Raw genomic sequence first — 72,089 nt, forward strand, 5'->3', positions numbered from 1 at the left:
TTAATTTTTTTTAAAAAAAAATTACACATCTCAAAAATCAATAGGTATTGACATCCATATAGTTGGATCGTTGAACGAGAAATTTAAAAAAAAAACCGCCATTCGTGACAAGACTAGTTAATAAGAACCTATTTTGTCTGCAGTTTGACTATTATAAAACCACACTGTATAAAATTTGATTTTTTAAAAACATTACACAACTCTAAAATAAATTGGGTATTGAATTTCGTATGGTTGGATCGTTGAACAATAAATTTAAAAAAATTAGAACCACTATTCAGGACAAGACTATTTAATTGAAACCCATTTTGACTATTATAAAAACACACAATGTAAAATCTTTTTTTAAAAATAATTACACGTCTCTAAAATTAGTATGTGACATCATCCGTACGGTTAGATCGTCGAACACAAATTTTTTAAAAAATAGAATCACCACTCGGGACAAGACTATGTAACATGAACCCGTGTTGACAGTGGTTTGACTATTATAAAAATACATGATATAAAATCTAAAATTTTAAAAATCAATTACACATTTCTAAAATTAGTAGGTAACATCATCCGTATGGTTTTATCGTTGAACAAGAATTTTTAAAAAAAATAGAATCAACACTTGGAACAAGACTAGGTAACAGGAACCCGTGTTGACCGTGGTTTGACTATTATAAAAACACACGATATAAAATCTATTTTTTTAAAAAATTACACATCTCTAAAATTAGTAGGTAACATCATCTGGACGGTTGGATCATTTAAAAATATTTTAAGAAAAATTAGAACCTGGATATAAGAAACAATTTCAAAACTAGTACAACAGCTAAGGCAACACAAAATAACCTATTGCAACACAATAAAGCAAATGCAACGCTTTAAAGTGCCATGTCAGCAGGCCACGTAAGCATGCGGGTCCCACAAGTGGGACCCACTACTATCACATCAATAGTGGGCCCATATGTGGACCCCACATGTGCCATATCAGTAAAAATTGACCCCCTCTCGTGGGACCCACATGCCACGTCAGCATGACATGTTAGCAATAGTGGGGTCCAGCATGCCACATAAGATTTTTTGTCCACGTCAGGATTCATTAAATTTGAAAAAATGTCTAACGCAACGCTATGACCTCTACTATTGCATGTTGTGCAACAGTGAAAATTATTAACAACTGTAGCTTCATTGTAATGCAAAGATTTCTCCACCGTGTTGTAATAAATTGGAAATTTTATAGATAATGCAACGCTTTCCGTGCAATGTTAGCTCAAAAGTGTTTCCTATGTGCACTTATGGGTAATGTATAGGGATCAAGTTTAATGTAGTTCTCTAGATTTAGACTCCATTTCTTGGCCGATAATCCACATTTTATATAAGGCAAACCAGTTTCCATAGTTAATCTAACTGTTTTCAAGTGAGGTTCTGGTGTCCAAGTGCGGCTGAAAACTAGAAACCTAATTTAATCAACAACCGAGACATGATTATCATGAAACCATGTATTTATCATTTAATCGTTGTTTTTACCATGTTTATAGTGGTGGAATCCTATTAAAAAACCATTTCATAAAGATAGGAGCCAACCTTCTTTAATATAGGAAGTACAATCTTAATTAAACACTGACTCTACCAGTTGAGGTACATTGACGCTTGATAGTACATGTAGCTCCTACAAGGGCCAGACCCAGACTCCTTACTCAATCCAGTCCCACACACTACTAGTCATGGCTGACCCAGTCCCGCAAACCCAACCTTGGAAAATCCCAGAACGTGAGGCACTTGCCTAAGCACACGATAGGGACAACTGTCACCCATCAATCATGGGAATAATCAGGGCACGTGTCAGAGGATCCTTAGAACATTCCTTGTTAGATATATTTGATAATGTCATGACTAATATAATTTATGTTTAGTTTTCAGATCTCACTTAAACAGGACAAATCAGTACTTAATTGAAATCAGCACTTATACTGAAGTCAGAATTTAAGTCATCAGTACTTAAGGTTCAGGAGATATTTATCAGAAGATAATATCAGGACTTAAAGGAAACGTTCAGATAAGGAAGGCGGCTGATTGAAGAAAGAGAAGATCGAGACAAATGTAAGAAGAGATATGCATGAAGAAGGAATTCTATGAAGAATAGAATACTTGGAAGAAGAGATATCTGATTGATATATTTTAGGAAGAAGAATTATATTCCATATCAATTAGCGATTATCTTGTAACTGTGTAGTATATAAACACAGACATAGGGTTGACACTATAAGTGTTATCATTATCAAGAATATTATTTATTGTAACCTTAGCAGCTCTCGTGATATTTGTTCAACACTGAGAGAGGATAGTTCCATATTGTAACAGAGTTTATTACTTTGAATAAAGTCTGTTTTCTGTTACTTGTGTTATTTGAATTCGATTTGATTGTGCTATACACTGTATTCAACCCCCTTCTACAGTGTGTGTGACCTAACAAGTGGTATCAGAGCCTATATGTTAACACACAAACAGTTTAAGATCCAAAAACAATCATGTCTGAAGCAGAAACTCCAACCAAGCCCACCAAAACTGAAGAACCATCAAAGACTCAAATCCACAGTCGATATGAGACTATTAGAGTTCCCATATTGAAACCATCTGAATATCCCATATGGAAGGTGAGGATGACTATGCTTCTGGAAGCTACAGATCCAGAATATCTTGATAGGATCAAGGAAGGACCTCACAATCCAACAAAACTCGCTGTTGCAGGTGAAGCAGCAAAGTCTGTACCAAAAGAGAAGAGTGATTACACTGCTGAAGATATCGCATCAATTGCTAAGGATGCTAAGGTACGACACTTACTGCATAGTGCCATTGATAATGTAATGTCAAACAGGGTAATAAACTGCAAAACTGCAAATGAGATATGGGATGCCTTGGAAACAAGATGTCAGGGAACTGATTCGATTAAGAAGAACAGGAAGACAATACTCACTCAAGAGTATGAACACTTTGACTCAAAGCCTAATTAGTCATTGTCTGATTTATATGACAGATTTGTCAAACTCTTGAATAATTTGTCACTAGTTGATAAGGAGTATGATATTGAAGATTCAAACCTTAAATTCCTGTTAGCTCTTCCTGAAAGTTGGGATTTGAAGGCAACAACAATAAGAGACAACTATAATCTTGATGAAACGACTCTTGATGAAATCTATGGGATGCTCAAGACTCATGAACTTGAGTGGAATAAAGAAGCAAGAGGAAAGGAGGAAAGTCAAGGACAGTTGCACTTAAGGCTGAAGAAGAATCCCCCAAGGCAACAACCTCAAGGAAAGGCAAGGGAAAAGCGCTCATCACAAAGTCTGATACTGAGTCGTCAAGTTCTGATAGTGATGATGACTCAGAAACTGAAAGCTTGCCTGAGATGGATGCTGATGAAGTGATGATGAAGCTGTGTGCTCTTATGGTAAAAGGAATCACAAGGATTGCATACAGGAAGTTCAGGAAGGGAAAGAAGTTTTCCAGGAAAGGTGCAAGTTCTGATAAGAAGAATTTCAGAAAATCTGAAGGCAAAGGAGGGAAGTCTGATAGAGGAGACTACACAAATGTCAAATACTACAACTGTGGTAAGAAAGGCCACATATCTCCTGATTGCAAGAAAGTGAAGAGTGACAAAGGCAAGGCTCTTGTCACAAAGAAGAAAAGCTGGACAGACACTTCAGATTCTGAAAGTGAGGAGAACTATGCCTTGATGGCAAATGCTGATATGGCAAATGCTGATAGCAGTCCTGAAGCTGCTGAGTTAAAGGTACCTCAAACTACTTATGCCTTTCATACTGATGATATTAATGAGTTGAGAAGATATCTTAAAACCATGTTCATTAGCTATAGAGATCAAACTTTAACATGTGAAAGATTAACTTCTGAAAATCTTGCTTGTAAAAAGAGGAATGATTATTTAGAAAAAGAGTTAGTCATGTTCCATCAAACTCAGAAAGATAGAGATGATGATTTCTATGTTAGGGATGAAGTACTTAAAATGAATGAATCTCTAAAAGCTGAGTTAGAAAAGGAAGGAGAGATTATTAGGACTTGGACTAACTCTGGCAGAACAACTCAGAATTTGTTAAGTAGTGAAAACTGGAAAGAGGTCTTAGGTTATGGAGATGACAAGAATGATAAAGGAACTGTAGATATTAAGCCTATAGTTGTTAAACAAAAGCCAAAGTTAAAACCTGTTAAGTTTGTAGCTGTAAAGTCTGAAATTGAGAAATCAGAAGTTAAAGAGGAATTAACTTCTGAAAAACTAAAATAGGAAAAGGCAACTGAAGTTAACATAGGCTTAATGACAAAGAAGCAGCTTAAGCATAAGCTGAAAGATATTAAGAATGCAGACAAGGTAAAATCACCTAGGAAAAATAGGAATGGAAAGGAAGGTGTGAATAAAAGTAATGATTATAAACCTGTTCCTAATGCTCCTAGAAAAACATGTCATAACTATGGAAGTTCTAACCATCTGGCTTCTTTTTGCAGGAAGAATAAGAACATAAACTCCTTACCTTCAAAGTCAGGAGTTAAGAGTTAGTCTGTTAGATATAAGCCACAAAATCCTTGTTTTCATTGTGGTAGTTTATGGCATTCCATTTATACTTGTAAGGAATATCATAGTTTGTACTATGATTATTATCAAATAAAACCTTCTTTAAAGAAAGTTAGCATTGTTCCTTCTAGTGTAAGTTCTGATTCAAAGTGTGATAGTGAAAATTCTGATAAGAAAAATGTTAACATAAACTCTGATGCTAAATCCGTTGCAAATGTTAACAAACTTTATAAGGTCAAAGGATCCAAGCAAGTCTGGGTACTTAAAACTAATCATTAGTGGTCTTTGTGATTGCAGGGCAACAGGAAAAACATCCTAGTTCTGGACAGTGGATGTTCAGGACATATGACTGGAAATAAAGCCCTGCTATCAGATTTTGTGAAGAAGGCTGGCCCAAGTGTTTCTTATGGAGATGGAAACATTGGACAAACATTGGGATATGGCAATATCAATATTAGGGATGCCATCATTAAAGAAGTAGCTCTGGTCTCAGGAGTTAAACACAATCTGCTGAGTGTTAGTCAAATCTGTGATAGAGGTTATCATGTGGATTTCTTTGAAGAACACTGTGAAATTATAAGCAAATCTACAGGAAAAGTTGTTCTGAAAGGATACAGGCATGGTAACATTTATGAAGCCAAGCTTTCAACAAGTACGGATGGTTCTGCAATCTGTCTGATGAGTAGAGCATCAATTGAAGAAAGCTGGAAATGGCACAAGAAACTCTCTCATTTAAATTTCAACAATATAAATGAACTAGTCAAGAAAGGTCTTGTGAGAGGACTGCCAAAGTCAGTATTTGCTCCTGATGGTCTTTGTGATTCTTGTTAGAAGGCTAAATAAAGGAAATCTTCATTCAAAAGCAAGACTGAATCATCAATTATTGAGCCTTATCACCTACTACATATTGATCTATTTGGTCTAGTGAATGTCATGTCTATTGCAAAGAAGAAATATGCTATGGTCATAGTGGATGAGTTCACCAGATACACATGAGTGTATTTCTTACACACAAAAAGTGAAACTGCATCTATCTTGATTGATCATGTCAAGCAACTGGATAAATTGGTTATAGACTCTGTGAAAATAATAAGAAGTGATAATGGCACTGAGTTCAAGAATCTAAAAATGGAAGAGTTCTGCAAAGACCATGGAATCAAGCATGAATTTTCTGCTCCTGGAACTCCACAGCAAAATGGAGTTGTTGAAAGAAAGAATAGAACTCTCATTGAAGCTGCACGAACTATGCTTGATAAAGCAAAGCTTTCAACCTATTTATGGGCTGAAGCTGTGCAGACTGCTTGTTTTACTTAGAATGCAACACTCATTAACAAGCATGGAAAGACACCATATGAGATGGTGAAGAAAAAGAAGCCAAATCTGAAGTATTTTCATGTATTTGGATGCAAGTATTTTGTTCTTAAGACTCACCCTGAACAACTATCCAAATTTGATCTAAAAGCTGATGAAGGAATCTTTATTGGATATCCACTTTCCACAAAAGCCTTCAGAGTCTACAACTTGAGAACAAGGGTGGTCATGGAATCTATCAATGTCTCTTTTGATGATAAGAAGATTATTGGACTCAAAGATTTCAATGATCATGGTCAGCTGAGATTCGAAAATAAAGAATTGATTCTGATACTGAAAACCCTGACAGTCTAAGTCCTGATACTGCAAACTCTGATGGATTAAACTCTGATGTCATTGAAACTGTGGTGACTACGTCAAAGGAGAATGCACCTGTGCAGGGGGAGCATACTGAAGATACAAACACATCTCAAGAAGCATCAGAACATACAACTGGCTCTTTAAGTTCTGATTCATCAAGTTCTGATAAGCCAAGTTTTGATAGTTCTGAAAACTTAAATTCTGAAGGCTCTAACTCAGAGAGCATAATTTCAGGGGGAGCATCAGAAAATGTTGATGAAGATAGCATGGATCATGGGGGAGCATCCAGTTCTAGAGAAAATCTTCCATCTGTAAGGAAGTGGACTAAATCACATACACCTGACTTAATAATTAGAAATCCTGATGCAGGTGTCAGAACTAGAACAGCTACTTCAAGTGAATGTCTTTACAATTCTTTTCTTTCTCAGACTGAACCAAAGAAAGTGGAAGAAGCTCTTCAAGATGCTGATTGGGTGCAAGCAATGCAGGAAGAGTTAAATGAATTTGAAAGAAACAAAGTCTAGACCCTAGTGCCAAGACCAAAGAACAGATCTATTGTTGGTATAAAGTGGGTGTTCAGAAACAAAACTGATAGTGATGGCATAATTACAAGGAATAAAGCAAGGTTGGTTGCAAAAAGATATTCTCAACAGGAGGGAATTGATTATGATGAAACATTTGCACCAGTTGCTACATTGGAAGCCATAAGGATATTTTTGGCTTATGCTGCTTACAAAAAGTTTACTTTCTTTCAAACGGATGTGAAAAGTGCTTTTCTCAATGGAGAATTAGAGGAGGAAGTATATGTTGAACAACCCCCAGGCTTTGTAGATCCCAAATATCCAACTCATGTCTACAGGCTTGATAAAGCACTTTATGGCCTTAAGCAAGCTCTAAGAGCATGGTATGAGACTTTAGCTCAGTTTCTTCTGGAAAGTGAATTTAACAGAGGAACTATAGACAAAACATTGTTCTATCTCAACCATGGAAAGGACTTACTTTTGGTTCAGATATATGTTGATGATATCATCTTTGGTTCTACAAATGACAGACTTTGCAAAAAGTTTGCCAAATTGATGCAGTCAAGATATCAAATGAGTATGATGGGAGAACATAGCTATTTTCTAGGCCTTCAAGTCAAGAAAAATGAAGAAGGAACTTTTATTTGTCAAACCAAGTACACCAGAAACTTGATGAAGAAATTTGGAATGCAAGATTGTTCAAGTGCATCCACTCCCATGGCCACTGCAACAAAACTGGATAAGGATACTGGTAAATCAGTAGATATTACTGATTACAGAGGTATGATTGGCTCTTTACTTTATCTAACTGCTAGTAGACCTGATATCATGTATGCTACATGTCTTTGTACAAGATTTCAAACAGATCCAAGAGAACCTCACTTAACAGCTGTTAAAGGAATCTTCAAGTATCTTAAGGGAACAGCTGATCTGGGATTGTGGTATCCCAGAGAATCAGATTTTAAACTAATAGGTTACTCAGATGCAGATTTTGCAGGTTGCAAAATTGACAGGAAAAGCACAAGTGGAAGCTGCCAATTTCTTGGAGGCAGATTGGTTTCTTGGTTTAGCAAGAAACAAAAGTCAATTTCCACATCAACTGCAGAAGCAGAGTACATTGCTGCAGGAAGCTGTTGTGCACAGATTCTTTGGATGAAGAATCAGTTACTGGATTATGGGTTAACATATTTTAAAATCCCTATTTACTATGATAATCAAAGTGCTATTGCTATGACAGGTAATCCAGTTCAACACTCAATGACAAAGCACATCAGCATTAGGTACCACTTCATAAGGGAACATGTGGATGAAGGTACAGTGGAATTGCACTTTGTTCCAACAGATCAACAACTAGCAGATATCTTCATAAAACCACTGTGTGAAGCTACTTTTACAAGATTGGTAAATGAACTTGGAATGGTTTCAAGTTCTTTCTCTAAATCTTCTTAGCTTTTGTTCTGCTGCATCAGACTTTATGATCAGTATTTACAGATATTACTATCTTTGTGTATTCCGTGCTTAATTGAAAATTGCTTAAGTACTGATTGTTGTCTGATGTGAATTTCTAAACTCTGATAGTGATATGAATGTTTCTGTGACTATTCACTTCTATGAGGATAACTGTGCTAGATACTGACCTAGTAGTCTTTAATATTCTAAAGATCCCATGTTTGAAGTAATTATTTATGTGGAAATCTATTGACATAAGCAAATTCTGATATTGAGCTTAGTTAAGTTTACTTTGTCTATCTTACTACTAAGTCAAAAACTAGAATAATGCTTCTCATCTGTTAAGTTCTGATGTTAGTAAATCTGGTGAATGTACTAAGTGCTGATAAACCTCACTTATCAAAAGAAAAAGGAAAAGAACAAGGAATAAAAATCAAGTACTCCTTTGAGATCTAGAGTAAAAATGTGGAAGGGACGACCCAAGTGCATTGCTGGTATTAAGTAATATGCATCAGAAAAGAAAATAATTACTTTTCTTGGTGACTTTTCACACTCTATGATTACTAGAGAAATACTCTGATAATAGCATAAATTCTGATAAGCAGTCGTGACTCACTTACACTGAGAAGCCACTATAAAATGGAATTTCAAAAGATGCATAAAATAAGCACAAAACAGTTGAGGTGGACTCATGCATGAACTCATTCAATAGTAGGCTTTTGAATAATGACAGATTTTAAGTACAGTTCTTAGTTATGCCTTTTTTCTAAGATGTACTGAAGTGAATCAGACTTTACTCTTTGTCTGATATTTAGCTTAATGAACACACTTACACTCCATATGGATGATGAAAATTACTGTGGTGATCAATGTTGTTTTAGATGAACAGTTTATGTGTCAGATTGCATAAATTCTGAGGACAAGCTATGATGGAAGTTCTGATGATTAAGTTCTGAAGAAATGAAATCAGAATTTGTGTGAAGAATTCCAGAAATAGGCATTCATTTTTCGAGTTAAGAAATCATGTTCTGATGACTGTCAAGTTCTGATATAAGTCTAAGTGCTGATATTAAATTCTGATTCCTTACTTGACTTATTTTTGGTTAAAATCTGAAACAGTCTTATTTTAAATCAGAATATGTTTGGGTGAGATATTAATAGTCAATACACTTAGGGTTAGTGGTACTTGTGCGCATTAAACCCTGTTTTACACTTCCAATGACTGTTTTTATTCTCCTCAGTCTAGGGAGACGAGGTAGAATTATTTCTACCTGTCAGCATTAAATTTTCCTTGCATCTCCTGGCATTCTATTGCCTATATAAACCAACAATTCATTCCAGCCAGTACATCTCTCATTTACACTCAAACTCTCAAACTCATTTCTTCTTCACTCATCACAATCATGGTTAATTACAACTTAGCTCTGAACTATGATACTTTCTCTCTCACCATGAGCTGTCTAGAATGGCAGCAGGAATGGCATGTTACTGCCATTCCTGATGAGGTTTGGGACTCTGTTCCCCAAGAGGTTCTGACTGACCTCTTGTTCTTCTATATGGATTACCATCGCCATGTTGAGCGACTGGAAGAAGAACGGTTGGAAGCTCTTCGACAGCAGGAGCGAATCATTCGTCTCGTTGTTCTTTTCGTTGAAAGTAGGAAGAAGAAATATGATTTGTAGCTTAGGACAATCTTGTAATTTTGTGCTGTAATTTCAATTTCATGAATGTATTTTCTCAATATATTAATAAAATTTTATATTTTTGTAAGATTTTGTCTCTGATTTGTTTGAAATTCTGTTGCATTTTTAATCCTAAAATACCCATATTCTGATGACCGTTTTTATATCTGATACAAATCAAGTTCTGATTCAGACGTGGCAGTTACTGTTTACTTGATTTATTTTGGTCATTCTCTCACTTAGTGTATTTATACAGAATATTGGTCTTGCAGTAAAAAAAATTTTAAGTGGGCATAATTTAAATTTTAAATTAAAACTGAACTACCTTAATTAATGGGATTACTTGGTAAGTGGAACGGTTTTTCCTTGAAAAACTGCAGGTGATAAGTAATGATTACTGTTTTCCAGTGCCCATTAATTATTCTTTACTGTTGCATGTCTGAAAGGTGTCCAACGGTTACTTTTTCTACCGTGTATAAGTAAAAGAGAGAGAAGACTGCAAAATCTTTTATTTACTTTCACACTTTATCTCTCTTTTCTTTACTTCTATTCTATCTCATCTCCTAACGTTTTTTTTCATAAGACATTTTGTCAAACACCTTACAGGCAAACTTATTTCTCAATTTTTCTCATGGCACCTAAGGATTTGATCATAGATGAAGCCAAGTTTGTACCCAACAACTATGCTGCAATCTTAAACCATGATGAAGCTCCATCTGATTTATACTTTATGCAAGATCTTCTAGCACACAGTGAGATTGGGTATGCATTGACCCAGCCTCAAGTCATTTCCAGCCAACAAGTTCTGACATTTTGGCGGACTGGGCATTTTGATAATGGTGGTGCTACTGGTACTCCAAGCATTATTTTTGAAGTCAATGATGTTGAGCATGTGGTAACTCCTGGAGCAGTTCGCAAAGCTCTTCATTTACCAGAAGGCTGCATTTTCTCAACAGCGAAGGAACCAGTTCTACAATAGCTTATGGCCAATTTGGGGTATGAGAAGAGTTTGGCCAAGCTTGGACAGTTGAAAAGAGCACATATCAGAAAGGAATGGAGATTTTTCTTCGACTGCATCACTAAAGCATTCGGCAATAAGTGTTCCAACTTTGATGTCATTCCTATTATGAGTCAGCACATCAGGTATGCTATTATTCACCAAACTCATTTTGATTTTGCAAGTGCTATGCTAGGCTTTATAAGGGATAGGATGATAGAGGATAGGAATGTAGTATACTTTGCTAGATTCCGTCAGCTTATATACACTTTTTGCTGTGCTAATGAACCTCAACCAACCAGTTTTTTATTTCCACCCTTTAAACTTGCAAAACGGGCGTTTAATGACTTGGTAAATGCTGACCTTAAGAAAAAGGTGGTTAGACCCTTACAGATACCTCAGTCTGTAAAACAGATCATGGTAAATGCTGATCCTCACACTTACAGATCTGTTTACCCTGATATACAACCCATCAGCACATCCCAGACACCACAACAACCATCAGGACATACCACACATACATCTCAACCTACTCCACCCTCTATCAGACCACATCTCAAACCTTCATAGATAATTCAACCCTCATTATCAGCACATACTGCGAAGACTTCATCTTCCAAGCCCAAGAGGACAAAGATTGTAATTCAGACACCAAAGAAGAGAAGGCGGATTATTCTGAGAGATGAGTCAGACAGTGAGGAACAGGTTCCTGCATCAGATGTTGTTGTTACAGAAGCTGAGAAGGTCCCTTCTCAGAAGGATACTAGAATTGGGGGATCTAAGCTTCTCAAAAGGCTTAGAAGAATGTCTGATGCTGAAACTCCCAAGGAATCTCCACCTTCAAAGAAAAGAAAGAAACAGAGAGCTCACAGGCCAGCTTCAGATGATGAGGAAGTAGCAGCTAAGGAAGGAGATCAGGAATCTCTGATCTCACAAGAGCAAGAATTTGCTGAACCTACTGCTACCGATAAAGCATCTACACCACATGTGTCTCCTGTACATGAACCAGTATCTACTGCAGACCCAGGCACAAGTGCTGAAATTGATATTCACAACCTGGTTGTGCCTGAGGTTCTCTACTTAGAAGCTCCACCAGCTCCAATTAATCCATCAACAACACCAGTTCCTGATGCTACCGATACTACAGAATTGTCTACAACACCTTCTCTGCATCTAGACATTGAAGATCAGACTATAGGTGAGCATCAGAATATGGCTATTGATCAGAACTTGGAAGTAGATCAGCACTTAGAGGATGATGTTGAAGCCTCCATAGCCTCTCATACTGTTCTTTTATCAGAAGATGCTGAATCTGTAAGTTCTGATGCTGCAAATGCTGATGATACTGATGATGCTGTTACAAATGTAGATGCTGATGAAGCTGGTCCTTCAGGACATGCACCTCCACAACCTGTTCCTAAATCTGAATTAGTCAAAAAGTTTGTTCGAGGAGATGCACCAGTACCTTGGAGTGAAACTCCTAGATGACAGGAGTGGACTAAGGAGTGGAACATAGTTACCTTTGTTCCATCTGAAAAAATTCTTGCTGGGCACTTGGAAAAAGCTGATGAGATGCTAATTAATGATGATTTCAAGACACAGCTAAGAGTTATTGCACTTACTACAAGGCACCTTCAAGGTCAACAGTCTGTCACTCAAGACAAGTTGAACAGGGTTCAAGAACTCTTAATGCAGCAAGATACACTTGTCAAGCTGGACAATAATTTTTTTTCAAACCTACCTTTGACAGAGTTGCTTACATTAAGAAGACCCAAGAGAAGCAACAATCTCAGATTGACGAGATTTTGAAAAATCAAGCTTCCAGCAATCTCAACTCGATGAAATCCAATCCTCAGTGGAATTGCTTGTCTCTCTTCTCTTACCTGCTGATGCCAAAAAGGGGGAGAAGGTACTTAAGTCCAAATGCAAAAATGTTAAGACACTGAAGGGGAAGGATGATGAAAAAGATGACCAGGGAAACTCTGGAATGGGTGGAGGTCATAGTCAAGGTAGAGGTCTTTCATCAAGAAGAGCTGAAGCTACATGTCATAGAACAAGTTCTGATACTGGAAAAAGATTCACCAAGTTTACAAGTGAAGACAAAACTGTAAAATATAATTAAAAGATTCTTCACATTTTTCTTCTTCATTTCTCTATCCAATGCAATTTAGGTTTAGCTATGAATCTTTGAATACTTCCTTGTTTGCACCAGAATGGAAATGCTGCATTTTCTTGATTCCTCCTAGAGGCTGCCACATTCCAGTTCGTCTCTGTCAACCCATGTGCCTCTGTCAGCTTATGAATTGTCACTATCAACTGCTATTGAACTAAGCATCCGTTGAAGCTTTCATCCGTTGATACTTTATCCGTTGAAGCTTTATCCGTTGATGCATTTAGCAGTTGAAGCTTTATCCATTGAAGCACTCATCCGTTGATGGATGTTATCCGTTGAAGCTTTAGAGACATCCGTTGAAGTTTTGTTTCTCATCCGTTGAAGGCCTTTAATATCAGTTGATACTACTTCACTTATACAAAATTACAAGGCATGATATATTTACAATTGGCCCTCCTATTTGCATATCCACTAGTAGTCAACATTACTGATAATTTCCCACAACATCTAAGAATTACAACTTAAATACAGAGAATGAAATGTGCTACAATACTAAACTTATTTCTAAGTAAAGCTACTCCTTCAATAGATAGCCAAAATGGTCTTATCCGTTGAGGCTACAAACACTAGATTTCTACTTAAGTGTTTTGTTTAACTTATCATCAAACTAATACACATATTCCTAACAATTACTTCTGATACTGGTAAAAGGATAAGTTCTGATGAACTTTTGGATCCTGATGAAGAAATTTCAAGACAGTTATTTCTGAAGGAAAATCCAGGAATGGACTTTGAGAGTCTATTGGAAGAAGAAGCTAGACTTAAGTCAGAAAAAGTTAACTCTAAATCTGAAGCTTCTGTTGGTAAAAAGAAACTTCCAAAGGTCAAAGGCATTGTGATAAAAGAAAGGACAAATATTGAGGCAACCAAGGCCAAATCACAAAGGTTTATGTGCCTCTTATGGATGAAGAAATTTCTGATGAAGATGGTGATCTTACTCTGACTTCAAGAAAGATTGCTAAGACAACCTCTGACATGGCTCAAGTTGTTCAAAGTCAAGATATAGTCAGTTCTGATATTACAAAGAAGCAAGTAACCTCTGACATAGCTCAAGTTGATTTGATATCAGAAGATAAGGAAAAGGAAACCTCTGGCGCTCATGTTAAACCTTCAAAGATACTCCTACCAGGTTTCACCAAAGTCAAACAGACTCAACCTTTGAAGACTGCTGCAAGTGATTTTGAAGCAAGAGTGGTTACTGGAAAGGAAGCAAGAGATAAATCTAGATTGGGTAGTGCTGATGAAAGAAGAGTACATAACACAACCAATGATCCAACTTCCTTAAGTGAACCAGGTGTTGGAGCAACTCCTGAAAGATTGAATCAACTAGAATCTGTACAGATGGTTTACCATACCTATTTGAAAGAACACATCTTGTTATACTTCATGACAGATGGTAGGGTTTACCATATAAGGGAAAATGCTATTCCACTGAAGTATTTTGAAGAACTGGAACATGTATTATTCTTACTTCAAGTGAATGACAGAATAACAGAAAGTGCTGCAAACTATTTGAAGGCTCAAATTCAGAGACAGAAAAGGCTTTATTCTGTAAAATCTGACAGCACATATCTTCCAAAGTACAGAGGTCACAAGGGTGATATTGTTGAGATGAAGCCTAACTCTACTAAGATTATAACTACCTTTCCGGGTTATAAGGTTGTAGAATTCAATCTTGAGTCTGACAAGGCATATTTGATCAGACTGGATCAGGATATAAGGAAAGCTAGAATTAATGATCTCAGGGCTGCTATCTTCCAAACTGGTGAAGATTCTGCAGAGCTTAAAGATGCTAAAAGGAGGATGATTGATGAACTCAGATATGCTGAGAGATGTTTGTTAAAGAACTATCTCAGAACAACTCCTGACATCAGAGAGATCAGAAAGTGAAGCCAAGTCAAGATCTACAACTGCTCAAATTCTGATATGAATACAGACTGAAGTTGTTATCAGAAGTTAAAGTTGGTAAAGCTTTAAGGACTGTAAGTTGTAGTTATCTAGTCAATTTCTCATGCATTTGTACTTAATGTTTTTGACATCATCAAATATTTGTTAAACTTGTATATTATGCTAATTTACATGTTGGGGGAGATTGTTAGATATATTTGATAATGTTATGATTAATATGATTTATGTTTAGTTTTCAGATCTTACTTAAATAGGACAAATCAGTACTTAACTGAAATCAGCACTTATACTGAAGTCAGAACTTAAGTCATCGGTACTTAAGGTTCAGGAGATATTTATCAGAAGATAATATCACGACTTAAAGGAAACGTTCATATAAGGAAGGCGGCTGATTGAAGAAAGAGAAGATCGAGACAAATGTAAAAAGAGATATGCATGAAGAAGGAATTCTATGAAGAATAGAATACTTGGAAGAAAAGATATCTGATTGATATATTTTAGGAAGCAGAATTATATTCCATATCAATTAGCGATTATCTTGTAAATGTGTAGTATATAAACACAGATATAGGGTTTACACTATAAGTGTTATCATTATCGAGAATATTATTTATTGTAACCCTAGCAGCTCTCGTGATATTTGTTCATCACTGAGAGAGGACAGTTCCATATTGTAACAGAGTTTATTACTTTGAATAAAGTCTGTTTTCTGTTACTTGTGTTATTTGAATTCGATTTGATTGTGATATACATTGTATTCAACCCCCTTCTACAGTGTGTGTGACCTAACATTCCTTAGTCAGTCCTGTCCTGACACGTGTAAAGAATCCACTCCAGCCAGGTGTCCTCCGTTCCTAGAACCAACGACTACGATTCAAAGGTACCAACCCCAAAACACTATCCTTGGGCTATAAATAGCCCAAGAAGGTAATGTTTTGGGGTTAATCACTCTCTTACACTTATATACACACACAACTACGTTTTATTCCTATCTATGTTCATCTTCCCCAAAAGTGAGTTTTTACTTTGACACCAGAGGCACCGCGGGACCCAAACCCCCTTTCAGTGTTGTTTTATAGGAGCCCCACAACAGCTACACCACTACCGCATTGAAGGATCCAGGCATGTCGTCGAAGGAGCAGCCCCACCACCAGGAGTTATCATTTGGCGCTAGAAGAAGGGGCTCTCCATTGTTGGGTCTCGGTGCTCATGGATTCACCTTCATCAACAAGCTCTTGTAAGAGTTCATTTCTTTAACTTGTAAGAACCCAAGAAACCAAACCCTCTCATAAATATGAATGTTGTTTATTTGAGCCATGTTTATGTGTGCTTGTTATTTTAGGCCATGTTTGTGTGAGCCCAATTTCGTTGATTTAAGCCACATTTGTGCGTGCTATTGATAGTTTTGATTATTTTAGAAACCCCGAATTTGCTTTAGTTTGCATATTGCCTTTATGTCCTACAACCCAACTACACTTTTTCTACCATATTGTTAACTAGTCCCAGAAGATTGTTTGAACAAGTCCCGGGAAAGCTGTTTGTTATTGTTCTGGATAGTTCTTGCAATTTTCATAAAGCAAACTAAGATCGATATTGTTAGTTGGAAATTTTTGTTAGTTGTTGCTAGTATTTTTGAGACGATGACAAGAGCAGGAAAGCATACTTCTGGGAGACCCTCTGTTAGCACTCAGGTCCAAGAGCCGGACCACTCCCAGGCTCATGACCCGGGAGCCGACGAAGAAACACTCCAGGAGCAACAATTGCAACACACTCTAGTTATGGAGAGGATTGTCAACACACGGGATATAACGACTCATGTATTTTTGTATTATTTAAATATGTAATTATGGAAATTATTAAATAAATAAAATATGTATATTAGTGTTGACCGCTATGTGCTGTTTAATTATTATCTATGTGTGATTTATGGTGTACCGTGTTGTCCGCGTAATTAATTATGGAGTTGTGTTGAATTATTTTCTCCTGTAAAAGTGGATTTAATGCAAATTTATATGTATAAACATGTGGATTATCTCTAAAATTGTTTTTATGGTTTTATAATTACAATAATTATTTTTGGGATTTTTTAAAATTTAGAAATCAATATTTCATCAATTATTTAGTCCTGTATAATTTTCTGATTGCATTTAATTGTAAAATCCGTATTTAATTCCAGAATTCTTCAAAAATTACGAAACTCGTATTTATTTAAGTTTGGAATATTCCGAGAATTTTAAAATTATTTTGGAAATTTTTGGGATTAATTTTACCCGCACGTTGATTCGTCAATTGTTAAAAAGCGGGTATAAATTGCATTTCAAAAATTATTTTAAGACTATTATTGATATGGAATTTTATGTTTTTATAAACTTCGGGATATTTGTAACATTTTAAGACTATTCTCATAATTTTCTGAAATTGTTTGTGTGCACCTCGGTCCCTTAAATTCGAATCATGGGTATGTCGTGTGTTTCAAAAATGCTTATAAAATTTTGAAAATCTTATTTTATTAAGTCTTAAATATTTCAAGAATTTTAAAATTATTTTAAGATTATTTTGATAAACATTCATTCGTAGAATTATATCGTCAAATGCAAATTTTGGGTCAAATTAGGCCTGTAATTAGGGAATGCAGGACAAGTTTTAAGTTTTTGTGTGATTTCAGAAACGTGGCAGAAGCAGCATTATTCAAAAAAAAACAAACAAAGGGGATGTACCCCCTGTTCTATTCTTCCCCACCCCGTTCTCTTCTTTCTCCCCTCTGTATTCCCCCCCCCCCCCCGTTGTCCTGAGCTGCTATCGCCGCTTTTGGTCGCCGCATGATTTCATCTTTTTCGGTGATTCCCATCTTGATCTCTGTCACATATATATATACACAATTATATATGTGTATATTATCGTGTGTATATGGTGTTGTGTATCTGCGTTTTGTATGTGCGGGGTTTGTGTGTGTGCAGCGCGCGCGTGTACCGCGCATGTATGCTGTTGGGTTTATGTTATTCTTGCTGTGTAGTTTCAGTTATGTGATCCTGTGATTCTGATTCAATGTAATTATTTATGCAGATAAAGTATTGAATAAGATTCGTGGTATGAATTTTCGTGCGGAAAATTAAATTCGTAATCGGTGAAATTACGTTGGAAACCCGAAATTAATCGGGTACCCGTAAATTTTGCTGCCCTCAGTGATGAGCCTCGATGAGCCGACGGTGGGCTGTGATGATTATTCTGAGTCCTAAAAATTTTAAAATATTAATTTAATTCGTAGAATTATTTTTAAAACGAGAAATATGTATCCGGTGTTTAAAGTTTGTATTAAGATTTGGATTGCATATTTATTTATGATTGGGTTATGAAGTTGAGTTTATTGGACTGATTGTTGGATGGTTGTTGGTTGATACGTCGATTTTATTTGACGGGTAGTCCGATAAATAAGGGAGACGCTGCCCGACTTTCGGCAACGTATCCTGTAAAATATCGGAATTACCAGTTGAATGTATATAGCTAAATAATTATAAATAAAATATTTTGTAAAGTATAACTAGCAACCTGTGTCCTAAACCGACGAGTATATGTGTTTTCCAAAAATGAATATCGAGTCGAGTTTTGAGTTCGTGAACTCTGATTGCTATGTGTATGGTATTAAGAGGTACAATTACGAGTCGGGTTATGATATCGTCGGGTATAATTGGTATTGAGGATATGACAAGCATACCTAGACGTCTAATGTAGGGTATTTCGGCTTTGTAGGTTCTAGTCGAAGGACTCAAGAATTGATATCGAACTAAGATAACCTAGTGATCAGTCGACAAGCGCAGCGAGGTTCCAAGCGAAGGACCTGAGCGTTGAAGTCAGATCCAGGATAGTCAAATAGTAAAGCGATAAAGCCGAGTATCCCAAATCGGTTCAAGGTCAATCAGAGATAGTTGTAATGCTCTGCAAGGCAAGTACCCCTGACCATTCTTTTATGGTTCAGTATATATGAATAGCTAAATGTTTTATTCTCGTAATGGAACAGAAACATTTTAAGTTACGTATCCCCTGTAATTATAAATCACTGTTTCTAATCTGTTTTGGGTAAAAGTAACTTCTGAAAACACCTATCTCTAAACGTGATTAAAATGAAAAGAAGTTTTGAATAGTGTGCTATGACATAATGGTTTTAAAAAGAGATATATGGCAGTGATTTTGAAAACTGGATAAAGAGACTGTTTTAATCCACCTATGTCATGGAATGTTTTGGTCCACCTATGTCGTGGAACTTTGGAAAGAGGAAAAAGGGAATTCAGTTGATCTATTGGAATTGAGTAGGCGTAAGTGGCTAAATGGGTTGGGCATTGTGTTTAACCGATTAGTCCAGTGTTGGGGGAAAGATGTAGCTAGTCTTTTCCCAAGTTCCGGAACATATTCTTTATTCTGGATGGCCGTTAGTTGCTGTCCGGTGAGGGTAGACTGATCAGCTATCTTCACCCCTTGAACGTCCAATAGATTTGATTGATTTAGTTTTGAAATTGATTAAAAAATCAACTTGTTCAGACAGATGATTTGAAAATGAAATAGCATGCTAAGATTTAATTCTGGTAATTATACATAGCACACGACGGATATTGTTGTTTTTCAGAGCATGCTAGTTTTGAATATCCAGTTTAAGAATGTTTACTCTGCTTTTGCGAACAAGTTATGATTTTTGTTCCTAATACTGTTTTATCATAAACTATTTTACTTGTTATTCATATAGTGGTACTGCTAAGCAATTGATTGCTCACCCTTATAGAATGTTTTATATATATATTGCAGATGCCTAAGAAACTCTTCCGTAGTAGGCAGGGCGGAGTTCCAGTTCCTTCCGTGTCAGGCTCCCCTGAGGTAGTTGTGTTGGACCAAAGATGGTCTATTGAGTTGCTGCATTAAGTTAGTTCTGACAGAATGGCTTGGGTAAGTTGGTGTTGTGATAGTTGTAACCTAAATCATACTTAAACCTGGAAAAGATCTTGGTAAAGGGGTCGTAGTTATATTTTTTTTACTGAAATGTTTACTTTATAGTTGTTGTTGATGACGTCAACTCCTGACCCCGGGGTTGAGGCCGTCACAGTTGGTATCAGAGCTACAGGCTTGAGTCCTTAATTTAGGTTAGGAATAAAGTCCAAAGAGTATATGAAGGTTTATATATAGATGTGAGTCAGCAACTCAATCAGAGGAGCGGGTCTATGAGTTTAGTCAAGGGTTTCAGAGACGTAACCCGACGTCTATTGAGGATTGGATGGAACTGCCCTAACCTAGAATACGTTTCCTTTGTATATGTGTTATGGTAATATCCAATAGAGATTTCTAGTTTTCCTCTCGATAAAGACGAGTCTGATCGCGAGAATTCAGCTTTTGCTCGGATCCTTGGTGTGTCAGCCATAGAGACGCCCATATTATCCCTAAATATATCATTTCTAACGTCAAGAGATGTTGGTGGACCAAGTGTGCGACCCGGGTGTGTTCAGATGGAATGATAATATTTAGTGGCTGCTATGACAGCCAAGTTTTATGAAGTATGGGGATCATTACTGTTGTTATATCTTAAATCTTATGCGTATTTCTTGAGACATCTTTTGCTTCTAGAATAATTGTTTATCATCTAACAAGATGCTTGTATATCCCTAAGAAAGTCAAACCTGAAGCAAGCGACTTAAGGTTCTGTTGATTTATTATAAATCAAATTTCCCTTACTATTTGTGAATTTTCTATCTAAATATTGTTTCCTTCTTTGGTGACTTTTTCGGTTGATTGGGGCAAACAATGCATATGAGTTGACCATTTATCTGTCTGGTGGGACGCCGCCAAGTTATGTGTTATGAACTGTGTGGTACTAAGACTGGCCATCTTATGTACTTCTATAGTTGCTCTCAGTCATACCTACATCTTTTTTACTATTCCTTCTCATTCGATTTCCTTGATTTTGAAATTTCATTTGGTATTTCATGATAATAAATTCCTTTAGTGACCTCTGCGATTAGATAGTCTTGATTATTGGGAGTAAATAAAAGTTGACTGTCAGGATGAATGAAAGTCCTATATCAGAATATTATTTAAAATAATGGTAACCGCGAGAGTTCAGGACCTAATGATAGAGTTATAGCCTAGGGAAGAGTAAATTAGTGGTTGAGGAATTATTTGTGGGTAATGAGAAATCATCCTTAAAAGAATGGTTGGTTGGAATTAGACTATGGTGCCTAGAAGAGTCCAGCATTCCTTAAGTCGATCTGATTTACCAGTTTGATCTATGCAATTGGTGGTTGATATAGCCATCCAAGTCCCGTAGTATATCAGATTAGTGTTAATGTGGTAATAGAGTAGTGATGGGAAGTTAGTCAGTTGGTGTTGTATTAAGGAGCCATGCTACGGTGATTAGTTTCTTTATATTTCAGTTTTTCTGTACTGTTATTGATTTTGCTACTATCATTGTTGTTATTGTTACTAGTGCTGCTAATCTAAATTTCTTTTGTAAATGGACCCTGATATTAAAGACATGGGTACTGTGATTGGGAAGCATTTTCTTGATACAGGTGCACCATTTAAACAGTGATATCTTTTGTCAAATATTTTTGTTATGTTTTGAATAAACTCATTTAAATATTTCAGGAAGATGCCACCCAAGAAAGCTACCCAGTCTAAAGAAAATAGTAGTAGTTTTACGGAGGGTCCAGCTATAAATGAAATTCTAGACTTGTTGCGCCAGTAGCAACAATAACAGTTGCAGTTCATCCAACAGGTTCAATAACAGTAACTACTGTTGCAGCAACAACAGCAAGGAGTTAACCAAAGTGCTAGTTTAAATCTTTCCAGAGTGTTAAACCTCCCGAGTTTAAAGGTGAACCTAATCCAGTAGCTGTTGGAGCATGGTTAAAAGAGATGGAGAAAGCTTTCAATCTTGTTCAAGTAAGTGATAATCTTAAGACTGATTATGCGAGTTACTTTTTAAAAAATGAAGCGAATTACTGATGGGAGTCAACCAGAGCGTTAGAAGGAGAAAGCCCTATTCCATGGGCTAGGTTTACTGAGTTGGTTTTGGAAAAGTATTTCCCAGATTGTGTACATAATCAAATGGAGATTGAGTTTCTAGAACTGAAGCAAGGTGACAGAAGTGTAGCTGAGTATGAAGCTAAGTTTACAGAGTTGGCTAGGTTTGTACCAGATTATGTATGTTCTGAAGCTCAGAAGGCAAGAAGGTTTCAACAAGGATTGAAGCCTAAAATTCGTAGTGGAGTGGTGGCATTACAACACAATTCAAGACGTATCCTTCCGTGGTTCAAGCCGCCTTAGTAACTGAATTTGATCAGAATTTAGCCGCTAGAGAAAAAGAAGATAAGAAGCAAAAGATAAATAAAATAGAAGAAACATCAGGTCAAGAAGGATCCAGCCAAAAGTTTTAGGAAAAGGTTGGAAGGATTAAGAATGAAGAATTTAGAGAGAAAAGTATTTCTTTAAACAGGATTAATAACACCTCATCCAGCTCTAATCAAGCCAAATCGGTCAAGTCACCAATATCGGAGTATAAGCAATGTGGTAAAAGGCACAGTGGAAGGTGTAAGTCAAATACTGAATGTTTCAGGTGTGGACAGAAAGGACACTACATGTCAGAATGTAAGGTGGAAAACCCAGGAGTCACCTGTTACAACTATGGCAAGATGGTGCATATTGCCAGGAACTGTAGAAGCATTTCCCGAGATAACATGGGAGGTAGTGCATCAAAAGGGTTGACGTCTAGTGCACCCAAGACTAAGACTTATAATAAGAGTAAAGGATCAACTACTCAAGACCCTAACAAGGAACCAGGGCACTGATTGATTACCGAAAGAAGTGAATAGTAATATCTATGGAAGCTAACAATAGGATGAGTATCCAAGGGCATTAGAAAGAATATAAGGTGTGACTAGCGCATGTAAAAGATAATAACGAGGAAGCACCTAAGTTGAAAAGAATCCAGACAATAAGTGAGATCTCAAAAGTTTTATCGAATGACTTATCAGGATTACCACGAAACATAAGAGATAATTTCTCATTGGTTAATGTACAGAGTCGGGCTGGTGTCAAAAGCCCCGGATCATATGAACCAGTAGGAATCAAGTAATTAGTTAATGAGACTTTAAAATTGTGAGATGAAAGAATAATGAGACAAGGTGTATTCTGTATTGTGTACTGATTAGCGGGAGTTTAACAAAATGACGAAACCCTATTAAGAATTGAATACTTATCCGACCTAATTCAAGAAGTGTGTTATTTCTCGGGAATTGACTTAAGATCCAACCTGAGAACATATCAAAGATTGCGATTAGAATGGACTATGAGCGTTGTAAGTTCTGGTGATAATATGTGGAGTAGTATGTGTATCGGTTGTATAAAAGGGACATGGTGTATTAGGAATACTTGGGTGGTGTAGTTGTATTTATTGATAACACCCTCGCCCATTCAAAAACTAAGGGAATGTCAAGTTGAACACCTAAAGAGATGGCCGCAAAGGGTTGAAAAGTATCCATTGTATACTAAACTCTAAAAGAATGAAGTTCTGGTCTTATGAGCCCCGGTTGTTTGAGTAACTACCAACCAAGCAAGGTCCATTTAGGGACAGATGTCTTGAGTAGAAGAGAAGCATTGAATGCGATTAAGATTACTGAGGAATTTGAAAAGAGTAAAAGTCAGAGTTCGAATACCTGAGGGTGATAAGAAATGAATATATGAGATTGCTTTCTAACTTTGACGGATGAGAATGAATAAGAAGTATTCGGATGTTTGGAAATTAAATTGAAAATGAGTACTACTTATCATTCTTAGACGAAGGGTCAAAGTGAGGAGAAGATTCAGATAATATAAGATATGTGGAGAGTATATATATTGGGTTTAAAAAAGAAGCTGAAGTAATACCCACCATGAATTGAGTTTTCTATGCTAATAGTTATCATGTTAGTAAGAGAATGCCACTTTGCGAAGCTTTGTATGGACATAAACGTGGGTCCTCATTCTATTGAGAGAAAGTGGGAGTAGAGATATTGTTAAGTCCTGAGCTAATTCAGTACATCAAGAGTAAAGTGGTGTTGATTCGGAAAAGAGTTGGAATCGCTCGGGATAGACAAGGAAAGAAAGTGGGTTTGCATCGAAAGAATATGAATATATAGTAGGATCGTGGTACAGGTAAAGGTCTCACCTTGAAAGAGATTGGTTAAGTTCGAATATAAGGAGCAAGTAGAGTCCTAAATGTACAGAACCATGCGAGGTATAAAGAAATAGGGGTAAAATTGTCTATGAGTTGGTGTTACTGCTGCAGTTGCAGTATATATATATAATATGTTCTGCATATCAATACTAAAGTGATATATCTTTGATGTAAAGCAAGTCGTTGATTACGAGCCAATGGGCTCTCATCCATATTTGTTCTGTGTGGCATAATCGATCCAGTCCTAGATCGTTTAGAGCGAGTCTCAAGGAAAGAGTTATTCATATAAATAAATTATTGGGAGAAATCCTCAAGTGGAAGAGTCTACCTGGAAGTTAGAGTCAGATATGCTTGAAAAATATCCTCACTAGTTTAGTTAGATCAGATTCTGAGGACAAAATCTTTTTGTATTATTTAAATATGTAATTATGAAAATTATTAAATAAATAAAATGTGTGTATTGGTTTTGACCACTATGTGCTGTTTGATTATTATCTATGTGTGATTTATGGTGTACTGTGTTGTCCGCGTAATTAATTTTGGAGTTGTGTTGAATTATTTTCTCCTGTAAAAGTTGATTTAATGCAAATTTATTTGTATAAATATGTAGATTATCTCTAAAATTGTTTTTATGGTTTTATAATTACAATAATTATTTTTGGGATTTTATAAAATTTAGAAATCAATATTTCATTAATTATTTAGCCTTGTATGATTTTCTGATTGCATTTAATTGTAAAATCCGTATTTAATTCCAGAATTCTTCAAAAATTACGAAACTCATATTTATATAAGTTTGGAATATTTTGAGAATTTTAAAATTATTTTGGAAATTTTTGGGATTAATTTTACCCACACGTTGATTCGTCAATTGTTAAAAAGCGGGTATAAATTATGTTTCAAAAATTGTTTTAAAATTTCGAAATTTATATTTTTATAAACTTCGGGATATTTGTAACATTTTAAGACTATTCTCGTAATTTTCTGAAATTGTTTGTGTGCACCTCGATCCCTTAAATTCGAATCGCGGGTATGTCGTGTGTTTCAAAAATGCTTATAAAATTATAAAAATATTATATTATTAAGTCTTAAATATTTTAGGAATTTTAAAAATATTTTAAGATTATTTCAATTAACATTCATTCGTAGAATTATATCGTCAAATGCAAATTTCGGGTCAAATTAAGCATGTAATTAGGGAATGCAGGAGACATGTTAAGTTTTTGTGTGATTTCAGAAACGTGGCAGTAGAAGCATTATTCAAAAAAAAACAAACAAAGGGGATGTACCCCCTGTTCTATGCTTCCCCACCCCGTTCTCTTCTTTCTCCCTTCTGTATCCCCCCCCCGTTGTCCTTAGTTGCTGCCGCCGCTTTTGGTCGCTGTCGTGATTCCATCTCTTCCGGTGATTGTCGTCTTGATCTCTGTCATATATATATACGTAATTATATATGCGTATATTATCGTGTGTGTATGGTGTTGTGTATCTTGGTTGTGTATGTGCGGGGATTGTGTGTGTGCAGTGCGCGCATGTACCGTGCGTGTATGCTGTTGGGTTTATGTTGTTCTTGTTGTGTAGTTTCAGTTCTGTGATCCTGTGATTCTGATTCAATGTAATTATTTCTGCAGATAAAGTATTGAATAAGATTCGTGATATGAATATTCGTGCGGAAAATTAAATTTGTAATCGGTGAAATTACGTTGGAAACCCGAAATTAATCGAGTACCCGTAAATTTTGCCACCGTCGGCGATGAGCCTCGGCGAGCCCATGGTGGGCTGTGATGATTATTCTGAGTCCTAAAAATTTTAAAATATTAATTTAATTTGTAGAATTATTTTCGAAACGAGAAATATGTATCCGCTGTTAAAAGGTTGTATTGATATTTGGATTGCGTATTTATTTATGATTGGGTTATGAAGTTGAGTTGATTGGACTGATTGTTGGATGGTTGTTAGTTGAGACGTCGATTTTATTCGACGGTAGTCCGATAAATAAGGGGGACGCTTCCCGACTTTCGGCAACGTATCCTGTAAAATATCGGAATTACCAGTCGAATGTATATAGCTATATAATTATAAATAAAATATTTTGTAAAGTATAACTGGCAACCTGTGTCCTAAACCGACGAGTATATGTGTTTTCCGAAAATGAATATCGAGTCGAGTTTTGAGTTCGGATTGCTATGTGTATGGTATTAAGAGATACAATTACGAGTTGGGGTATGATATCGTCGGGTATAATTGGTATTGAGGATATTTCAAGCATACCTAGACGTCTAACGTAGGGTATTTTGGCTTTGTAGGTTCTAGTCGAAGGACTCAAGAATTGATATCGAACTAAGATAACCTAGTGATCAGTCGACAAGCGCAGCGAGGTTCCAAGCGAAGGACCTGAGCGTTGAAGTCAGATCCAGGATAGTCAAATAGTAAGGCGATAAAGCCGAGTGTCCTAAATCGGTTCAAGGTCAATCAGAGATAGTTATAATGCTCTGCAAGGCAAGTACCCCTGACCATTCTTTTATGGTTCAGTATATATAAATAGCTAAATATTTTATTCTCGTAATAGAACAGAAACATTTTAAGTTACGTATCCCCTGTACTTATAAATCACTGTTTCCAATCTGTTCTGGGGAAAAGTAATTTCTGAAAACACCTATCTCTAAACGTGATTAAAATGAAAAGAAGTTTTGAATAGTGTGCTGTGATAGAATGGTTTTAAAAAGAGATTGATGGCAGTGATTTTGAAAACTGGATAAAGAGACTGTTTTAATCCACTTATGTCGTGGAATGTTTTGATCCACCTATGTCGTGGAACTTTGGAAAGAGGAAAAAGGGAATTCAGTTGATCTATTGGAATTGAGTAGGCGTAAGTGGCTAATTGGGTTGGGCATTCTGTTTAACCGATTAGTCCAGTGTTGGGGGAAAGACCTAGTTAGTCTTTTCCCAAGTTCTGGAACACATTCTTTATTCTGGATGGTCGTTAGTCGCTGTCCGGTGAGGGTAGACTGATCAGCTATCTTCACCCGTTAAATGTCCAATAGATTTGATTGATTCAGTTTTGAAATTGATTAACAAATCAACTTGTTGAGGCAGATGATTTGAAAATGAAATAGCATGCTTAGATTTAATTCTGGTAATTATACACAACACACGATGGATATTGTTGTTTTTCAGAGCATGCTAGTTTTGAATATCCAGTTTAAGAATGTTTACTCTACTTTTGCGAACAAGTTATGGTTTCTGTTCCTAACACTGTTTTATCATAAACTGTTTTACTTGTTATTCATATAATGGTACTGCTGAGCAATTGATTTCTCATCTTTGTAGAATGTTTTATATATGTATTGCAGATGCCTAGGAGACTCTTCCGCGGTAGTCAGGGCGGAGTTCCAGTTCCTTCCGTGTCAGGGTCCTCTGAGGTAGTTGTGTTGGACCAAAGATGGTCTATTGAGTTGCTGTATTAAGTTAGTTGTGACAGAAGGGCTTGGGTAAGTTGGTGTTGTGATAGTTGTATCCGAAATCATACTTAAACCTGGAAAAGATCTTGGTAAAGGGGTCGTAGTTATATTTTTTATTGAATTGTTTATTTTATAGTTGTTGTTGATGACGTCAACTCCTGACCCCGGGGTTGAGGTCGTCACACGGGATGCCAGGACCCTCATTGAACTGAACCAATACAAGTACACTAGTGTCCCGGTGGCTGACGAGCACATGGTCTACCTCACAATTAATGAGCTGGAAGAAGCAATCCGGCTCCGGGAAGAAGCCGAACTTGAGGAAGATCCGGAGGAGTCCGCGGACTCCCAGCAATCTAAGAGATCTTTCTTTGACCGAATTGGAGCTAAAGGGAAGAAGAACAAAAAGGATCAGGGAAATAAGAAAGAAACAGAAGCGGCCAAGCAAAAAAGGCTAGAAGAGATCCGGGAGCAAATCAGAAAGGAAGAAGAAGCAAAGCTCGAATTAAAGATCCAAAGAAGGATGTAGTTAAAAGAAGAAAAGCTACTGGCCAAGTCCAGGACCAAGAGAACCCAGAGGGATCCTACTCCAAAGTTGATTTCTGATGACGAAGAAGAAGAGAATTAGAAAGACCTAAAAGATATGATCTATGAATAGCAAAGGAAAATGGACACAGACTCAGGAGTAGAGATTGGGGAAACTTTAACTCCTTTCAGCCACTCCTTGAAGGATATTCCCCGACAGCGAGACTTGAAGCACTACAATTTCGATTCTTTTGATGGACTGAGAGACCCAAAAGAATACTTGAACTACTTTGAGAAGATTACGCAGATATACTACTACACGATTTGACAAAATGCCGAGAGGCCCAGAGAGGGTTCAACAGGATCCCCTCCCAAAGCATCCACGGTTGAAAGGAGTTCCACGCAACATTCCTCAGGAGGTTCCGAGCAAACAAGACACATGAGATGCATATGTGTCACCTGAAAACCATCCGACAGCATGACAATGAGTCCCTCTCAGCCTATATGCGCCGGTTCCAGGAAGAAATCAACAAGGTCTCGAACTTGGACGAGTGCGAAGCTCTGAGCATCTTCAGGAAAAACTTAAATCTGGAGCACAATGAAAGATACATAGTAGAACTGATCAATAAGTAGCCACAAAGTCTGACAGCAGCTTACTCCATGGTTGTCAGATTGATAACGGAAACTGATGTACTCCAGGAAATGAGGATGACCCGGGATCTAGGAGTAAGAACTCTGATGACCAACTGAATGGGGGTTACCAACAAAATAAGAAGTTCAAGCAAAGCCAGCAGAACCAAGAAAGACAAGCTACTCCAGTTTTTCAGAGGCTCAGTCCTAAGTCGGAGTCCAAGAGCGATCCAGGACCCACGAAATAGTCCCGGGAGCCAAAGCAGGAGCCAGATCAGACTCTTCTCAACATGGACTGGTAAGAAATCTTGAAGAAAATAAAAGACAATCCTTTTTATTATCCTCCGAAGCCAATGCAAAATCCCCCGGAGAGCAGGCCTTACCATAGGCAGTGCGATTACCATGAGACACTTGGCCACAAGAATGAGAACTGCTTATCACACTACTACTTCATTGAGGACCAAGTAAAGAAAGGAAACCTGAACAAGTACTTGGTCTGGGACAACAACCACAGAGGGGAGGGACAGAAGAAAGGAAAGAATGTAGTTAATGTGGTTCTAAGAGGTTCTCACTCCCCACCATGAAGCCCGAACTTTGACGAAGAAGTGCTCTCAATCCAATGACTCCCATATTTGGTGATATCCTTCAGTAGTAAGGACTATGAAGGAGTCAACCCCACCACAATGCAACTTTAGTTGTCATCCTGAACATCTTTGATAATGAAGTAAGAAGAATGCTGATAGATAACAGCTTCTCGGTAAATATTCTCTTCAAGCACACAGTGTATCGAATGCAGTTAGAGAGCGTCCGCTCAAATGATTTCCGGGAGGACCCACTCTATGGGTTCGGACACAATTTAGTCCCGATCCAAGGGACCTTATATCTACATGTCATTTTTGGAACTGCTCCCAACCAAGTAACTTATGTCATCAAGTTCTATGTCATCAACACTCCTTCATCCTATAATGGAATCATTGGCAGGTAAGCTCTAACTATGATGCATGGAATAACTTTAATCTCCCATCTCAAGATCAAGTTCCCAACACCGACAAGAGTCGGAGAAATAAAGGGAGATTATGGAGTTGCTAAAACATGCTACAGCCAGGGGTTAGTCTTGGCAGAAACCCACCAGGACAATAAAAGAAAAGCCACAGTCCTTCGCAAACAGCAAAACATCAAGAAGCACCAAACCCGGCCAAGGGAAGAGACAACAAAAGAAGTACAATTCATTGAATCAATTCCGGATCCAGAAGCAACAATACCAAGTCCAGAAGAACTGACAAGCAACCAAGTAAGGGTAGTCGATAAGGTAAATCAGGATCTAGACCAAGCCAGTCCTACCATGCAAGCAAACAAAAGCAAAGAATAAAAACAAATCAGCACATATTTAAAGAAGAACTCTAAAGCCCGAATTCACCAAATGGTCTTGACCAAAGACCAAGAAAAAATCGAAGCCGCGTTAAAACAGAGGAAATTATTATTGAGGAAACCAGTCCTAACAAAATGGTGAAAATCGGGTCAGGACTTCGAGAAATCTTTAGAGAAGAACTGGTGTCCTTGCTCCGGAAGTACAAAGATGTGTTTTCCTAGAGTCCAAGAGACATGCCCGGACTACATGAGGCCATTACAGTGCACAGCTTAGATGTCAACCCGAACAGAAAGCCAGTCAAGTAAAAGTGAAGGAACTTAGCCCCGGAGAGGCAAACGGCAATAGACGAAGAAGTAGAGAAGTTACTCAAAGCAGGAATCATCAAAGAAATTAAATACCCGGAGTGCGTAGGTAATATTTTCATGGTAATGAAGTCGAACGACAAATGGAGAATATGTGTAGACTACACTGATTTGAGTGATGCATGCCTGAAGACCCATACCCTCTCCCCAATATTGATCAGTTGATAGATGCCACCTCCGAACACATCATGCTAAGTTTCATGGACACCTTCTCTGGATACAACCAGATCAAGATGAACCTGAAGGACATACCTAAGACAACATTCATAGCTCACAGAGCAGTCTATGCTTATGTGATGTTTCCATTTGGAATGACAAGCGCAGGATCCACTTACCAAAGATCCATGAAGAAGATATTCAAGTCCCAAATCGGGAGGAACTTGGAGTGCTATGTCGACAACATGATTGCCAAATAAACAATTGTACCAGGACACGTAGAAGTTCTGAAGGAAAGTTTTGACAACCTGAGGAATAACCAACTTAAACTGAATCTGGAGAAATGTAGCTTCGGAGTAGGAGTAGGCAAGTTCTTAGGGTTCATGATTAGCAACTGAGGAATAGAAGCAAATCTGGAGAAGATAAAAGCAATCTAGGAGATGGGGGCTCCCAGGACCCAAAAAGATGTGCAGAAGCTAGAAGGATCCCTACTAGCACTCAGGAGATTTGTCTCAAAGCTAGCAGAGAGATTCTTACCATTCTTCGATTTACTCAAGGGAGCAAACAACAAGAAAGAGGTAAACTGGAGTCCGGAGTGCCAAAAGGCATTTGAGGAGATCAAGTCCTACCTCTCTCAGCCACCAGTCCTAACTAAAGCTCAACCAGGAGAGCCTCTCTACTTATACTTATCATTAGGAGCACAAGCAGTCGGAGCTTCCCTAATCAGGGAAGAAAATGGAAGACAGCAACCAGTTTACTACGTAAGCCAAGTACTTAAAGATGCGGAAACTAGATACCCAAGACTAGAGAAGTTTATCTTCGCCCTAGTCACAACATCAAGGAAACTCAGGCACTACTTCCAAGGAAGAGAAATCAGAGTGGTCACAAATCAGCCTCTAAGGAAGATAATTCACAAGCCAGATGTCTCGGAAAGGCTAGTCAATTGAGCTGTGGAGCTAAGCCAGTTCAATTTAAGCTTCATTCCCAAGAATGCCATTAAAGCTCAAGCACTTGCAGATTTCATAATCGAATGCAACTTCCCGGAAGAAGAACCAGAGCCAATGAATATAGATCCAAAAATAAACCAAGATACAAACCCAGGAGCCTGGACCTTGAAAGTAGATGGTTCTTCAACAAGCGAGAGGTCGGGAGCCGGACTTATACTAAAAAGTCCCGAGGGATTCACCATTCAGACAGCTATATCTTTCGGATTCTCAGCAACAAACAACCAGGCGAAATATGAGGCATTGATTGCAGGACTGAAGCTATCCAGGACCCTCAAAGTCTGGGACTTGAAAATCTACAGCGATTCCCAGATAGTGGTCAAGCAAACAAATGGAGAATACATAGAAAAAGACCCTATTCTGGGAAATATCAAGCTCTGGTTCAAAGTTACCTAGCTTCAATCCCGAAGCATCAAGTCCTCCGGATATGCCAAGAAGAAGACGAAGAAGTGGATATTCTATCCAAGTTAGTCCGGAACTCATCAGATCTGGACTGCTCAGTCTACTTCGAAGAACTCCAAAAACCCTCTATTGAATCCGAAGAAATCTTGGAGATAGAAAGCAACTAGAAGTGGATGACTCCCTTCATCAATTACTTAGAGAAAGGAGATCTCCCATAAGACCAAAGCAAGGTTCAAAGACTGAAAGCCAAAGCAGCCAAGTTTTTCGTTGAAAAAGGACAACTTTACCGTAGGACCTTTTCCTCTCCTATTCTAAAATGTATTGGCTCAGAAGAAGCTAAGTACTGTTTAATGGAAGTCTATGAAGGGATATGCGGAGATCACATATCTGCAAAAGCCCTAGCACATAAGATCATAAGGCAAGGCTACTACTGGTCAACTATTCACCAGGATGCAGTAGAATTCGTGAAAAATGCAAGGAATGCTAACTCTTCAGCAATGTGTCCCAGATTAGCCCAGTCCTACCTTCCTCAGTACTATCTCCAATCCCCTTGTTGTCTGGAGTATTGACATCATTGGGCCCTTTTCCCGGGCCAAAGGAGATCTCAAGTACTTGTTAGTCTCAATTGATTACATGACCAAATGGGTTGAAGCGAAATCGATGAGGGCCATAAACCAGCAGGACTTCATAAAGTTTATGGACAATATTTTGATGAGGTTCGGGATTCCAAGAGTCCTATTATCAGATAATGGACCAGAGTTCATCGGATCAGAATTCGAGTCCTACCACCAGGAGCGCGGGATCAAGTACAAAAAGTCATCAGTAGCATATCCTCAAGGAAACGGACAAGTAGAAGTCACCAACAGAATCCTGCTCCGGGTTATTGAGAAGAGACTCAAAGAAATCAAGAGCAAATGGCTAGAAGAACTACCAAGTGTACTATGGTATTACAGGACAAGCCCTAGGACAAGAACCAGGGAGACTCCATTCAAACTAGCTTATGGCACAGAAGCAATGCTTCTTATTGAGGTAGTATCTCCTTCTCACAGAGCAATAAACTTTGATGAAGTAGCAAACGAAGAAGGACTCAGAACAAACATGGAGATAATCGATGAGGTCCAGGACCAAGCTATAGCAAAGATGGAGAGATACAAGGAGAAGACCAGGGAACATTTCAGTAAGAAGTCCAGAGTCAAAAGCTTCCAAGTTGGAGACCTGGTTCTTCGAGACACAGAAGCATCAGATCTTACAAACACTGGAAAGTTAATGCCCAAATGGGAAGGTCCATATAAGATCAAAGAAGTCCTGAGGCCAGGGACCTACAAACTTTTGAACATGGATGGCTCAGAAGTACCCAATAACTTGCATGGACTAAGACTAACGAAGTTCTACAAATAGGAAAAAGCAAACAAAGGAACCAAAATATTGTAGCCCATATGGCAAGCAACCAGTTTGTTTTTCCTCATATTTTGTATGAATGAAATTTTTGATTAATAAAAAGCATTTCTCCATATTACATATATTAAACTTATCCAAAAAAGCAACCACTAGTCCGGACCAACTATTAGTCTGGACTAGAGCAAACATATTTACTTAGAACTAATCTTCTTAGTAAAACAGCAACCACTAGTCCGGACCAAAAATGAGTGTGGACTAGAGCAACCATATTTACTTAGAACTAATCTTCTAAGTAAAAAACCACTAGTTCGGACAACCGATTAGTCTGGACTAGAGCAAAAACATTTATTTAGAACTAATTTTCTAAGTAAAACAACAACCACTAGTCCGGACCAACGATTAGTTTGGACTAGAACAAACATATATACATACAACTAATTTTCTAAGTAAAATATCAACCACTAGTCTGAACCAAAGACTATAGCAAAACACATTTACTTAGAATTATTTTTCTAAGTAAAGAAGCAACCACTAGTCCAGACCAATGATCGGTCTGGATTATAGCAAACATATTTACTTAGAACTAAATTTCTAACTAAAATATCAACCACTAGTTTGGACCAACTACAAATTTGGACTAGAGCAAACATATTTATTTAGAATAATTTTTCTAAGTAAATCATCATCCACTAGTCCGGACCAAATATGAGTTTAGACTAGGGCAGCCACAATAACTTAGAAAAAATATTATAAGGTAAACACAGTATAGCAAAGCAAAAATAAAAGCAATCAAAAACAAACATATCAAAGTTAACAGGACCAAAAAAGCCCGGAGCTACGGACGATATTACAATTACAAACCAATTAACAGTCTTAAAAAATAATAAATTCACAATGCAGATAAAAAGCTAGGAATCCGGAGCACTTGGACGGAGGAAATTAGAACAAGGACTGTCAAAAGGCTCCGGTTCCCCGAGCCCAGCTTCAATATCCTGCTTTGCCTTAATAAATTCCTAGACAAAGCTTTCCTAGTTTACCTCCAGGTTAGTCTTTATATGCTTCTCGGCGATAATCCTGCAACGCCCGATCTCCGGAGCCCCGGCATTCGTAATTGCCCTACCATACTCCTCGGACTTCTTATAAGCTTCAACAACTTCGGCCTCCGGTCTAACAGCGGATAACTACTTCCGGAGCTCAACCAATTCTGACTTAAGGTTAGAAGCTTCTTTTTCAGCATTTCGAGCCCGGGTCGTCACATCGCTAAGATGTTTGTTCAGCCCAGACAAAGACGTATCTTTCAGAGAAATCTGATCCTTTAGCTCAGTAAGTTCTGAATTCTTATCAACAATGGTATCCCGGGCACTCTTAAAATCATTGTAAGATATAGCAGCAGTATAGCTACCAAGCTACAAATAGAAAAATGTAAATCTTACAAAATCTTCTAAGGAAAAGGAGTAGAAGCAGAACAAGAACAGAAATATAATATACCTGGCCCCAGAGACGAGTACACTTTTTCATAGTGGCATCAAATCCGGAGTCATTCATATTCCTCCACTGGTCCTCAGTTGAGATTCCAGCCATGAAACGAGCAATCTTCTCCTCCAGCCCCGGACCGCTCCTTCCTGGAACCTCCTCCTTCATCCCTTACCCTTATCCATGAAAGAGATATGTCCTAAGTCCAATCACGTATGAGGATTTAGGAATAACTTTTATGTAATCTGTTTTGATTTCATTGATATTAATAAAAGACTTGTTTTGTTTTTATTACGGGCTCTATCTATTTAAGTGTTTAAATAAGATATACCATAGTTTAGAGTAAAGCTTTTTATGGATTATGATGAGATCATAATAGTGAGACCTAAAAGATGATAACTCTAAACTTAAATAATTCCTGGTCATAGGATTACTAACTGGTAATTAATAATTCGCAAAGATTGGTACATACTATGCTTGCTCCCTTCAGGAGGATGTCTGTTCTCATAGGCATTTGTGTGGTGACACTATAGCTAGTATGTAGGTGCTTATTAGGGAATAAGTTCACTGAACATGACTCGATAAGTTGAACAACTAATGGAGATTACTCACGTGTCAATAGTTATTCACTGAGTGATAGTTGTACAAGTGTCCTTAGATTTGAGATCGTTAAAGGTATCTTATATATAATGAACTGTGCTTTGGTTTAGTCCTTAGTCTCAAGGACATCCATTAGGTCTATTCTGAGCATAGGGATTTGTGTATTGAGATAGTTAACATCAATAGAGGATCTACCCCTTCCAGTATAGGAAGAGAATATCCTATGTTATTCTTAGTATGCGAGTTCTGGAATCTCTGGCCAGAGTGTATGAAATTAGAAAGGAGTTTCTAATTTGCATTAATATGAACTTTGCATTATGAATAAGAAATCATATGATTAAATTTGATAGGCTTGACATGAGATCCATGCCTTGTATTTATTCGGGATATTATAAGGGTAGAAGGAATTCATTGTACGGTAACTAGTCACTGACAGGTTCTTGATATTCTAAGCAGTGAATTCATATTATCCGGATAGTCGCGATATGTTGAGAAGCATCACTCACGATGTATAATAAATATATTTAATCAGTTAATTATATTTAGTGAATTTTATTATTCATGTAAATAATTAATAAAAGTATATTATTATTTATTTCTACTACCGGCATAATATTGAACTTATAGGGTCACACCATAAAAGAATATTTTCTTTGATGAAATAATGAGAGAGATAATTATTTTCTAAATAGTTAAGAAAAAGAAATAATGATTAAAATAGTTTTAATTATTATTAAAGCATTTTATGAAGATAAAATGTGGGGGTTAATATATATAAAGATATATTATAAAACCCTAGGAGAGCCCTATAAATAGAATGAGATGGATGGCTCATTCATTATTAACACACACAATTTTGGTTTTGTGAAAACCCTAGCCTCCATCATCTTCCTCTCTCTCTCTCTCAAAACTCCATTTTATAAAAGCTCAGTTTTATAAAAAGGTTCATCGAAGAGGATCGTTCTTGGTGGATACCGGTAGAGTGCTTCACACACTGAGGAGCAATTGCTAGCACTCCAATTTTATAAAGCTTCGATTCACGAGGTATGATTTTGATTCCTCAGTTTTTCCCTTTTATATGTTTTTCTATATGTGCGGTATATGGTTTTTACGGAATAAATGTTATTTCACGCTTCCGCTCATCCGTAAATTCCTTCAGTCCACTCCAGAAACAACACCAACATCAGCCTTCTCAGCCCGGGGAGGTTTCAACCCAACACTCCGGAGCCTCTTCCTCCTCCGGGTAACTTCTACTTCAGGAACATCTCGAAGAGCCTCAATATCTTCAAGGTTCTCAAATTCATCCCCGGCCTCCACCTCAACATCCCGCTCCGGGACTCTTTCATCCCCACCAGACTCCGGCCTTAAGACAACATTGCTCTGAGAGCCCTCCTCCAAAGGTGGACTGGATCTGACCCAGCAACGGAAGCCTTCTTTATCAGCTTGAAGGTCATTCTTAAACCCTTCAAAGCATCACTGTAGGCTGAAGAAGACATATCCGGATTAAAATAAGGTAAATCTGCCAAAACACGAAACAAAAGGCAAGTCAACACAGGTACTTTACAAAAAACAAACACTAAGTAACAGTACATATATAGAAAGTAATGCAGACCAAAGAGAAAACACTTACACCCTAGCCTATGCATAGTTCTATGCATCATAAAGGTATCTCGGGTTAGCTGAAAACCCAAATACTCACAAAAGGAAAAAAACATCTGGATAGCATCACCCCAGAGAACAGCCCGAGGGAACCTAGTCCGAAATCCCTCGGCAATAATATGAGGGAGATACTGCAAGTCCAGACCCTTCAGCATAATCAGTTCCCCATTCCAATGCTTCAGTGATGACTGCTGAATGACAAGTCTGTAAGAGGAACCATAACCGCACTCTACAGCCTGGAAGCCCAGCTCATATAAAGGCATCTAACTATACCTAACTCGGCTAAAGATGTGATGCCACAACCTCAATGTGGGCTGAACCTTGAACTGATTGCAACTTGCAATGAACCAGCTCATCCACTTTATTCCGTTAGGAGTTATCCGCATCGGAGAAAGCTTATACTCATATTTATAAAGATGCTTCAGGAAAAGATGCCAATAAGGGTTCCACCCGGAGCGGAGATGCTCCAACCAGACCGGAACAAAACCGTTCGCTGGTCTGTGGTAGATCCTCTCCCTGGGCTTAGTCCATCTCCAATTAACCCGGGGATCCAACTGGAAAGCAACCCAGACCGAGGGGTCCTGGGCCGCATGATCTAGAGCAGCATATTCTTCTTTCAAGTCGTACGGCTCCTTAGCAATGATGCTCCCAACAAATTTACGATCAAATTCAGCTTCATTATAAGGCCCCGGACTAACGTTCGGTTGTCGAGCGTACCCCGACCTGATACTCCTATAGTACCAGCTTTTCTCAATCTCTTCACTCTTGGTGATGAAGTAATTCGGAACATCAACCCATAACCCCTCTAGAGTGCATGGCACTTTTCTAGGAGAAATTTTTCCTATCATCGGCTGGGTAAAAGCATTGGCATCCGAAGTGGACGCCTTCTTCCCCATTTCGATCCGGTCAAAATCATTAGATGAATCGGAGTCAGACGGTCCCGGGTAGCAGGAGATATAAACTTTGGCGCGAGCTTTAGTCCAGACCATATACTTATAACAAATGACAGAGGTTAGTCTAAATCCCTATAAATTTTTATCTTCAATCCTATCATGGTCCGGACCATCCTATGCTAAATTTTATTTAAGTTATAACCAACCAACCCGGCGATGTGGACTTCAATATACAAAATATCCAAATACCAAAAAATACAATAAATCCAGACTACGTTTACACTAAGCCAGCAAACACAGCCAACCTAAGTCCGGACTCAAAATACACCAAACACGAAAAACAAAAAACACAAAACTATAAGTATGGTCCAATTCAACTAGTCCGGACAAAGCCAAAAACCTAAACACAAAAACTACCAGACCGGACTAAATATCAAAGTCCAGACATGTCTAAAAAACCCTAGTCCCAGAAACACTTCCAAAATGAAATCAAACACCAAAATATGATATAAACATTTATACATACAAATATACATACACATACTCAAACAAACAAACACAAAAATGCATGAACAACTCGAAACAAAAACAAACAAAAAATAGAAGCAACCAAAATTATTCCTCGAAACAGATACAAAAAGAAAAGTGCAAGAAAGAACAAAAAAGCTTACAAGTATAGAGAATATGGAGAGGTTGGGGAGGACCGAGCAACGACGGCACACCGCCAAAATCTCCTGAGACAAACTTCGGAAAAGCTTCAGAGAAAAAAGAAAAGGCGAGAAGAAGAAACAAAGGTAAAAAAGAAAAAGAAGGTAGAATGGTGCCTTTTATAGGCACGGTGAAACTCAACGACCCTTTCATGTGGCTAAATATGGGCCATCCATCAAGAAAAAGTATATATACACAATAATATATATACACAGTTATTAATGGAAGTAATTATTACTGCACGTCTTTTGAAAAAATACAACTGTAGTAATTGAAATCATTGGGGGGGGGGAAACCAAAAACGCTTCATCTTCCACGCTGGACCCCCTAACTCAACCCACTCCGAACTGGGGGCCAGGCAATGCTCAAAATCTTCTAAAGACAACCAACCTTAGTCCTGATTGGCTGAACTCAACGCAGTCCGGACTGGGGGGCAAGCAAAGCTCAAATTCTTCTAAGCCAACAAACCTTAGTCCTGATTGGCTGAACTAAACACAATCCGGACTAGGGGCAAGAAAGGCTCAAATTATGCTAAGAAAACAAACCTTAGTCCCGATTGGCTGAACTCAACACAATCTGGACTGGGGGCAGGCAAAGCTCAAATTCTTCTAAGCCAATAAACCTTAGTCCTGATTGGCTGAACTGAACACAATTCGGACTGGGGGCAGGAAAAACTCAAATTCTTCTAAAAATAACCAACCTTAGTCCTGACTGGCTGAACTCAACACAATCCGAACTAGGGGGCAGGCAAAGCTCAAATTCTTCTAAAGACAACTAACCTTAGTCATGATTGGATGAACTCAACACAATCCGGACTGGGGGAAAGCAAAGCTCAAAAATCTTCTAAAGACAACCAACCTTAGCCCTGACTGGCTAAACTCAACAAAATCCGGACTGGGGGGCAGGCAAAGCTCAAATTCTTCTAAAGACAACCAACCTTAGTCCTGATCGGCTGAACTCAACACAAATCCGGACTGGGGGGCAAGCAAAACTCAAAAATCTTCAAAAGACAACCAACCTTAGCCCTGATTGGCTTAACTCAACACAATTCGGACTGGGGGCAAGCAAAGCTCAAATTCCCTAAACAAAACCAACCTTACTCCCCCATCCAGAAAATCTGCATAAGGGAGTGGGGGGCACTTGATGGTACATGTAGCTCCTACAAGGGCCAGGCCCAGACTCCTAACTCGATCCAGTCCCGCACACTACTAGTCCTGACTAGCCTAGTCCCGCAAGCCCAACCTTGGGAAATCCCAGTACGTGAGGCACTTGCCTAAGCACACGATAGCGACAACTATCACCCATCAATCATGGGAATAATAAGGGCACATGTCAGAGGATCCTCAGAACATTTCTCAGCCTGTCCCGTCCAGATAAGTGTAAAACATCTACTTCAGCCAGGTGTCCTCCGCTCCTAAAATCAACGGTACCAACTCCAAAACCCTATCCTTGGGCTATAAATAGCCCAAGAAGGTAAGGTTTTGGGGTTAATCAATTTCCTACACTCATATACACATACAACCACCTTTCATTCATATATATCTTCATCTTCTCCAAAAGCGAGTTCTTACTCTCACACCGGAGGCGCCGCGGGACTCAAACCCCCCTTCCGGTGTTGTTTTGTATGAGCCCCACAACAACTACATCACCACCGCGGCGAAGGATCCAGGTACGGCGTCGAAGAAGCAGCCCCGCCATCAGCCCCGCCATCAGGAGTTATCATTGCTCCTGTACCAGTATCTCACTGTCCTTGCTCTCCAGATGCTTCCAGCACCCCACTTGTCCATCCATGACCACCCCTGATGCATTTCAGCATCTTCCATGACCATGTGGACTTGATAGCAGCTAGCTGAACCTCCTGGTTAGCTACTGTTTTACCAAAGGTTGGCACCCTAATGCATGTATCTCCAAAACATGAGTCTTTGGGCCGAATCCATATCGAAATACATCCTAACCTATTCCAATTAAGTTCAATCCTTCTATGGGTCTTAAATGGAGTTCATGCAAGATTTTGGGCACTACATAGTGTAAGTGTGTAACTCATGAGAGTTTCCAATGAAGATCTGTACTCTGTATGTTTCACGCAGATAGATCTGGAATTGGAACTCATGAGTTCTTATGAGTTCTTTCATATATATATAAAAAAAACATGGAGATTAGGAGTCACCTTAGTTCATAAAGCAAAGGGTATGACGTACAAATTAAGGTTGTGAAAGTTCAAGGACATTTCTGGTACTTGCAAGACATGCAAATACAGACTAAACAAGGGTACATGCGTGTCCACATATGAAGCCCAGTTTAATGTATATCTGACGTATCTGCATGTCATTCCCCATGGACGTGTCTCCCCTCTTTCTTATCTACAACAACAGAACTCCGTGTTTATTCGGTACTCCTCTTGCTATATATACCCTGTGCTACGCATTAACTCTGCTTCATGTTTCATGTACCATAATCTTATAAACAGTGAGACAACAATGGCAACAACGATACTGGCAGTGACAAGAATGGCAACAGAAGAAGAACGAAAGGAACTCGATGCAAGGGCCAGGAGTGGAGAGACAGTTGTTCCTGGAGGCAAAGGGGGGAAAAGTCTTGCAGCTCAAGAACAACTTGCTGAAGGTTTACACATTAATGATTTACCTTACATAATTTGAATCATTAGTATTTACCCTAGTACTAACGTTTATGATGGTTGTTGTGTCAACTTTATTCTTAGTTCTTCTGGTACAAGATTTTCTTACTAAATATGAGTGACTACTGTAAGTAGTTAGCTAGTAGTAATTAAAATATCACTCTCATTTAGTATTTATAAAATCACAATTTGTGATGGAAGTAATTATACTTCTACAGTAATATACTATTTACTGTTACATTTATTTTCTTTAAATGCGTGTTATCTAATTTGTAAGAAAAGTTTCATGTTTGATCAGGTAGGATGAGAGGTGGACAGAGAAGAAGGGAGCAATTGGGAATCGAAGGGTACAAGCAGATGGGGAGAAATGGAGGTCAGACAAGAAAGGAACAACTCGGAATTGAAGGTTACAGGGAATTAGGTCGCCGTGGTGGCCTCTCCACCTTTGCTACCCAACCAAAATCATTCAAATTTGGGCGAACATCAGCCTCTGCATCCTCCTCTGACCCTGCGTCTGCAGTACCCTCATCAGATTCTGTTGCTAAACAGAACTAGCTACCGTTTCACATGCTAGGAAATTAGATGAGATTTCGATTCCTGTTTAACAGCCTCAAATCTCATCAACCAGGAGTAGGACGACTCTCCTATTTTCAAGCTATATAAGATAAATGTAATGTCAGTACTTACCAACTTTCAATTTAAGATTTGGTTCAAATAGTAGAAAAAAATTAAACTAGCCCGATTGTTTCAAAATCCTTATTCGGCCACTGCTTCAAGCAGTACCATTAGGCATTAACTTTAATAAAGTAAAACCTTCTCATTGCTTGGCAATTCTTATGTATGCAATTAACCCATACATCCATTGATATATTATAATAAACCAATAACTTTGCACTAAATGAATCAATTACAACGTATGCATCATTGGCATCTCAGATATTGAAAGTGACACATACTTACAATAAATTTTCACAGGCTACAAATGTGCAAAAAATATTTGATTCCATGTATCAGGAACCCCTGGCAAACACCAGTGTATACAGTCTGCATTGCGTAGTGGATCAGCCTTTTGTTCATCAGTTAACAGTTTACCACCGGTCTCTGTGTAAACTGAGGCATGTGCATCAATTCTGTACTCTGATAACTGGGTTATGTTTATCAATGAAACAGGTACTTTCATTTTCCCTACAACATCTGCAACAACCTTCATTATCCGTTTGTCGGAGCCAGTTCCCCAATGCCTCTTTTTCATAACAGGTTTTGTTTCATTGTAGCATTTCATCCCTCCTTTGTTGTTCCAGTCTGCACTCCTGGGAACACAATTAGAGAGACATAGTTATGTTCCAAATAAAAACTCCATTCTGTAAGAAAAAAGTGTTTAATTTTACAGTTGACAAACAGAGAGAAGACCTCTGGTGTGTTGGGGACATAGTAGTAAAGAACACCCTTGTTTTTTTAGTATTAATAGTGGTGTCAACCCAGTTGGCCCAAGTCTTTAATCCTATCCTGTAGGAAACAGAAGCATCTAGTTCTTCAGAACCATCTTCTCCATTGGCAAATGAACCCCATCTGTACCAATAAAAATAATCTTTTTAGCGCTAACTGAGAATGAATCTATACGAAAGAGGAAGTTTGTGAATTGTATATCATTTTCAGAAATGATAGCGGAAGGGATTCGAGTTCTTCATTCTTCATTTGTAATTGAACAAAACCCACCCACTCTGCCTTTAGAATTAGAGGGGTGAGGGCGGCACCGCTAGGCAAGACACCTTTGGTTTAGTTCAACATTTTAGTGTGTGAGAGTATCTGCAAAAGGAATGATTCTAGATTTAAGATGTGTTTGAAGAAATGCAGAGAACTCACAGAGACTTGATTTTTAGACCACTCATCCACCAAACATAAGTGTTAAAAACAAGGATATCAACTCCCAGCCAGTGTTTTGCATGCTTTGTAACTGAATCAACTCTTAATATTCTCTGTTTTGGATCTCCTACTATTTTCAGATCAGAATTTGACTCAACTAAAAACGGCGCCCAGTAAAATTCAATTGTAGCATTATATTCCTGCACAATACATACGGAGATTATTGTTTTATGAAATTTTAATAATATATGATTTCTTCTCTACAAACATTACATTTTCATATGCTTCCAGTACATTTGAACTTCTCATCAGATTTTAGTTACCTTGAAAGATGTGTTTTTCTGGCTATTTTAAGATGCAGTATTCATAATTTTAAACAATTGCTAGTAGGGACACTTAGGCAGTATGTGAAATTAAGAACTGGGTCGAATTAGATCTTGCTGGATTTGTTGAAAGAACTATTTATAAGCTGTACCTTTGCTTTGAAGGTTGAATGAACACGGCCTCGACGCATGGACTTCTGATCTGTAGGTATGATGAACTCAACTAGACAAACAAAAGACTGCCATTGTCCTCTTTGCAGTGAATCCCCTACAAACATTAGCCTCTTCCCTCGGATTTTCTCAAGGGCAACTTTTGGATCAAACCTATTCATTGAGTAACAAGATAAAAATGTCAACGATCAAATGCACATATGACATAACAATTAATACCACAGTATTAGTACACATGTCGACATGCATGCAGATTAGCTTTCACAATCTCTTTTTAACATTGTAACCAAGTTGGATAAATTTGTATGTTAATTTTGTATAGAGATCCATCATCCATGCTTGACAATTTTAAATTTTTTAAATTAATCGAACACTCAATTTGGGACAGAATGGAATTCCAACCTAGGCAAGTAACAGTCATCTGGCTGCCATTCCCAGTGATGATAATCTGAGTCCGGCCTGCCGTTTTTAACACAAGATACTTGTCTATCGAGATATGGGCAGCTCGTATCGGTGTATAAAGGCTCAATGGAGCTGTTAAACCTCCATTTTCCACTAGTAATGCTACACTCGTTTGGATCAAATTCAAACCGATCATCTGCTAGGTAATTCACATCATTACTGTCTGCAATTTTATCTGGCACACAATTACATCAATAATAATGTCAGTATAATGTTGATGACCAAATTTCTTTTCTTTTTACTGAAAAAAAAAATGAAATAATTTGGTGCACCTTTAGACGTTGCAAGAGCACGCTCAGCGCAAGGACTAAGCGTGAAAATGGTACTGGAAGAAAGAAAACTGATTCTTTCAGTGTACAACAGGCCAATGAAGGCAAATGCACAGATTGAGATTGTAATAATGGAAAATGGAAGCTTTGATAGGGGAGATTTGATTAATGTGCCCATAAAGAAGATGGGCAACTAATCAAAATTTATGAACGAAGAAAGCAAATGCTTATGCATGGTGAAATAAAGAAAATAATTCCAACAAAATGATGAGCACTTTGAAGAGTTTGTGTTTTTTGTAATTTTTTTATTGGTTTTGGAGTAGGAGTGAAGCTAAAGTCACGTAATGCTGTGTTTTAATAATCACATATACATGTTCATATAGTACTATTTCATGGGAGTATGTTAATATTGTGTAATGTCATAACTCTATTTGGCAAAATTAAGGTGGAAGGTTGTAATCTGCAACTTGTCCAAAAATAAGCAGTTGCATAAAATATAAACTTTTTGAAGATGAAAAAATTGTTATGATGAGTGGTTTTTCTTTAAAAAGCTCTCTGTACAAATGAAGTCAATGTACCCTCTGTTTGCGATAATATCATATGTAGCATACTATCACTTGTTTCTTGGCTGAGGTAAAAAAAACATTTTCACAGTACGTAGGGGCTTTCATTAGGTGAGGTAAAGTTTTGAACTGTATGACTTGCAATAACAGGAACCTTAATTGGGGAATAATTTATTGAATAGGTTGAACTAATCAATCAGATGGATCTGTTATTGGCTTTCCCATATCCACAGTTCGTTGAGCGGAAAGTTCATGTTGGTTATATTATATACTTGATTGATTTTAAGCAATGTACGTCATTTAGGGAAGTGACAATTAGGTCCTTTTTCATTATATTATTTAAAAAAATTAAGTTAAAAATAAATTTTACTTCTATGTATGTTTCAGTTTGATATCATATTAAGGTGAATAGAAAAAATAACTCTACAAATTAAAATATAAGTGTTAAATTTTTACTTAAATAAACAACAATATATAGTTTTTTATACATTAGCTTGGCACAATTTGAGTATGACCGGAAAACATATTGTTACGTGTAGAATTTGGTATAATAATATTTTAGAGGTTATGAAAATTGCGGGGCAAGATATGGATATTTTGCGAAGCACATGAAAAATACGGGATAAAAGTTGTGACTGATCTTACTATAATGACCGAGAAATTATGCTTGTATTATATTCTAATAAAGATAATTTATGTGTATTATTACGTGATTAAGTGTGTTGAGTCGTAAACCCTAACTACTATGTGCTACGTGTTGTTTGTTTCGAACGGAATGTGTTTCGGGTAATTATTGAGTGTTTTATTATAAGTTATAGGTTTTATATCAAAATCCGTACAGTTCAAACAGTGTTTTGAAACCCGTATTTCAAACAAAATCATTGGCCCTATTTTGCCAAAAATGACCTATACCACATCGCTATTCTGAACCCCTAGACGTTTTATAAATTTACCTCTTTCGCGAAAAATGACTTTTCCGGACCCCTTCGAGAGTCAAAAACCCCACAAAAATCATATTTTTATTTTTATATGATCATGAAATTATCAAACATCATTTTGCATTGCATTTTTGTAATATTTACAATTTTGGGGAATTTTTGGCATTTATTTTGTATTTATTGGATAATTAAAAATTCATAATTGATACCCAAAAATTATAAAAATTGGGGCCAAATATTTTTATTAGATGTGTAATTAGCCCTTTAATTTTATTTAGGGGTATTATTTTTATTAGTATAAATACCTGTTTTATTATTAATTATTCATTAATTAATTATTAAAAATCAGAAAATAATCAAGAAATTGAGTTTGTTGGTGAAGAACACTCAAGGAATTAAATCTCAGATTTGAAGGTGATTCTGTTAACCAAATCAGTCATGTAAGTAGTCGTTTTGAAGCTCTTTTGTTTCTCTAACAGTTCTTATAATCGCTTTTGTTGTTTGATTTCTCGATTTTGATTTCATAATTTTCGGGTTTATTTATTGAATTCGGGTTTTGAGTTTGATTGATTGTTAGATGTTATGGTTGATATGAGTGTGTAGATCGTGAAAATTAGAATCGAACGGCACTGGTTTCAAGTGATTTGGTGCAGGATTCGTGCTCGCCGGATGTTGAACGCCGTCGTCGTGTTCTTGAACTCTCCGGCCACGTTCTCGACGAAACAACGATTAAGAAGGAAGGGGAGATGTTCCTGTGGTGTTGTTGGTTAAAAACGGGGTGAAACAGTCGGGAATCGTGCTGTTTCGTTGCCGTCTCGTCTCACCGGAGTCTCGCCGGGAACCGCTACCGTCACCGGATTCTGGTGATGGTGGTGGCTGTTCTTGGTGACCCGAGGTCGACCAGGTTTCGACCCGGTGTACGACCCGGGTTAGATCCAATAAAACCCAACCTGTTTTCCAGATTTCTGTTTCTGCAATTTTACTATTTAATCATATTTTATTAAATAAAAAATCAGTTTTAATAATTCCAAAAATCAATTAAAATTAGGTTTAAAATCTGAAAATATTATTAATAATTTCTAAATTATTTTATTAATTTAGAAATTCGAAATTGATTATTTATTTAATTATTTAATTATTTATCTAATTATTTATTTAATTATCTATTATTTAATAATTAAGTAATTAATTTATAAATGAGATTAAATATATCAAATAACGTGATTAATAATTCGATAGTCGAGTTAATAACGCGAGTAACTCGTATTTATACGGGTAGTAGTCTGATAAGTCAGGTTTATTATTCGAGTGTTGTTTATTTATTCGAGTGAAATGGCAATAATTATTCGTATCGAATAATTATTTGTAAATAGTCGATTTAATCGTGTAATTGGTAATAATTTGTAATTAATTGTAATAATTTGTAATTAATTCTAAAAATTAGAGATTAATTATTTTAAAATACAATAATTCTTAAATAATTATTCAAAAATATAATTAAGGTTTAATTAATTGTGATTAATTATTTATAATTAATTTATAATTAATTAAATCTTGTTTATTGTGTAGTAATTAAACCGTTAATCCGATTTGAGTGAAATGAAGACCCTTAGACTCAGAAAAATGACCTGATTCCATTAAAAATAATTATAAATCATAATTTCTTTCGGAAGTGAGTCGGCTTGTGATGATTAATTGTTTATAGGCCCTATTAGGGGTAGAATCGAGTCAAATAAATCCTGAAAAATTAGTAATCGAACCAGATAGTGTTAGTTAATGCGAGTTCAAGTCTAGTATCGATTCTAAAAATAATTATGAGTCTAAAATTAATTATGTACCTTATGTGATATGTGCTTTACGTGATTATGTGAACTTTATGTGTTGTGTTATTATATATGCAAGTTAGATAGAATCGTATGGGTATAAATTCGAGATATGCGTATGAGATAAGTTATTTAAACGAATATCTTTCCATGATAGATTCCATATCCTCAAGGCGAATCAAGCAAGAGGTAGAAGGCAGTGAATCGCAAGAGGTGAAGTACATACCAGACAAGTTTTTCCCCTATTCTAAGTTCAAAATAGTGAAATATATCCCACTTTCCATAACAATTACATCTTAATAATTATTGATTCTTGTTTCTATTTCATTTTGATTCTTGATTTCTCCCAATATATTGAATCCTATATGCACATGTGCTTGGGATATACCGGTTTCCTCAGCAGGAGTTCATGGATGAGGTAGTTGTTGACCAGCCATTACCTACCCGAGGTTCCTGGACTGATCTTCGTGAGCCCCATATGGTATCCTACTAGCAGTTCCGGAGTGAGAAGGAGGAGAGACTGAGATGGCAGGACCAGTGTCGAGAGATACTTGGGTTGTTCGAGACCAGAGAGGATGGACTAGTCAGAGCACTTCAGCCAGATTATATACTGAGGGATAGACTTCGTCAGATACTTAGGGCAGGATCTCAAGAGATGGTTGATTAGAAACAGCAGGATGTGCGCACTGATGCCGTATAACGTAGAGCGATGAGACTGACTGAGGTCGTACTAGAGGCGCTACAGCAGGAGTTGGGCCGTACGCCACCCGGATATTGATTTCAGCTGACAGTATGATGTTATACTATATGTATTATATGTACATAGATGCAATATAGCATAGTATGACTAGTTTGTATGCGTGTAGCCTCTAGTTTTGACCGGTAGTAGTAGTAGTAGCATGACTGACATGTTGTAGACCTTTTTGTATCAAACACTAACACCTGTAGCTGGTGTTATACCCATATATATATAAAATGAACCTTTTCACATTTTCTTTTATTTTCCAGTTTTTTAAGCATTTACATTTATTTTACTATTTTACCGTTGCATTATTTTAAAATGTTGTTTTTATATACAATCATGTGGAATCATTTACTTTTCCAAAATTTTCAATCATTTCAAAATGATTTACTTAAACATTAAATTGTTTTTCTTTCCAATATCAACTGTTTAAATTTTGTTTTAATACCATACAAATTGTTTATTTATTTATATCATCAGTTTAATAAACTATTATTAAAATAACCAATTATTTTATTATCAAAACTATGACACCTAAAAGAAAAGCAAGACCTGACTCGTCTAATCGCAATACCGAGGGACAGAATAGTAATAATCCCATGGACCAAATGTTCCACCTCATGCAACAACAGATGATGATGATGCAGCAACAACAGCAGCAATTTCAACAGCAAATGTCGTTCATCCAGAGCAAAAAGCACCAGCAGCAGCACCAGTAGTTACTTTCAAGCAATTCCAGTCAGTGAAGCCTCTGGAATTCGAAGGTTCCACAGATCCTACAAAGGTGAGAGCTTGGTTAAAAAAATGGAAAAGGCCTTTGCGTTAGTAAAAGTTTAGGAAGATTAGAAGACGAATTTAGCTAGTTACTTTCTAAAAGGTGAGGCCAATTACTGGTGGGAATCGAAAAAGGCTTTAGAGGGGGAAGTTGTAGTGACTTGGGATAGATTTACCGATATTTTTCTGGAAAGTATTTTCCTCGTTACATGAAGAATAAGATGGAGATCAAGTTCTTGGAGTTGAAGCAGGGTAATTTGTCGGTCGTGGATTATGAAGCCAAGTTCACTGAATTGGCCAGATTTGTTCCCGAATAGGTGAATACTGATGAAAAGTGAGCCAAGAGGTTTCAGCAGTGATTGAAGCCATGGATCCGTAACAGGGTAGCAGTGTTCGAGCTGACAACTTATACAGCCATTGTTCAAAAGGCCATGATTATTGAAGGAGAGAGTGAAGCGTCTCAGAAAGAAAAGAGACCAGGAAGTTTCCAGAACCGTACCACTAGAAGGCCGAGATTCCAAGCCCGGGGAAATGTGAATTTTAGAAAGACAGAGCAGGGTAACCAGAGGACGGATAACCGACTCCCAGCTCCAAACCAGCAGAGACTTATCCGACCACCTATACCTGATTGCAAAATATGTGGGAAGAAGCATACTGGGATTTATAACAAGCCAAATGTCACGTGTTTCAAGTGCAAGCAGAAGGGACACAACTCTGGAGAATGTCCGATGGGGAAGGCAAAAGTCATTTATTTCCAATGCGGAAGAAAAGGACATATTTCCAAGGATTGTAGAGGAGCAGCAATGACTGCCAGCATTCCAAGGATTTTAGCATTACCTCCACCACCACCACCACAGAATCAGCCCAAGGCAATGACTTTCAACATGTCAATGAAAGAAGCTGTACAGAGTCCGAATGTGGTTGCAGGTATGCTTCCTATGAATTCTGTAAATGCTCAAGTATTGATAGATTCTGGAGCTACGAGGTCTTTTATTTCTAAAGATTTTATTCCTAAGATATATTGTGAGGTTCAGTGGTTAGATGAAGTGTTAGTCATAAAGTTAGCAAATGACAATCAGATTGCGGTATATCGAGTGTGTCCAAGTTGTGATATCGAAATAGCGGGACATCATTTCTCAGTTGACTTGATACCTTTCAAGTTAAGAGAATTTGATGTTATTTTAGGAATGGATTGGTTAGCCAATAATAATGCTCAGATCGATTACGCAAACAAGAAGGTAAAACTACGAACCGAAGAAAATGCAACGGTAACGTTTAAAGGTGAAAGACAAAAATAGAAATTCTTAACGATGATGTAGATAATGCGATTACTGCGTCAAGGATGTCAAACTTACTTAGCCTATGTGTTGGATATGGAAAAATAAAATTCGAAGATTGAAGATATTCCCGTAGTTTGTGAGTTTTCTGATGTTTTTTCAGATGAACTTCCAGGATTACCTCCGGATCTAGAAATCGAATTTACTATTGATTTGGTACCAGGGACTGAACCAATTTCAAAAGCTCTGTACCGAATGGCGCCTGTTGAAATGAAAGAATTAGCAAAGCAATTGCAGGATCTTCTCGACAAAGAAATCATAAGGCCCGGTGTATCCCCATGGGGTGCACCAGTGTTGTTCGTGAAGAAGAAGGACGGTAACATGCGACTATGTATCGATTATCATGAGCTGAACAAGTTAACTATCAAGAACAAATATCCTTTGCCCGAATTGATGAATTATTTGATCAACTAAAAGGAGCGACATTGTTTTCGAAAATCAATTTAAGATCAGGTTATCACCAATTGAAGATCAAGGCAGAAGATATTCCAAAAACCGCGTTTCGAACGAGATATGGACATTACGAATTTCTTGTGATGGCATTTGGACTAACCAATGCACCAGCAACATTCATGGATTTGATAAACCGAGTCTTCAAGAAGTATCTGGATAAGTTTATAATTGTATTTATTGATGACATCTTGATCTATTCGAAGACGGAAGAAGAACATGCAGGGCACCTGAAAATGACATTGGAAACGTTGAGAAAGGAACAACTTTATGCAAAATTTTCGAAATGCGAATTTTGGTTAAAGGAAGTGCAATTTCTAGGACATATCATCAGCATTGAAGGAATTCAAGTCGATCCAGCGAAGATTGAAGCTATTTTAAACTGGAAAAGACCAAAGACTCCGACGGAAGTCAGAAGTTTCTTAGGATTAGAAGGTTACAGAAGGTTTGTTAAAGATTTTGCAAAGATAGAAACGCCATTGACCAAGTTGACCCGGAAGAATGAAAGGTTCGAATGGAATGAGAAATGCGAAGAAAGTTTCCAAGAATTGAAGAATCGACTAGTAACCGCACCTGTACTTGTTTTACCTGATGATCAAGGAGACTTTGTTATTTACAGCGACACTTCTTATCGAGGACTCGGATGCGTTTTGATGCAACATGGCAACATAATCGCATACGCTTTTAGACAGCTAAATCCTCATAAGCAAAAATATCTGAAGCATGATCTAGAGCTAGCAGCAATTGTATTCGCACTGAAACTCTGTAGACACTACCTTTATGGCGAGAAGTGTGAAATCTACACGGATCATAAAAGTCTGAAGTATATTTTCACGCAGAAAGAACTCAACATGCGACAGCGACGTTGGCTAGAGCTAATCAAAGATTATGATGTATCAATTAATTATCATCCAGGAAAAGCGAATGTGGTAGCAGATGCATTGAGTCGAAAAAAAACTTGAACTTGTTAACATCTTCAGAGGACTTGATCAAAGAAATTGATAAATTGGAAATTGAAGTTCGTGTTCCAGAAAGTTCCACGGAAATGATTTATGCCATGACTTTTCAGCCAGAGTTATTGGAGAAAATAAGAAGATGTCAAGAAGAAGTAATGAATCACGAAATTGACAATTTGTCAGGAGAAGAAATTACCAGCCAGAGAGATGAAAAGGGAATTTTTCGAGTTACTTCGAGAATCTGGATACCTAATGTACCAGAATTGAAAGGGAAAATTTTGCAAGACGCGCACAGCTCAAGATATTCAATTTATCCCGGAAGCACCAAGATGTATAGAGATCTGAAGGAAAACTTTTGGTGGCCAGATATGAAGACAGAGATAGCGGAATGGATCAGTAAATGTTACACGTGTCAACGAGTCAAAGCTGAACATCAACGCCCGAGCAGATTACTACAACCACTAGATATTCCAGAATGGAAATGGGAGCACTTAGCTAATGATTTCGTAGTAGGTTTTCCAAAGACCAAAATAAATCATGATGCAATTTGGGTTATTATTGATAGATTAACGAAGTCAGCACATTTCCTTCCAATCAACGAGAGGTTTTTACTTGACAAGTTAGTACATTTATATCTCAAGGAAATTGTGATGCGTCATGGAGTACCTGTGTCCATTGTATCGGATCGAGATCCCCATTTTAATTAGAGATTTTGGAGACAATTCCAGGAATATCTAGGAACCAAATTAAATATGAGCACCGCTTATCATCCTCAAACGGACGAGCAAAGTGAAAGGACTATTCAGATGATTGAAGATATTGTATGTGTTTGGGCGATAGATTTTGAAGGCAATTGGGACGAGCACTTACCGTTAGTGGAATTCTCTTACAACAATAACTACCATGCGAGTATCGGAATGCCACCTTATGAAACTTTATATGGAAGAAAATGCAGATCACCTACATATTGGAATGAAGTTGGAGAGTGCAAAATTCTAGGTCCAAAATTGATTCAGCAGACCAAGGAAAAAGTAGAACTTATTCGAAAGCGACTCGAAGCAACACAGATTCGACATCGAAAATATGCAGATCCAGCCAGAAGGAAGGTGGATTATCAAGAAGCAAAGCATGTATTGTTAAAGGTATCACCATGGAAGGGATTGACTAGGTTTGGCAATAAGGGCAAGCTAAAGCCTCGTTACATTGGTCCATTTGAAATTCTGAAGAGAGTCGGGAAAGTTGCATACGAGCTAGCTTTACCACCCCATATGCACCATATTCATAATGTATTCCATGTGTCAATGCTTAAGAAGTATAACCCTGATACAAGGCATATAATAGAGTATGAGCCGATAGAGCTTTAGGCAGATTTGTCGTATATAGAACAGCTGGTAAGAATTGTAGATCGGCAAGAGAGAGTATTAAGGAATAAGTCTGTACCATTAGTGAGAGTTTTGTACCATTAGTGAGAGTTTTAAGGAGAAATCCCGTGGTTGAAGAGTCAACCGGGAGCTTGAGATTAATATGTTAGAAAAGTACCCTCAATTATTTTCATAGCGTGATTCTGAGGATAGAATCCTATTAAGGGGGGAGGATGTAACGACCGAGAAAATTACGTTTGTATTATATTATAATAAAGATAATTTATGTGTATTATTATGTGATTAAGTGTGTTGAGTCGTAAACCCTAATTGCTATGTGCTACGTGTTGTTTGTTTCGATCGGAATGTGTTTTGGGTAATTATTGAATGTTTTATTATAAGTTATAGGTTTTATATCAAAATTCGTACAGCTCAAACAACGTTTTAAAAGCCCGTATTTCAAACAAAATTATTGGCCCTATTTCGCCAAAAACGACCTATACGACATCACTATTCTGAACCCCTGGACGTTTTACAAATTTACCTCTTTCGCGAAAAATAACTTTTCCGGACCCCTTCGGGAGTCAAAAACCCCACAAAAATTATATTTTTATTTTTATATGATCATGAAATTATCAAACATCATTTTTCATTGCATTTTTGTAATATTCACAATTTTTGGCATTTATTTTCTATTTATTGGATAATTAAAAATTCATAATTGATACCCAAAAATTATAAAAATTGGGGCCAAATATTTTTATTAGATGTGTAATTAGCCCCTTAATTTTATTTAGGGGTATTATTTTCATTAGTATAAATACCTATTTTATTATTAATTATTCATTAATTAATTATTAAAAATCAGAAAATAATCAAGAAATTGAGTTTGTTGGTGAAGAACACTCAAGGAATTAAACCTCATATTTGAAGGTGATTCTGTCAACCAAATCAGTCATGTAAGTAGTCGTTTCGAAGCTCTTTTGATTCTCTATCAGTTCTTGTAATCGTTTTTGTTGTTTGATTTCTCGATTTTGATTTCATAATTTTTGGGTTTATTTATTGAATTCGGGTTTTGAGTTTCATTGATTGTTAGATGTTGTGGTTGATATGAACGTGTAGATCGTGAAAATTAGAATCGAACGGCACCGGTTTCGAGTGATTTGGTTAAAGATTCGTGCTCGCCGGATTTTGAACGGCCCCGTCGTGTTCTTGAAATTTCCGGCCACGTTCTGGACGAAACAACGGTGAATAAGAAAGGGGAGATGTTCCTGTGGTGTTGTTGGTTAAAAACGGGGTGAAACAGTCCGGAATCATGTTGTTTCGTTGCCGTATCGTCTCACCGGAGTCTCGCCGGGAACCGCCACCGTCACCGGATTCTGGTGATGGCGGTGGTTGTTTTTGGTGACCCGGTTTCAACCCGATGTACGACCCGGGTTTGATCCAATAAAACCCAACCTGTTTTCCAGATTTCTGTTTCTGCAATTTTACTATTTAATCATATTTTATAAAATCAAAAATCTGTTTTAATAATTCCAAAAATCAATTAAAAATTAGTTTTAAAATCTGAAAATATTATTAATAATTTCTAAATTATTTTATTAATTTAGGAATTTAAAATTGATTATTTATTTAATTATTTAATTATTTATCTAATTATTTATCTAATTATCTATTATTTAATAATTAAGTAATTAATTTATAAATGAGATTAAATATATCGAATAATGTGATTAATAATTCGATTGTCGAGTGAATAACGCGAGTAACTCGTATTTATACGAGTAGTAGTTCGATAAGTCAGGTTTATTAGAGCATCTCCAATAGAGGTTGCTAACAAAGTTGCCAAACCATGACAAATCATTAAATATATTATTTTTTAATTTTCTCTCACATCCATGTCACTCTTGGAAACATTTATTAAAATTTTGCTCTAATAGTTAAGCAACTTTAAAGATTGTCCCTGTGGTTCCTCTATATTAATTTTATATTTAGTTCAATATAAAAGTGGGTTGAGTAATATAAACTTTAGATGTTTTTTATGACTTTTTGCTAATTTAGGAAGTTGCCAAGGGGTTTCCATATTTTGGCAACCTTGGTAGGCAACCTTTTGGCAACCTCCCAACTCCAATAGGTAGGCAACCAAGTGTGCCATGCCACATAAGTTTGGCAACCCCTATTGGAGATGCTCTTATTCGAGTGTTATTTATTTATTCGAGTGGAATTGTAATAATTATTCGTACCGAATAATTATTTGTAGATAGTCGATTTAATCGTGTAATTGGTAATAATTTATAATTAATTGTAACAATTTGTATTTAATTCTAAAAATTAGGGATTAATTATTTTAAAATACAATAATTCTTATATAATTATTTAAAAATATAATTAAGGTTTAATTAATTGTGATCAATTATTTATAATTGATTTATAATTAATTAAATCTTGTTTATTGCGTATTAATTATACTATTAATCCGATTTGAGTGAAATGAAGACCCTTAGACTCAGAATAATGATCTGATTCCTTTAAAAATAATTATAAATCATAATTTCTTTCGGAAGTGAGTCGGTTGTGATGATTAATTGTTTATAGGCCCTATTAGGGGTAGAATCGAGTCAAATAAATTATGAATCAATTATGTACCTTATGTGCTATGTGTTTTACGTGATTATGTGAACTTTATGTGTTGTGTATCTATATATGCAAGTCAGATAGAATCGTATGGGTACACGATTAGGACTTCGTGGTATCAATTCGAGATATGCGTATGAGATAAGTTATTTAAACGAATATCTTTCCATGATAGATTCCATATCCTCAAGGCGAATCAAGCAAGAGGCAGAAGGCAGTGAATCACATTAGGTGAAGTGCATACCAGGTAAGTTTTTCCCCTATTATAAGTTCACAATAGTGAAATATATCCCACTTTCCATAACAATTACACCTTGATAATTGTTGATTCTTGTTTCTATTTCATTTCGATTCTTGATTTCTCCCAATTTATTGAATCCTCTATTCATATTCCAATTTTGATACCCTTACTTACATATACTCTGATATATCCTGATGTTGCGATATCAAAAGTATACTGATTGTTCTGGATGCTAAGCTATGGACTAGATGGTTACGATATGGGCCGGGTATTAACCAGACCGTTGATTATTAAGCCATAGTTGCCTGGGTACCCCTTAAGTTGGTTGGGTCTATGCAGTTGGGTATAGATCCGCACTGTACACTGACTGATCAGCAGGTTATAGTGTATATGTTGGTTCTTGTTTCCAGTCTCGTTCATTTGGCACTTGCCAGTAATGGCAAGTTATTATCCTATACAGAAATAGATGGTTGTACAAACCAGCAGATTATGATTCATATATTCTTTTCTGTTTATACTATATATATATATATATTGTTGCAGGCTTGTTGAGCAATTTTGGCTCACCCCCTTTTATTGTTATTCACATTGTTTTTCAGTTAAGGTAGAGAATGAAACTCATCAGAACCCGAGTAATCAAGAAGCGAGTCAAGCAGCGGGACCCTCTTATACCAAGGTTGTTTGTCCCTATCCCAGAAGAGAGTTTTGAGTTACCAGATCAGGTGTAGCAGGAAGAATAATAGTTGTAGTTTGAATAAAAGATGTTTAGTTTAAAATTGTGAATAGAATAATGTTTTGTAATAAAGAGAATTCTTGACACAAATTGTTTAATCTGGTTTGTAATAAAGTTGGTGTGTCATTCTTGTTTTCAATCCTTAACCTTGAAAAGATCCTAAGTAGTAGTAGTTCGGGGTAATTATTTTATTTATATCTTGCTTGTACAGGTTTAGTGAGTAGTTAGTGTTAATAATGCCCCAAATCTATACCCCGGATTTTGAGGGTGTTATACTTACTGATTGATTACTCGAATAACGGAGAAAATACATGTATTTTATCTAATATAAACCGTTTCTCAACCTAAAACAAGAGGCCTACGTACTCTATTTATAGGGTTTCATACGTAGTTCGTAGAGAACAATTTACCTCTAGATGGGCTTGGGTTTCGTCCGGTCCACAATGTTCAGGGCCCATTTAGCCTCAATACTGTCATCACGAAAGGTGAATCCCTTTGATTAATAAGTCAAAGACACCTTTAGCTTCGCACGTGCGATCCCTATAAACCTTTGAATTTTAAAAGGATAGGACAAGGTATCCATAAAACAGGTAATCATTTCCAAGCCCCCAGCCAGCAGGGAATTGTCAGAGTCTCAATGCCATAATGCAGAACTTGTGGACGAAAACATATGGGCGTCTATATCAAAGCGGATGTGATATGTTTCAAATGTAAGCAAAAAGGGCACTATTCTAACGAATGTGCAATGGGAAAGACAGAAGTTACTTGCTACTAGTGTGGAAAAAAGGACATATTGCTAGGAATTGCAAAAGACCAGCAATGACAGCTAGTATTCCGAAAGTGTTGGCATTACCTCCTCCACCTCCGCCTAATCAACCCAGAGCAAGAACTTTCAACATGACAATGAAAGAAGCGGTGTAGAGTCCTAGTGTAATTGTAGGTACGCTTTTGGTGAATTTCGTAGATTTTAAAGTATTAATTGATTCTGGAGCTACCCGTTCATTTATTTCTGAAGAATTCCTTGATAAGTTACATTGCGAAATTGAATGGTTGGGCGAGATGTAAATTATAAAATTAGTGAATGACGACCAAGTTCTAGTAGATTGAGTATGTCCTGCGTGCGATATCGAAATAGCCGGAAATCATTTCTCCGTAGACTTGATTCCTTTTAAACTAGGAGAGTTTGACGTTATTTTGGGCATGGATTGGTTAGCTTATCATAATGCTCAGATCCATTGCGCGAACAAGAAAGTAAAATTACGAACTGTGAAAAATGCAACGGTAATGTTCAAAGGCGAAAAACAGCGGAAGAAATTTCTGACAGTAATGCAGACCAAACGATTGCTTCGACAGGGATGTGAGGTGTATATAGCTTACATGTTAGATATCGAGAAGGGAAGTCCCAAAATAGAAGATATTCCAATTGTATGTGAATTTCCTGACGTCTTTCCAGACGAGCTTCCAGGGTTACCATTAGACCGAGAAATCGAATTTATGATTGACTTAGCGCCAGGTACAGAACCAGTTTTGAAAGCTCCGTATCGAATGACACCAGTCGAGATGAAAAAATTGTCAACGCAATTGCAAGATTTCTAGATCGAGGCATCATAAGACCCAGTGTATCCCCGTGGGGTGCACTGGTATTGTTCGTGAAGAAGAAAGATGGCAGCATGCGATTATGCATCGACTATCGGAAATTGAATAAGCTCATTATCAAGAATAAGTATCTGTCACCGAGAATCGATGATTTGTTCGATCAGCTAAAAGGAGCCGCATGGCTTTCGAAGATAGATTTGTGATCGGGTTATCATCAATTAAAGATTAAAGCTGAAGATATCCCCAGGACTGTATTTTGTACTAGATATGGATATTATGAGTTTCTTGTAATGGCGTTCGGTTTGACCAACGCGCCAGCAGCATTTATGGATCTGATGAACAGCGTATTCAAGAGGTATTTGGACAAATTCATGATTGTATTTATTGATGACATCTTGATTTACTCAAAGATGGAAGAAGAGCATGTTGAGCACTTGAGGACTGCTTTGGAGATTCTAATGAAAGAGAAACTGTACGCAAAATTCTCGAAATGTGAATTCTGGTTGAAGAAAGTACAATTTCTATGGCACATCATCAGTAGATAAGGCATTCAATTCGATCCAGCGAAGATTGAAGCTGTGTTGAGTTGGGAAAGGCCGAAGACACCGACAGACGTTCGAAGTTTCTTGGGATTGGCAGGATATTATAGAAGATTTGTCAAAGATTTTGCGAAAATAGCAACGCCCCTGACCAAGTTAACTCGAAAAAGTGAAAAGTTCGTATGGGATGACAAATGTGAAGAAAGTTTCCAAGAGCTGAAGAATTGGTTAGTACCGCACCGGTATCCATATTGCCAGATGAGCATGGAAATTTTGTCATTTACAGCGATGCTTCATACCGCGGATTAGGATGTGTACTGATGCAGCATGGTAACGTCATTGTATATGCTTCGAGACAGCTAAAATCTCATGAACAAAAATATCCTAAGCATGATCTGGAATTAGCAGTGATCGTATTTACATTGAAACTTTGGAGACACTATCTCTACGGTGAGAAATGCAAAATCTACACGGATCATAAAAGCCTGAAGTACATCTTTACACAGAAGAAACTGAACATGAGACAACGTCGATGGCTAATATTGATTAAAGATTACGATGTTACGATCAATTATCATCCAGGGAAAGTGAACGTTGTGGCAGATGCGCTGAGCCGGAAAGAAAGATTGAATCTGTTAACTTCATGTGAAGAATTAGCCAAGGAATTTGACAAGTTGGAAATCAAAATTCGTGTTCCCAATGAATCTATTAAAGCTAAATGATGCTATGACTTTTCAACCGGATTTACTAGAGAAGATTCGACGCTATCAAGAAGAAGTGATGAGTCAAGATGACAACTTAACAGGAGAAGAAATTACAACCCAGAAGGATAACAAAGAAATCTTACGTTTTGCATCAAGAATCTGGATCCCTAATGTGGCAGAACTAAAGGAAGAAATATTGTGAGATGCACACAATTTGAAGTATTCCATTCATCCAGGAAGTACAAAAATGTACCGTGATCTGAAGGAAAACTTTTGGTGGCCAAATATGAAGAAGGAGATAGCTGATTGGGTAAGTAAATGCTACACATGCCAGCGAGTTAAAGCAGAACATCAAAATCCGAGTGGATTATTGCAGCCATTAGATATTCCGAAATGGAAATGGGAACATCTAGCGATGGATTTTGTGGTAGAACTACCAAGGACTAAAGCAACTCATGATGCGATATGGGTAATCATTGACAGACTAACAAAGTCAGCACATTTTCTAGCGATTAATGAAAGATTTTCGCTCGACAAGCTAGTGCACTAGTATCTTAAGGAAATTGTGATGCGACATGGAGTTCCAATATCTATCGTGTCTGATCGAGATCCCCGTTTCAATTCAAGATTTTGGAGACAATTTCAAGAATGTCTTGGAACTAAGTTAAACATGAGTACTGCTTATCATCCACAAACCGATGGGCAGAGTGAAAGAATTATCCAAAAAATCGAGGACATGTTATGAGTTTGTGCGATTGACTTCAAAGGTAGTTAGGATGAGCATTTACCTTTAGTTGAATTTTCTTACAACAACAGTTATCACGCAAGCATTGGAATGCCACCATACGAAGCATTATATGGAAAAAAATACAGATCACCAGTATATTGGGATGAAGTTGGAGAACGCAAGGTTTTGGGTCCAGAATTAATCCAACAGACTAAAGAAAAGATAGAACTTATTCGAAAACGATTGGATGCAGCACAAAATAGACAACGCAAATATGCAGATCAAGCTAGGAAGGATATGGACTACGAGGAAGGAGAGCACATGTTACTCAAAATATTGCCATGGAAAGGATTAACCAGATTTGGTAACAAGGGTAAATTGAAGCCACGATACGTCAGACCGTTTGAAATTTTGAAGAAAGTAAGAAAAGTTGCGTACGAATTAGCTTTACCGCCTCATATGCAACATATTCACAATGTGTTTCACGTGTCAATGTTTAAGCGATATAATCCTGATTCTAGTCATGTAACAGAGTACAAACCGGTAGATATCCAACCTGATTTATCTTTTGAGAAATGAATCTGTATCTCTAGTGCGAGTATTGTCGAGAAACCCTATGGTTGAAAAATCAACCTGGGAACTTGAGAGTGAAATGTTAGAGAAATATCCTCATTTGTTTTCATAGTGATATTCTGAGGACAAAATCCTATAAAGGGGGAAGAATGTAACGTTTGGGAAATTTTTGTCAGTATTGTATCATTTTTATAATAAATTATGTGTGTTAATGTGTCATTTAGGTGGAATTAACTAGAGCTGTTCACGAACCGAGCCGAGCCGAGTTTTGATCGAATCAAGCCGAGCTTTCATTTTTTTTTCTGAAGAGTCGAACCGAGCTGAGCTTTCATAACGAACAAAAACTCATGTTCGAGCTCGAGCTCATTAACAAACGAACCGAACACGAGCTTTTATCGAACAAAATCGAGCCGAGTCGAATCGAGCCGAACACGAGCCGAACATGAGCTTTCTCCATCAAAACGAGCCGAGTCGAGCCGAGCCGAGCCGAGCCGAGCTGAATTAAAAAAAATTGGTCAAAACACCGGTTGACTGTTAAAATAACGTACCAAATACTTTTATTTTTTTCTAAAAATTTTGTCATATCACTAAAATATATTGATCTTAACATCCGTACGGTTGGATCATTCATAAATATTTTTAAAAAAATCGAAACATTAATATGATACTAAACACTAGTTACAAGTACATGTCAAAACACCGGTTGACTGTTAAAATAACAAATCAAATACATTTATTTTTTTCTAAATTTTTTGTCATATCACTAAAATATATAGATTTTAACATCCGTACGGTTGGATCATCAATAAATATTTTTAAAAAAATTAAAACAAGAATACGAGACTAAACATTAGTTACAAATATATGTCAAAACACCGGTTGACTGTTAAAATAACAAATCATATATATTTATTTTTTTCTAAAAAAAATTCATGTCACTGAAATATATAGATATTAACATCCGTACGGTTGGATCAATCATAAATATTTTTGAAAAAATTGAAACATTAATATGAGACTAAACACTAGTTACAAGTATTGTTCAAACAATTGGTTGATTATAAAAATAACAAACAAAATAAATTTATTTTTTTCTAAATTTTTTATCATGACACTAAAATATATAGATATTAACATCCGTACGGTTGGATCATCTATAAATATTTTAAAAAAAATCAAAACATTAATACGAGACTAAACACTAGTTACAAGTATAGGTCAAAACACCGGTTGAATGTCAAAATAACAAACCAAATACATTTATTTTTTTCTAAAATTTTTGTCATGTCACTAAAATATATAGATCTTAACATCCGTATGGTTGGATCATTCATAAATAGTTTTTAAAAAATTGAAACATTAATACGAGACTAAACACTAGTTACAAGTATTGTTCAAACAATTGGTTGATTGTCAAAATAACGAAAAAAATAAATTTATTTTTTTCTAAAATTTTTATCATGTCAATCAAATATATAGATATTAACATCCGTACAGTTGGATCATTCATAAATATTTTTAAAAAAATTGAAACATTAATATGAGACTAAACACTAGTTACAAGTAGTGTTCAAACAATTGGTTGATTGTCAAAATAACAAACAAAATAAATTTATTTTTTTCTAAAATTTTTATCCCGTCACTAAAATATATAGGTCTTAACATCCGTATGGTTGGATCATTCATAAATATTTTTTAAAAAATTGAAACATTAATACGAGACTAAACACTAGTTACAAGTACTGTTCAAACAATTGGTTGATCGTCAAAATAACAAACAAAATAAATTTATTTTTTTCTAAAATTTTTATCATGTCACTTAAATATTTAGATATTAACATTCGTATGGTTGGATCATTCATAAATTTTTTAAAAAAATTGAAACATTAATATGAGACTAAACACTAGTTACAAGTAGTGTTCAAACAATTGGTTGATTGTCAAAATAACAAAAAAAATAAATTTATTTTTTTCTAAAATTTTTATCATGTCACTAAAATATATAGATATTAATATTCGTACGGTTGGATCATTCATAAATATTTAAAAAACTGAAACACCAATCAGAAAATAAATACTAGTTACAAATAATAGTTAAATCACTTGTTAATTATTAAAATATCAAATTAAAAAATTTATTTTTAATATCTGATTTTTTTCAAAATATAGTTTAACATTCGTATAATTCAATAATTTAAAAATATCTATAAAAAATCTGAATAAAATTCATAATAATTAAATATATAAAAAATATTTTTTTTAAATTTTTTTCGAGCCGAGCCAAGCTGAGCTCGAGCCGAACCGAGCCGAGTCGAGCTCGAGACGAACATGCCAAAAGCTCGGCTCGAGCTCGTTTTCTTAACGAACACATTTTTGTGTTCGAGCTCGAGCTCGAGCCCTTAACGAACCGAGCTGAACCGAGCCCTTAACGAGCCGAGCTCGAGCTTGATCGCGAACGGCTCGGTTCACGAACAGCTCTAGAAATAACTGTCAAACCCAAATTGCTATGTGTTATGTGCATTCTGTGTCGTCCCGGTATTTTTAAGATATTTTTCAGATACTTTATTTTTGCATTCATAGCTTTCATTTCAAAAGTTTTACGACCCGAATCATGATTTTAAAGCAGGTACTTCAAATAAAACAATGGGCCTTATTTTTCATCAAACGACTTTTACCATCGCATTATTCTGAACATCTAGGTATTTTATAAATTTTCTCGTTTCATGAAAAATGACTTTTACGGGCCCCATTAGGTGTTAAAAACCCCACAAAATCACATTTTTATTTTTATAAAATTATAGGACTTTCATTTATACCATTTTTTGTATTTTTGCATTATTCACAATTTTTGGGAAATTTTGGCATATATATTGCATATTAAAAATATTTATAAATTAATATTTAATACTCAAAAATTATAAAATTAGGGGCTTATTAATTCTAAAAAGTGTAGAATTAGGGATTTAATTTTAACTAGGAGTATTAATTTTACTATTATAAATAGCCTAATTTTTATTTAATTATTAATAATTAAGTAATTAAAAATTAGAAAATACACAAATTCTCTGCAAACCGGGTCGGGTAGAACAGTTGCGGGTCTAAGAATCGATCGGAGATTTTGAATTGAATACAACATCAACTCAAGTGATTCGAGTACTCAAATCGAAGGTTTTGATTTGTTCTTTCTGTTTCTAGCATCAATTTCATGTTTTAATGCATCATTTTTTATTTTCGATTTTTAGGGTTTATGTCACACCCCCAACTTAACAAACATAATATATAACTATTACAATATTTAAAAGAGAGTAAATATATTTGAATCCAAGATCTTACAGTTTAGGGTTTGGAACAGCCCAACACTATTAACTATTACAACAAGTTTTAGCATCGTGTCCTCACACAAAACTATCTCTTATCTACCTGAGCTTGGACATACGCATCGGCGTCACAAGTCTTACGTGCTGTCTGCTTGAATCTAACCATAGCTGCTAGCAGTAATATCAGGGTTAAAGCAAGGAGTGAGCCAAATGCTCAACAAGTGCTAAACAATATGATACAAAACATAAATCGAGATATATATTAAAGAATGACAGTACAAATACATAACCAATAATAACAAGAGATAAAACTTTGGTTGATGGCATCATTTGCTTGAATCAAAACATTTTTCAAAATCATATCTTAATCAAAATCATTTTATGACGCTAAGGATTACAGCCGGTGATCAGCCGCGAAGTAATCCCAAACCTCGCTGGTATCTAAAACATTAATGGAATCCCTAGGCAACTTTTAAGCCTACAATATAAGTGTGGAAAGGACTCGCGTCTCAGTCCAGATCCACTATTCAAAGAAAGCATTTATCCCCCTTTGGGACTCAAAATCCACATTTTAATCATTTCAAAAACTGATGTCGGTTGATAATAAAATTATCTTAAACAGTAAACATTTTTATCAAGGGATTGAAGTTTGACTTGAAATATTGAAATTATGTTCACTAAATTTTAGGGCCAAGATCCACTAGACTTCACTCTTTCAGGGTAATTGAAAGGTTTTCATTTACAAGAATTTTGGCAAGGAGATTTAGTTGGGTTTTTGGATAATAGGAAAGAGTAATGCCAAACTAGGCCTAAAGCAATGTTTTTAGACAAGGTATAGGTATTAAAACATCAAGAAGATAAGAATCACTGGTTACAAGTATACTAGAGGTGGTAAGGTATAAAGAAAGTGATCATTAGCCTAAGGTATATCAGGATGTCAAACTTTAGGGTAAGAATAGGGTTATCAATCAATCATAAACAACTTTAAAGAATATCTGGCTTTTAGGTATCAAGGAAAAGTTTCTATTGAGGTTCAAGCATCCGGGTGAGATGTTCAAGACTTCTCAGGGATCAATAGCATGTTAAACAAAAGGGTCAATCAAGTATTATAACGAATTCTTATTTTATCAAGGCATTCCAATTACTTTGATGTACTAGCATGATACGACTTTTGATCTACTTGCAATATGTACTTGAGGGTTCATGGCATTTCTATATAATACGAAGATATATTTGAGAATCACTTGGTTCACGTATAAAAAGATAACCCAGGATACTCGCATTATATATAAAAGCTAGTTATTATACATTCGCAGTGTGAACGAAAAAGTAGGTTGAATCACTTGCCTTGAGAAAGGCTGGACTGGTCTGGAAGGTAGGAGCAACTGGAAGCTTTACTCGACCTTTATGGCAAGTTTACCCTCGTCTCGAGATCCTACATAATTAATAATAACCTCATTATAATATATTCTCACCAACTCAACCTATTTTTAACCCGAAATTAAACACAAGTGGCACTTAAGCCTATATGCACGAAATTTATAATCACCTTATAAATACAATAGTACACATAGCCACAAACACTCATATATCATATTTTAATATCAAATAATATCACACACACCATAATGCAACACTAGGCTTGGATGATCTCGATCCCCAACTAAGTCACTTGATCGCTAAACTAGACAAAGTCTTCAACTTTGGTCTCCTAACTCGATATGCCTTTACTAAACTATCCAAAACCTATTGACCCTCACTTGGGCCTTTTACTCTACTGTCTTTATACTATCTTGCAACCATAGTGGTCAACCTAGGTCTCACTCCTAAGTGCTCCAAAAAACTATGTGATAAATGAAAGTGCTCACTAAGGTAAATTTTAGAATGACATCTATGGTTTCTTGAGTGCATTAGACACTCTTGCACTACAAGTTTACCTCCAAAACTATTACACTATACTCTTTTGACCATAAGGCATCTCCCAAACTCGATGTGGCTCAAGGGCCTAGCTTGGGCCTCCTTGGGCCTAAACTTAAAGTTCATGGTTCCCCTGTTTTTCTGGGCAGAAAATGCCCTGACTTGAACTAACTTGTGACACATGGTTCTAACTCAAATCTTATGAACTATGGCTGGAAAAACTCCTCTGACACTCCCTCTAACTAAGGCCCAACAGGGCCTAACGAGGGCCTACCCATGACATGGTCAAAACTTCCTATTTCTAAGTTGCAACAAAACTGTCCCCTGATGGACAGATTTTGTGATTCCACTCGTGCACCTAACCAAACGACTTATAAACCTCCAACAAACACCTAAAACCGTTTATATACTCCTAGTGATAGCTTCTGGTGGCTTGGACTTCAAAGTGCACAACAAATGCTCACTCAAAACTTCCCCATAAACTAGTGCATCAAATCTGGAAAAATGCAACCACTAACTATTCTCCTTCCACCTTGACTCTCGCTTAACAACCAAGCATCCAACCCTTACCAAAGCAAACCTAGTGCATTAATATCCTAAAATATTGTCTCAAGAGGAGTGGAGATCATCCATGCCCAAGAACAACAGCATGCAACTAAAAGTATAACATGCAACTCATGGAAAATACTTAACAAGATTTTGACTAGGCATAAAGTTTAAATTCTTGCAAATTCGACTTATACCTATTGCTCATCCTTAATAATCATGAAATATATCTTCTCTTATCTATTAATAAGAAATATATCATGGAAAAAATCTATCTCAAGTACAAATATTTCGAATTTATCGATTTTTAAACATATAAACATGATTTCGAAAAGAGTAGCATGCACAACATAGTTGATTATCATTTTAACATCTTAAAACTAGCATGCATGGCTAAATATGATTATATAATGAAATTTCAGTAGCATGCAAAGGATTTTAAAGCATGGTTTCTTCATAAAACACTTAGTTAACACATATATAAAATGTATCTCATAGAGAGCTCTTGAATTCACAAGAATCAAGAGTTTCTCTTTGGAGATCACACAAGAACTACACATGCAACCATGAAACTTCAACTCCCAAGTCACAAAACTCTTGGAAAGTATATAAAATGAATGTAGGTGGAAGATTTACACTAGGGAAGATGAGAAATGGAATGAAAAATGGAAGGGAGTGGGGGATGGGGGCTTCGGCCGAGAGCAACAAGGGAGGGAGGGGAGGAGAGAAAAATGAGGTGTGTTGGAGTATGGAGTTAGTGAAAATGACTTCTCCCACTTTGTTTTTGGTTTTATTGGCAAAAAGAATGAGTGGAAATGAGAATGTACAAAAATGTCCTCTAGGTAAAGTTAGGCCATTTTGCATGCAAGGTTAGTGTGGTAATTTGGTAATCAACAAATGAGTTAGTGGGGTTGGAAAGGTCTTCTTTGCCCTTCAAGAGAATAGAAGAGTGATTTGCATGCAAGGGCTTCCATGTAATTTGCTAATTATAACAAATAAAATTTTTAAAGATTTATTTTTATAAAATAAAATACAAGCTAAAAAATTATAAAATTTATACCATAAAATAACTTGGATTTTTAGAAATTTTATAAAATCACTTTTGAAATTTTGTGAACAAAATAACTTTTAAAAGAAAATTTCTCCAATGTTTAGAATATTCCTTATAAATCAAAAATAAGGAAAATAAATAAAAAATTTCTTTGAAAAATCATATACTACATAAAGCAAATTTAAAATGCAGAAATTTTCATTCACACAACGTACAACCATTAAGTATATTTACATTCGGCTTTAATTTTATACCAAGTCCACAAATAATATTACACAAAATGACGGTCGTAACAGTTTATGTTCGAATTAGAGCTTTTTGAGTGTTATTATGATGTTTTGATGATTGATATAGCTTCCTGATGTTATTTGCAATCAATTCATGGTGTTTAATCGAACAAACGATACCTGGATAGCAAAGTTCGATTATTAGGGTTTATGTTTGATTTTCAAATCACAACTCTGTAATTTCTGTGAATCTTTGGTATGTGTAATGTTAGGGGTTTGATTATACTGTTCTTTAGCTTTGATTTGCACTATAAATTATCGAGTTTCGTGTACAGAATCAAAAGTTAGTATTTTGGCCGGAGTCAATGTCAGTTTAGATCGGATATTGTTATTCAGGGATGTTTTTTGTAGAGTTTGGCCTGAAACAGATTGGTGAAGTGATTTGGGATGGAAACCCTGTGAGAAACAAACCAAACCAGGTCATTTTTGGCCTGAAATTGGCTCACCGGAATCTGCTCCGGTGGCCAGTTTCTGGGAAAATTCCGGTCATGTTCTTCATGACCCGGAATTGACCCGTTTGACCCGTATGAAATACTCGGTTTTGATCCTAAATTGTCAGAGTTTGAATTCTGGCAGGTGTTTCTGGATTTTATTTTTATTTTTATTTTTATTAATTTTAAAAATCAGTTTTATTTATTTTATAAATTGATTAATTGATTAATTAATTAATTAATTTATATAATAAATAATTCTGAAATATTTTCTAAAAATCAAATTTAATTATTTTCTTAATTATTTATTATTTATTAATTATTAATTAATTATTTATTATTTATTTAAAAATGATTAATTATTTTGATAATTAATCAAATAATTTTCAGTAAATCATAATAAATTCATTTTAATTCCAAAAATTATAGAAAAATCATTTTCAGTTCTTACTTTTCTTAAATGAATATTTAAAAATTATTTTAGGATTTAAAAATTTGTAATATTTATTTATATTGAATGATAAATTGAATTATTTGTGTTTAATTGATATTAAATAGATCGTTAGTCCGATTCGAGCGAACGGAAAGCCTTTTGACTCAGAAAAATGAAATATTTTCATTAAAAATAATAATAAAACCTAATTTCCTCTAGATTTTAGTTGACTTTGTTATTTTTTTTATTATCAGCCGAATCGCATGCCGAGACGAGTCCGATAAATCCCGAAAATAGAAAATGAGTCAGATAATGATCGGTTTAGCGATCAGCGAGTCGATTTTGATTCTAAAAATTATTTTAACTATAAAAGTGATTATGTTCTTATGTGCTTATGTATATTATGTTATTAATCGTGTCTTACTTGTTAATATATAATTTACGAGTCAGTCATAAGCGCATGGGTAGACAATAGGAACGATGTAAAGTCGGTTCAAGATGCAATTGAAGTACGAAATGACTAAACCAGCTAATAGAAGCTATGCCATCAAGGCAGGTTGAGCCAGTAATAGAAGAAGGTGATTTAATTGAAGTGAGTCACGCAGAAGGCAATTTTTTCCCATATTCTAATTTTAGAATAGTGATAATTCTTCAAATTCTTATCACGTTTGCACTCTTTTGATTCTGTTCATATTCATTTTGATTCTTAATTTCTCCTTTTCTTTGAATTCCTTATTCATATTTCAAATTGTTACTCACATATATTGATATATTATGATGATTATAATATATCAAAGCATACCGATTGTTCTGGTTGCTACTCCATGGACTGGATAGTGATATTTTAGGGATTAAGTTTTACTTAATCATAAGGACTGGGACATAACCGGATCTTTGAGATGGGCTGTAGCGCCTGGGTTCCCGACTGGATCTATATAGTGGGATATAGATCTGCAATGTATCCTAGCTGATCAGCAGGGTATAGATGCGAACTTGTGTCCAGTTTAGTTCATTTGTACTTGCCAACAATGGCCTTCTTTCTATTCTTGCGGGGTTATATCTTTGCAGATATACCCATGTTACCGATTCATTTAACTGCTTTAACACTGTTTATATTTTTTGGACTTATTGAGCAATTTCTGGCTTACCCCTTTTTTGTGGTTATTTACCTTATTGTTTTCAGTTAAGAAGGAATATGAAACCCATCAGGACTCGACTGTTAAGAAGTGGGTCAAGCCTCGGGATCCTCTCATACCCAAGGTGTTGATCTCAATCCAGGAAGAAAGCTTTGAGTTTCCCGAACAGGTGGAGTGTAGATAAATAGTGTGTGTGTTTGTATAAAAGATAAAATTAGTTTAAAACTGGTTAGACAATGGTTTGTAATAAAGAGAGTTTGTAAGATTTGAATTTGGTTTGTAATAAAGTAGTTAGTGGTTCTTATTTTCATACTTCAACCTAAAAAGATACTGATTAGTATCGAAGGGGTTTATATACATTTCTTTATTAATTGTTATCCAGATTGTAGAGGTTTGATGATTAGCTAGTAACCCCCCAGACTTATACCCCGAGTCTGGAGGGTGTTACATAAATATCTGGATGAATAGTATTTTTAAGAATTAAATTGCTTGGAACTTGGTTATTATTATATGTAGGTGTTGTATATAATGTGGATTGATTTTGTATTAGATGAATTGTTTAAGGTGTTTTGAAGTTAGGCCACGGTTTTCTTGAGTATTTAAGGAGTATCTAACTGAGTGGTGGAAGTATAAGGTGGATGGTGAGTTGATTGGTTTGTTTTGATGTAGTTTAATATTGGAAATTTTATGGTTTAAGTCGTCATAATGCCCGATTTTATATTCCCCTTAATTTAAGAAAGGACCCGAGAGGTCTACTGCCTAGTTTTGGACAAAGAGTTAACGTAATTGTGTAGGAATTGATTTCTAGTTTGCGCACGTGAAAGAATCATGTCATTTGAGTTTATGATTTGGGAATTAGAGCCGAATTAGTGAACGTTACGAGAAGTCGAAACGCTGAAAAACACCACTGCCTAAGATCTGAGATATCGAAATTTTTCACTATTTAACCCAGATAAAATTTTGGCATAGTCTTATTTTAGACATTCTCTAGATTGTGCACACAAAAACAATGTGTCATTTGAGTTAATGATTTTGGAGAAACGATCGTTTAAGTAGCGACATTTCGCGAACCCATCCCTACCTTACGAGTAACTTTGAAAATGTTTTTGAGACCTCTCAGAGACTTGTCGGATCACGAAACTTTTATGTAAAGTGTTAAAGGCATTTGGTAAAGCCCTCATGAAGGTTTCACGTTAAAAAGTTTAATTATCAATTTTATAAAAATGGTGGAGCCGAGGGTGTGCAAACGAGAATTGTTAGTTAATGACTTGAAAGTGAGTGTTAGTAATATGAGAGCTAAGACTTAGTTTCTTAAGAGACCATGGACTAATCTTGGGTTATGTCATTGTTTATAGTTTATCGGACCAATCCTAGACCCACTACCACCCTGGGACATTCAGGCAAGTTTTCAAACCCTATTACTATTGTTGTCATGATTACAAGTATATGTAATATCTTGCGATATAAATGCATGTATGATTTAAAGTTAAAATCCTACGATATATCTATACATGCATATTTTGAAATTATGATATTTTGATAAGTGAAATACGATTGTTTAAAGTAGAACTTACGACCTATATAATACTTATGCTAGTGATAAGCTATATTTTATGTATACCTTTAGTATAAGGGCATAAAAGTTTGATCATTATACTTTGAACCGGGAGACGATGTTCCCGAGTATGTTATATATGGTTAAAGTTATTCGATAGTTTTAAATTATAAGTGAATATCATTTCGAATATTCATTTGA

At 36.3% G+C, this 72,089-nt stretch overlaps 3 protein-coding genes across 3 annotated transcripts; 2 read left to right on the top strand and 1 right to left on the bottom strand.

The window, feature by feature from the left end:
* The first annotated feature begins 32,703 nt into the window (after nucleotides 1–32,703).
* Nucleotides 32,704–33,468, top strand: LOC141660468 (uncharacterized). Its single transcript, XM_074467455.1, has one exon. It carries the CDS (start codon nucleotides 32,704–32,706, stop codon nucleotides 33,466–33,468), a length of 765 nt encoding a protein of 254 aa, XP_074323556.1.
* A 7,757-nt stretch (nucleotides 33,469–41,225) lies between these two features.
* Nucleotides 41,226–42,176, top strand: LOC141724619 (uncharacterized). Its single transcript, XM_074526829.1, has 2 exons — nucleotides 41,226–41,423; nucleotides 41,735–42,176. The coding sequence occupies exons 1-2, from the start codon at nucleotides 41,246–41,248 to the stop codon at nucleotides 41,989–41,991; spliced, it is 435 nt and encodes a 144-aa protein (XP_074382930.1). The 5' UTR covers nucleotides 41,226–41,245; the 3' UTR covers nucleotides 41,992–42,176.
* Nucleotides 42,177–42,304: 128 nt separating this feature from the next.
* LOC141724618 (protein trichome birefringence-like 3) lies at nucleotides 42,305–44,788 on the bottom strand. The gene is made up of 6 exons (XM_074526828.1): nucleotides 44,528–44,788; nucleotides 44,196–44,430; nucleotides 43,775–43,946; nucleotides 43,300–43,499; nucleotides 42,847–43,005; nucleotides 42,305–42,746 (listed from the first exon to the last, which is right to left on the bottom strand). Exons 1-6 carry the CDS (start codon nucleotides 44,700–44,702, stop codon nucleotides 42,413–42,415), a joined length of 1,275 nt encoding a protein of 424 aa, XP_074382929.1. The 5' UTR covers nucleotides 44,703–44,788; the 3' UTR covers nucleotides 42,305–42,412.
* Between the last annotated feature and the right edge of the window lie 27,301 nt (nucleotides 44,789–72,089).

The sequence above is a fragment of the Apium graveolens genome, chromosome 5, assembly GCF_009905375.1.
Source record: "Apium graveolens cultivar Ventura chromosome 5, ASM990537v1, whole genome shotgun sequence".
NCBI classification, from domain to species: domain Eukaryota; kingdom Viridiplantae; phylum Streptophyta; class Magnoliopsida; order Apiales; family Apiaceae; genus Apium; species Apium graveolens.

What these genes read in the sequence shown, in the direction of transcription:
- LOC141660468 (XM_074467455.1), top strand. Translation starts at nt 32,704, where the DNA reads ATGACCAAATGGGTTGAAGCGAAATCGATGAGGGCCATAAACCAGCAG.
- LOC141724619 (XM_074526829.1), top strand. Translation starts at nt 41,246, where the DNA reads ATGTACCATAATCTTATAAACAGTGAGACAACAATGGCAACAACGATA. An exon ending in TCAAGAACAACTTGCTGAAG is followed by an intron (nt 41,424 to 41,734) that starts GTTTACACATTA and finishes ATGTTTGATCAG; the next exon opens with GTAGGATGAGAGGTGGACAG.
- LOC141724618 (XM_074526828.1), bottom strand. Translation starts at nt 44,702, where the DNA reads ATGGGCACATTAATCAAATCTCCCCTATCAAAGCTTCCATTTTCCATT. An exon ending in GATGACTGTTACTTGCCTAG is followed by an intron (nt 43,947 to 44,195) that starts GTTGGAATTCCA and finishes CTCAATGAATAG; the next exon opens with GTTTGATCCAAAAGTTGCCC. An exon ending in ATGTCCCCAACACACCAGAG is followed by an intron (nt 42,747 to 42,846) that starts GTCTTCTCTCTG and finishes TTGTGTTCCCAG; the next exon opens with GAGTGCAGACTGGAACAACA.